Source organism: Mirounga angustirostris, unplaced genomic scaffold, assembly GCF_029215605.1.
Source record: "Mirounga angustirostris isolate CCGP_5_RB_7025 unplaced genomic scaffold, mMirAng1.0.hap1 SCAF_2, whole genome shotgun sequence".
Taxonomy (NCBI): Eukaryota; Metazoa; Chordata; class Mammalia; order Carnivora; family Phocidae; genus Mirounga; species Mirounga angustirostris.
This window is the reverse complement of record NW_026991710.1, coordinates 186288429-186351231: the sequence shown is the minus strand read 5'-3', so window position 1 is coordinate 186351231 and position 62803 is coordinate 186288429. Positions and strand designations below refer to the sequence as shown.

Genomic DNA, 62803 nt, shown 5'->3' with positions numbered 1-62803 from the left:
AGAGGGAGAAGCAGGCTCCCTTGAGCTCGATCCCAGGGGCTCGATCCCAGGACCCCAGGATCATGACCGGAGCCAAAGGCAGATGCATAACTGACTGAGCCACTCAGGTGCCCCGATCCCTTTTTTTTTTTAATTTTTGAAATCATCACCAACTTATAGTGAAGTTGGAGCTACATGTTTCATTTTTTCTTGAACCATTAAGAGGGAGTTGCTGACATGGTGTCTCATCAGTCCTGAATGCTTTGATATGTATCTTATAAGGACGCCTTTCTTTCTTTCTTTCTTTCTTTCTTTCTTTCTTTCTTTCTTTCTTTCTTTCTTTCTTTCTTTCTTTCTCTTCCTTCCTTCCTACCTTCCTTCCTTCCTTCCTTCCTTCCTTCCTTCCTTCCTTCCTTCCTTCCTTCCTTCCTTCCTTCCTTCCTTTCAAGATTTTATTTATTTGACAGAGATAGAGACAGTGAGAGAGAGAGCACAAGAAGGGGGGGAGTGGGAGAGGGAGAAGCAGGCTTCCCACTGAGCAGGAGCCTGACACGGGGCTCGATCCCAGGACCCTGGGATCATGACCTGAGCTGAAAGCAGACACTTAACAACGGAGCCACCCAGGCACCCCAGGACATTTTTCATTATGAGCACAATACAGCCATCAAAATCCAGAAATTAGCACTGATACATTACTACTCTCTAATCTTCAGACCCCACTCAAGTTCCACTGATTCTCCCAATATTGTCCTTTAGACAAAAGTGTCCAGTTCAAACTCTCGCACTATACGTAGTTGTCATGACGTGCATCTTTAATCAGAGTCTCATGGCCTCAGAGTTTCCTATTTTATTCAGTGGGTTACAAAGGATTATATTCTGTTGCTAACATGATCAATATTGTTGCTTAAATTTTCCTAGAGGGTCAGTGAGAGTTTCTTTAGCTGGCTTCTGTGTACTTTTGACATGTCTCCTTTATTCCTGGAGCATTTCTTCATTTTTTTGCCTGGACAACCAGATATTCCAATCTCATCCCATACTTTCCCTCCCCTAGCCTTGAAATCAGCCTTTCTCCAAGGAGCCTTGGTTTGTTTTAGAAGAGAATGGTATTTAGAAACCAGGATGTGAGTGTTAGGTTTGAGTGTTGCTATCTCGGTATAGCTGCTCCCAGACCATCTTAGTGGATAGAGCTGGGGAATGTCTAGATATGCATATATACATACATATAGACATCTATATCCATATATACATGCAAACACATGGACATTCACATCCATATTTTGTTCTCTATCTATTTCTACATATTGAGAACTATGAGTTCATGATACCTCCAATTCCCGTCCAACATCACAGTGCTCTTTCTAGTTTTCTCTCTTTCCATATTTGTAATTTCCCTTACCAACAGCAAGAAAGTTGACTCCCATTACCTTTTATATATTTATTTATATGAGCAAATATCCATTCTCTCAATGCCAGTCTCTCACCAAGTCCCCATGTGGATGCCCTTGTCATCAACTTAGGTTCCAATACCCTCCACTGCCTCTTCTCTCCTACTTTGCCATTGACTCTGAACCCTGTATTGGGTCTGTTCTCCACTTAGATTCCCTCTTCACCTTTCTTGGGCTCTGTCACCCTATGCTGGGCCTCCTGTCTGTATAGAAGACTTCCACATTCCCCTGAGCTTTGACACCGTGCACCAGCCAGTCCCATGCAGAGCTACCCTCCTTATCTGGCTCAGGCTCTGACTGCTTACTGTGCTAGTGCTCGCCCCCACATGGGTGCTCCCCTGTCCCTCTTTGGGAATGGACACCCTGTGTCTGCTTTTGCAAGGCTGCGACATGATTCATCCATTTTTTTTTCCTAAAAGCTGGATTGTTTTACCTTTCATATTTAGATTTGCTAATTCATCTGGATTTGATCTTTTTACAGAGTGTGAGGTAGGTGTCAATATCCATTTTAAAAATTGTGCCTATCTGATTGACCCACCATTTATTGTAAATAACATAATTCCCCACAAAACTATATACTTTAATATATTTTAAAATGTATTTTTCTTGGGGCGCCTGGGTGGCTCAGTTGGTTGAGCAGCTGCCTTCGGCTCAGGTCATGATCCTGGAGTCCCCGGATCGAGTCCCGCATCGGGCTCCCTGCTCGGCAGGGAGTCTGCTTCTCCCTCTGACCCTCCTCCCTCTCATGCTCTCTGTCTCTCATTCTCTCTGTCTCAAATAAATAAACAAAATCTTTAAAAAAAAAAAAAAATAAAATAAAATGTATTTTTCTTATATGTGCTCTCATCCTACCATCTTGACCCTAAAGTTCTTCATTGCCAAGTTGCTAAAGTCAAGTAAGATGATTATCTCCTTACCCAGAACATAGATTAGAATTAGATAAAAGGGATAGTATAATGAAATTTCCTTTAGACTTCCAAAATGGGGAAAACCTCATTCTCCTGAGTGAGACCAGGATGACCTGATCCTGTAAGATTCTCGTGGGCTCTTTGGCTACTGTTGAGCTCTCAGTGTCTTCTACAACATTCAGATTTTCAATACATAGAAATGAAGGGTCATTGATATATGGAAAAACCTGGCAAATTATACATTATGCTTGCTGGAGCCTACCTCTCCCTGTTCCTGCTCCTGCGATGCTGAATGGCTCATTATCCCATTTAAAAGTGGTAAACAAAATTTATAATCCGAGCACTTACTCTGAGGGATGTTAAATTTCCTTCCTCCCTAATATATTTATCTCCCCAACAATTAAGCTTTTGGTGAAATATTCTTACTTATACTTAATGGTATTGAGAATTGTGGAACTCTATGGAGAAAATTATTTTCCAGATCGGTATGGGGGAAAACTGAAACATGGAAAGGTTTAAGAACTTTTTAAAAACTCTGTAACTGTAAAAATTTCATCTGAATTTTATAAAAGTATAGAGGGAGTATAAATATAATTCAAGGTAGAGCTAAAAGTTCCTATTTCCTGCTATGGTATCACAGTTCACCTGTACGTTCTCTATAATCTATATAAATAGATTAGTGGGGTGAGATGGTTTCTATTTCATTTCACCTTCTATCAGATAGACAGTGAAGCATATTCTGTCAGGAGATATGCTTTCTCTGGTCACACGTGTCAGTCGATTCAACAACTTCCCTGAAAATGTCTGATTTTTTTTTTGATTGTGAAATTCATTACTAAAGGACAGAATTAGAATCTGTGCTGGCAATGAAAAAGATCTGTGAGTCACAGTATTTCAAAATCTTCTAAAGGCATCTCCTCCTAGAGAATCTACTTTCACCTGTTGACTAACAGCTGCAGATTCAAGAATCTGGAACAAATTCAAGAGCACTGCACAAACACAAGCTAGCCAAATCTTTTCTTAGCAATCTATTACCAGACTAAAATACTTCTTGGTTTTTTTAGCCTCAGAAGATCTTTTTTTTTTTTAAGCCTGAGATCACAAGGCTATCAGTCATAGCTGAGATCTACAGTAGTGTGAAAAAGTGATCAAACTTCTCCTAGGATATAACAAATTTGGGTAATTTTCCTAAGGCAAGGGCTATGGTCAGAGAGGGGGACCTATGTGCTGGTGACTTCGGAAGTCTACCATGCGCAGTGGGCCTTTGACAGCTCAAAGGCTTGCTCCAAATGCAAACACCTCCACTCTGCCTTCTCTAAGTTTCCTTGAGCGTTGATTTTAACCTGATTTCATCTGTATAGAATGAAGCCCACAACTCACTAAGGATGGCTACTAGCTTTGGCTCTTAGGAAGTTGATGGCAATTTTAAGAGGACTTATTAATAGTGGTAAGGTGGGGATACTGAGAAAGTAGGGTTGGTCTAACTCTGGGAAGTTTGGTGTGCTAAAGGGATAGATGTAGGTCACTACATCTCAAGGTAGCTTGAGAAGGAATAGTTGTTAGGGAAAGAGATATTTTTAGCATGGTGTATAGTACTTGAGCATGCTTGCAGGCTGGGAACAGTGACAGAGAGAGACAGAATGGGAAAAATAAGTTGGGAAGAGTGAGGAATAAAGTAATAGGCATAATTTGGACCAAGAAGAAGACAGAGGACCAACAGCGTCTTTGAACATGTGAGAGTTTGGCCATTTTGTAGGGATGATATAGAGCTTTCTTCCCTCTGACAGAGGCCAGCAGTAGGGAATGAATGCTCTTTCTCTGGAACAAGGCACTTGGGGCAGATTAGCACTCTGTTTGTGAAGCTTGCGGAGGGTGAATAGGTATTCATCGGTTTGGGTAGGTTTAGAGGTAGTGGTCTCTGTACCCTCTGTTAGATTGGAGAGTCTAATTGAGCTCACTTAACTCTGTGAATGTACTAAGAACCACTGAATATACTAAGAGACTTCAAAGGGATGAATTATGTGATAAGTAAGTTATATCTCAATAAAGCTATTATTTTTTAAAAGGACACTATTAAGGGACCCCTGAGTGGCTCAGTTGGTAAGTGTTTGCCTTCAGCTCAGATCATGATCCCAGGGTTCTGGGATCGGGTCCCGCATCAGGCTCCCTGCTCAGTGGGGAGCCTGCTTCTCCCTCTGCCTGCCGCTCCCCCTGCTTGTGCTCTCTCTCTCTCTTGCTCTGACAAATAAATAAATAAAATCTTAAAAAAAAGAACACTATTAATATAAATATGTGTTTGTCACTAATCTGTTAAATAGATTCTTAAGATTAGAAATGGTTAGGACCAAAAGAAACAACATGGGTAGGTAGGCTCAGTGGGTTAAGTGTCTGACACTTGGTTTCCGCTCAGGTCGTGATCTCAGGGTCATGATCTCAGGGTTGTGAGATCGAGCGCTGTGTAGGGCTTGTGCTGGGTGAGGAGCCTGCTTAAGATTCTTCTCCGTCTCTCTCCCTTTGCCCCTCCCCCTCCCTCTCTTAAAAAAAACCCATCATGGGTAGAAATGTTTCTACTTATTTAGATGATTCACAAATTCCTTTTCTGGAAAATGCTTGATCAATGCTAAAATAATAGCAACAGCCAGCACTTACATGGCTCTTGCTATGTACCAAACACTGTTGCAAGTGCTTTACATGTATGAACTCATTCAATCTTCCAGCGGCCCTGTGAGGTAGGCATTCTTTTTCTTCCCATTTTATAGATGAGGAAACTGAAACACAAAGAGGTTAGGCTAAGTTTCTCCTAAAGTAAATGTCTCCTATAGACAGAATTTGAACCTGGGTAGTCTGGTTTTAGAATCCATGCTCTTGATGACTTGTCTCTGCTGCTTTACATTATTTCTGCACAAGAGATTTAATAGCTTTTAGTTTAGGATAATTTTAAAGCTTTCATGGGACAACAAAGCCCTTAGTAAGCTTTGTACAAATTATCTCCTAGATTCCATTTCAATATAACTGACTCCAGGTATTAGAACTCGGTGGTTACAAAAATGAGCTCTGGACACTGGCAAAGCTGAACTGAAACTAGCTTTACTATCTCCTAGATGTTAGCTATAGAGAAATCATGAAATCTCTCCAGAACTCAGTTTTATCAACCATAAAATTAGGATGATGATCCCTACTTTACAGGGTTGTTGTAGGATCAAATTAAGATAATTCATATAAAATATCTGACACATTTCCTACTAAGTAATGTGTAAACCCCTAAAAACAGTTTTTTATATATTTTTAAGTGTTTATTTTTTATTTTAAATTTTTTTTTAAGATTTTATTTATTTGAGAGAGAGAGAGAGCATGAGCAGGGGGAGAGGCAGAGGGAGAAGCAGGCTCCCCACTGAGCAGGAGCCCCATGCAGGGCTCCATCCCAGGACCCTGAGCAAAAGGCTTAACCAACTGAGTCACCCAGGCACCCCACCTAAAAACTATTATTATCTGTGCTTTTCAGTATTTAATCCCAAGTTCAAAATGGTGTTTCTATGACTTCTAATTATTCTTTGGGGTCAAAGATCAAGAGCCAATTAAATGAGCACAATTGTATCAAGCCAAAGATTCAAGAACTAGATACCTATTCTTGATAGTCCCAGGAGAGTTGACATTCCACACTGAGAAGGATCAGATTCATGAAGTTCACTGGAACTTCTCTTCATTTGAGGAGGGTAATTTTAAAAGCTTGAGTTCATGCAACCTGACTTCACCAAAGACTCACTGACAATATTCTGTTATACCCAATGGTAAGTTCAAAGCAGTTCTTATATACTCTAAAGATTTAGAAGACTAACAACGGAATTGAAGTTGACCCCAAGTAAAAATTCTGGTTGCTCAAGCAAAGGCAAAGAATGATAACAACAACTAAAACTGTAGGTTATAATCTTATAGCTATAAAGAGGACTAAGGTCCCTTTACTGACTCTATGTATTTTATTTGAGTGTGTAGATTTTTAATTGAGTGTTTATAAAATTCATGACATAATACCAGTCACATTTATACATTATTTCTAATCCTTATGACTTTGCCAAATAAACATTTTACAGATGAGGAAAAGTATCAGAAAGCTTAATTTTTGTACAAGGCTACATAATTAGAAAAAATCCCATTTAAACTCACTAATATTCCCTAGGTAATAAGTAATATATTTCAGAAATCTTTAAACCTATGAATTCTTTTTTTTAAAGATTTTATTTATTTATTTGACAGAGAGACACAGCGAGAGAGGGAACACAAGCAGGGGGAGTGGAAGAGGGAGAAGCAGGCTTCCCGCTGAGCAGGGAGTCCGATGTGGGGCTCGATCCCAGGACCCTGGGATCATGACCTGAGCCACCCAGGCGCCCCTAAACCTATGAATTCTAAACACTATTATATTTCTTTCTCTCTGTGGTTTTGTTTATTTATATCAGTATTAACTTTAAGTCCACGTTTGTTTTCTTTATAATAAAAATCATCTCTTCCATAAGTGTTAGGAAATGTAGTGTGGAATAATAAAAATATTAAGTAATGATTTTATTAAGTAGTAAGTAAGGAGGTTGTTATGGAAAGAGCTCTGAATAAGGATCTGAATTCTAACTGTAGCTCTGCCCCTGGGCTTTAACTCCTTAATCTTCAGAACAAGGGGGTAGACTGGATGATCTCTGAGACTTCTACCAGCCCAAACAGTCCAGACCTGCACTTGACATTGTCTTTATCACTGTTAACTGGCTGGCCATTCCGTTCAGTGAGGGCATGCTACCAATGTGGCTAGGTTCTTGGTTCAGTTTAGAAGTTTCATTCTGTTCCAATGGTCATGGACACCACCTCTGACTCATGTCACAGCTCATAGCTGAAGTCAAGCAAGGAATATGGGTTTCTTGTTGCAAATCCATTTGTTCTGTTGGAAGTACACGTTAATAGTATCTTCACATAGCAAAGGAAACATACTGTTTTTATATCGAGACCAAGTGGCCCTCACCAGGGCAGCTCCGTTAGTGTCCAAAAACCAGAAAGCAGTTTAGCATCAGGAAGAAGGGGGTCATATACTTTGAGGAATGAAAAGCTTTGTAACATAAAGTACTGTTCTGGAAAGGTCATGGTTGGGAGCTTTGGGAGCTCAGATAGCCGCAGCTGGAGCCCAGATGCATGAACAGGCAGGCTGAGCAACCAGTTCACCTATGGGCATGACTGAGCCTAAAGCAGGCTCTTCATCCATGTGACATTGGTTGCATAACCTCGGTGCTTTTGTGAACCAGAGATATGTGCACACCTTGGCACATATACATGTGATGGCTAATCCACATACCTGTGTTTTTCAAACCCCATACTTCAGACAAGGAGACAATGGGAATTTGGCCTCATGAGAGGTCGTTCTCAAACTCACAACATAGTTTTGCTTTTGGTGCAGAAATAATAACTTGCATATACTCCTTCACCAGGTGAAAAATTGAATAAATAAATGAGTGGAATAATTTTCATCCCCAAATATTTGGCATTTCATATAATCTAAATTTAGAATCCATTTATGCTTGATACTTATGATAGGGGTAGCAATTAGGATTTAAGAGCAGATACTGTATTAGATTTGAATAGTGGACAATGGAATTGTGCTTTGGGTTTTCATAAATTAAAACATGCTGACACACCTTATTCCTAGAGAAAGGAAAACATGTTGTTGGACATTCTGTACATATTTAGACAAAGTTTTCAGGTAATTAAAAAGGTAATGTTGATACCTGATTCTTCTGAAATGAATGTTTGGTAATATTACTAGAAAATTTAAAAGGAAATAATTATAAGCCACCACTTCTTATAGGTGCTTTGTTTTAAAATTAAGCCCATGAAACATTCTAATTAGCTTAAAAATGTCCATTTGTAAATGTACACAAAGTATTCAAAAGTCCATACTGTTATGCCTCATATTTAACATCTCTTACTTGGTAGGTTTTCAAATAAATATTTATTGAGTGCTTTCCAAAATGAATAGACTTGAGAGGATTGTCTTGAAATGGTCATTTAGAGGAGGTAAATGGTTTATTTACTTGAATTATCTAAACATCTCATTCTTTTTTTTGAATCGCCTTTTTTACGCTTATGATTCAGACGGCACAGCATAAATAGTAAAAGAACATCAGGTTCTGATGACATGATAATAAGGAGTAATGCAGTTTTCTAGGATGGAAATAAAATCTGTTCAAAGGTCAACTTGACAAACTTTTGTAACTCAAGTTGTTAATAGAAGAGACCGAGAGTTGCATTCTGTTTATCTTGGGGTGTTCCCATGTTGGACAAACTGGAGATTATCTTATGGAGAGATGGGTAAACTGTGTGTCACATTAACCATTATGTTTTACTCTGCTTACATAGGTGCAAGCATATGTGATAACTAGGACTGTTTTTTTATTCAATCATTCATCCTATTGGTAGAGAGCGTAGCAACTCTATCCTGTGTTTACTCTGAAAAAAACCTGTAATTTAGTTAACCGTGAGTCCAAAGTTCATAGAAGCCCAGTTCTTAATCTTAATGGATAGTTTCATTGATCATTGTTAGCTTTAATAAGCTTGTAAATATAAACACAGTGACTAGTCTGTTTACTAAGAAAATACGTTATTCTGTGAGCTAAATCAAAACTGGTTGGCATTCTTTTTCATGGCATGAATACCTATGTAGAATCTGGTGTGAACTTACTAAGAGACAAAATACTAGTATGAGGGACAGAATGTTTTCTCATTTTTTTAAAGTTTTAATTCCTTTTCATTTTAACAGTGCTATTTTTATTTTGTACTTTATATATTTAAAAATAATGTTCAGGGGCGCCTGGGTGGCTCAGTTGGTTAAGCAACTGCCTTCGGCTCAGGTCATGATCCTGGAGTCCCTGGATCAAGTCCCGCATCGGGCTCCCTGCTCAGCGAGGAGCCTGCTTCTCCCTCTAACCCTCCCCCTTCTCATGTACTCTCTCTCTCTCATTCTCACTCTCTCAAATAAATAAATAAATCTTTGAAAAAAAAATAATGTTCATATTGCATTCATTTCTTTTTTTATTTAGGTTTTTATTTTAATTTCAGTTAGCTAACATATAGTGTTATATTAGTTTCAAGTGTACAATATCGTGATTCAACACTTCCATACATCGCCTGGTGCTCATCACAGCAAATGCACTCCTTAATTCCCATCATCTATTTAATCCATCCCACCCCCTTCCCTCAGATTGTTCTCTATAATTAGGAGTCCATTTCTTAGTTTCTCTCTTCCTATTTTTTCCCTTTGCTTGTTTTGTTTCTTAAGTTCCACATATATGTGAAATCATATGGTATTTGTCTTTCTCTGACTGACTTATTTTGCCTAGCATTATACTCTCTAGTTCATCTATGTCATTGCAAATGGCAAGATTTCATTCTTTTTTATGGCTGAATAGTATTCCATTATCTCTCTCTCTCTCTCTCTCTCTCTCTCACACACACACACACACACATCTTCTTTATGCATTCATCAGTCTATGGACATTTGGGTTCTTTCCATAATTTGGGTATTGTTGATAACTCTGCTATAAACCTTGGAGGGCATGTATCCCTTCAAATCAGTATTTTTGTATCCTTTGGATAAATACCTATTTATACAAAGTGTAATTGCTGGGTTGTGGGGTAGTTCTATTTTTAACTTTTTTTTAAAATTAACATTGGCATCAGGGAAATACAAATATATTTTTAACTTTTTGAGGAACCTCCATACTGTTTTCCAGAGTAGCTGCACCAGCTTGCATTCCCACCAACAGTGTAGGTGGGTTCCCCTTTCTCTGCATCCTCGCCAACATCTGTTTATTTTAGCCATTCTGACTGGTGTGAGGTGATATCTCATTGTAGTTTTGATTTGTATTTCCTTGATGATGAGTGATGTTGAGCATCTTTTCATGTGTCTGTTGGCCATCTGGATGTCTTCTTTGGAAAAATGTCTATTCATGTCTTCTGCTCATTTCTTAACTGGATTATTTGTTTTTTGGGGTGTTGAATTTTATAAATTCTTTATGTATTTTGGATACTAATCCTTTATCAGATATGTCATTTGTAAATATCCTCTACCATTCTGTAGGTTGCCATTTATTTATGTTGATCATTTCCTTCGCTGTGCAGAAGCTTTTTATTTTGATGTAGTCCCAATAGTTTATTTTTGCTTTTGTTTCCCTTGCCTCAGGAGACATATCTAGTAAGAAGTTGCTATGGCTAATGTCAAAGAAGTTACTGCCTTGTTCTCCTCTAGGATTTTAATGGTTTCAGATTTCACATTTAGGTCTTTCATCCATTTTGAGTTTATTATTGTATATGGTGTAAGAAAGTGGTCCAGTTTCATTCTTTTGCATGTTGCTGTCAAGTTTTCCCAACACTATTTGTTGAAGAGACTGTCTTTTTTCCCATGGGATATTCTTTCCTGCTTGGTCAAAGATTAATTGACCGTATAATTGTGGGTTTATTTCTGACTTTTCTATTCTGTTCTATTGATCTATGTGCCAGTATCACACTGTTTTATTACAACTTTGTAATAAAACTTGAAGACTGGAATTATGATGCCTCCAGCTTTGCTTTTCTTTTTCAAGATTGCTTTGGCTATTCGGGGTCCTTTGTGGTTCCATACAAATTTTAGGTTTGCCTGTTCTAGCTCTGTGAAAAATGCTGTTGGTATTTTGATAAGGATTGCATTAAATGTATAGATTGCTTTGAGTAGTATAGACCTTTTAACAATATTTGTTTTTCTCATCCATGAGCATGGAATGTTTTTCCATTTCTTTGTGTCATCTTCAGTTTCTTTCATCAGTATTTTATAGGTTTCAGAGAACAGGTCTTTTATCTCTTTGGTTAGGTTTATTCCTAGGTATCTTATTATTTTTGGTACAATTGTAAATGGGATTGATTCCTGAATTTCTCTTTCTGTTGCTTCATTATTGGTGTATAGAAATGCAACAGTTTGGGGCACCTGGGTGGCTCAGTCATTAAGCGTCTGCCTTCGGCTCAGGTCATGATCCCAGGGTCCTGGGATTGAGCCCCTCATCTGGCTCCTTGCTCGGCGGGAAGCCTACTTCTCCCTCTCCCACTCCCTCCTGCTTGTGTTTCCTCTCTTGCTGTCTCTCTCTGTCAAATAAATAAATAAAATCTTAAAAAAAAAGAAATACAACAGGTTTTTGTGTGTTGATTTTGTATCCGTTGACTTCACTGCATTCATTTATCAGTTCTAGCAGTTTTTTGGTGGAGTCTTTAGGGTTTTCTATATATATATTATTGCATTCATTTCTATTTATTAATTCTCTACATGTTAAAATTTCTAGATTTAATTGTTGAAAGAATAATTTTTATTAACTATAATAAACATGCAACTTCAGGGCATGCTTCACAAGCCTTGGTCACGTGGTCTGAATTACCAGATTTAAGCCGTATCTCTCTCAAATTTCAGATTAGAACTATACTGTTTTTTAAAAAAACTACACTACCTTATTTTTAAAAGATTTTATTTATTTATCTGAGAGAGAGAGAGAGCACACATGAGTGGGGGGGGGAGGGAGGGATAGAGGCAGAAGCAGACTCCCCAATGAGCAGGGGGCCTGATGTGGGGCTCGATCCCAGGACCCCCAGATCATGATCTGAGCTAAAGGCAGATCCTTAATTGACTGAGCCACCCAGGCGTCCCTACACTACCATTTTTTAAAACTCATTATTAAACATGTGAACTTAAGCCATTCATTATTATTCTACCATATACTAATATACGATGTACATTAATATACAATATAATGTATACTTTTATCATGAATCTTTCATTCTTAATTTAACCTCTTTTTAGTACAGTACACATATCCTCAGCTGTGCTTCCTGACTCCAGTTGAGATGTTGCTTAACCTTCTATCAATAATACCTAGCAGACTACCACTGGGAAGGGCCATGAGGGGTAAGAGAGGAAACAGCTCTGGGGATTAAATACTTCTCAAACAGATTCTACTTGCTCCTCCTGATAGTCATTCCACCTTTATCTTCTAGTCCAGAAATACCAGTGCTGTTAATTTCCACACCTTTGCAAGATTCTGGAGGGTGTATTGGGTTGGTTTTCAGTTCTCTCCACTGCTGCTTTGGATTTCAGCTTTCTTGAGTTTTCTAAGTCAGTTACCATTTATTTTCTCCCTAGCTTCCAAACTTTTAAGTTTATGCCCTTCCCAGAACAAAATATTTTAAAATAACATCTGAACAAAAAATATAGTCTATTTGGATACATTCATTTCTTTGATCTCTAAGTTTCTTATTTATTTTATTTTAATGCCTCTGTTAATGAATTTGTTTTGGTGCAAGGAGCTCCAGTTGCAATCTCAAATGCCTAAGGGGCCAGGTATGTGTTGTGGTTCCTCTCACTGGATCCAAACCTTAGACAGGTCAGGGTCAGAAATAATTAGTTAAGTTTGGGGGAATTCCAGAGCAATACAATGTGTGCCCTATTTTCCATTTGGGACAATAGGAGATTACCTGCTCCAGACCCACAGGGTAGGGTATAGATGTAGAGGGTAGGATAATAGGGTAGAGATGAATTTGTGACCAGAGGGTGAGACAAAGGGCCCAAGACAGTCCCTACCTCCCCCTCTTCACATCCTGCCAGTTTCCCATGGTTTTATGTGGAGGGGACATTTTCAGAAGTTTCCCATATATCCCCAGTGAGAGCATGGGAAGTAGGTAAGACATGCAAGTTAGGGGCATTGCTATGTGACCACCAAAGTGAGAGGCAAGGTGCCAAGACAGAGACAGGGGCTAGATGGAGTTCACTGAGATACAAGGATCCAAGCCTCCAGGGAAGAGCTGAGACTTCTGGAGATGATGCTGGAGGTGGGTTTGTTGCCTGCTCCCAACCATGTGGAGAAAACAGACCACAAATGAAACCATGGATTTTAGCAGTGGATGCAATAGGATCCCAGGAGACTAGCAGCCCCTCCCTTCCTCAGGAGGGCCCTGAAACTGTCTCCTCTTGGACATGACATCTTGGGAAGGAGGCGGCAGCAGTGGTGAAATTTTGAGCATAAAGAAACAGCCTTGAGGGAGGTCTGAGCCTTGAGGTCACTGACTATTTCGTCTGAAAGAAACATTTATAAAATGAAAGAGACCGTTTCAAAGCACAAGAAACTGTTTTCATGGGAAAGGGACTGAATTACCTTTAGCAAATTTAAATGTCCCTCCTAGCAGCAGAGATTGTGGGCTCATAAGAAACAGTATAGGAAACTAAAGAAGCCACATTTTTCTTAAAATACCCGAGTTGTTAGTGTACATGTCAAGATATGATTGCACCCTCTTGTTGGAATGTTGATTTTATTTGAATTCATTGAATGCCACTTCATTAGGTATTTTAAAAATATTTTATGTATTTATTATGTATGTTGCATCTGGTGGTATAACTGTTTGAATACGAAACTAGAGAAATCTAGGGAATTTCTTTCTGACATGCACTATAATAGTTAAAACAGGTAACAGACAATTGCAGGTTGCGTTAGACTACAAGATTGTCATTTGGTATTTACTACAATTGCAAAATCAGCTCGTTAAGGAAAGATAATTAGACTCCCCCGAATCTCTTGATGTCACAATATAAATATAAATTGTGGGGTATGACATATAAAAAAATTACTGCCTTCAATGTCCTTAAGTTATTACTAGCCCGAGAGAGAGAGAAAACATAGCCAAGTGTATGTTTCCGAGTGCGTTTATAGCAGGCATTTGTCTCCCGCTCCCTGTTCTTCAGTAACAGTAGGAAAAACGTCTAAAAGCCTTGGTTTTAGGTTTGGAGCTAACCGTTTGCTCTACTTCTGCCCAAAGCCACCGGTGTCTTCGTGTGTAAGTAAGTGCGCGTGAGTGTGTGCGTGCTCGGGGCTGTGTAAGGCTTAATTAAGCTTTGGGATAGAGAGTAACCGTGTCGTAGCCCTGTGGGGGCCTCGTGCGAGCCCTTGCGTGGGTCTCGCAGTACAGCTCCCCCTCCACGAAGAAGTAGCCCTTCTGCTTAAGGTTGAGGTTACAGTCGGCGCACACGAAACACTCCGGATGCCGGTGCTTGTCCCGAGCCTTCACAACAGCGCCGCTGTTGAGGGAAAGACAAGACGGAGTGACAAGCCCAGAGCCGAAGACCTGATGCGAAGGGAAGCGACGCGGCCGAAGCTCTAACCAGGCTTCTCTCCCACTGCCGGTGCTGTCTGTTGCACGTGCAGGAAACAGCCTCCGGCCAGCCCTTGCAGCTGCAAAGCCCGCACGGCCGTGAGGCTGCCGTCACCCCCAGGGAGACCCGAGGCGCCCACAGGAACACGTCACGGGGTTCTCTCGGATGTTGACGTGTGACTCTTGCCCCCATTTTCCAAACAAGCCGCTCCTATAAAAGCTATAGGATCTGCCCTCGTGATCTATGCCCGTTGTTTCTTTGGAGGAGGAAAACGTGAGGCAGGTACGGCAAATACCTCTGCAAAGGACCCTGACTTTGACCGAGCTTGCCTACACATCTAGGAGTCCCTCTGGTGGCTGTCTTGGCGCTGCAGCCTCTACTCTACGGAGCCCAGAGAGAACGGAGCAAAGGGCGGAGGTGGAACTTCCGCGGGCGGGAAGGCTCACCTCTGCTGTCAAAACGGTTTACTCCAACCTAGGAGCATAATTGCTTTCGGTACCATCGTAAGCTATTGTGTTTTATGAGATCCTCTGCTCCTGAGCTGCCGGTCCTGCTTCTTTCCTTCCTTCCTTCCTTTCTCTCTTTCTTTCTTTCTCTTCCTTCCTTCCTTTCTCTCTTCCGTCTTTCTCTCTTTCTTTCTTTCTCTTCCTTCCTTCCTTTCTCTCTTCCGTCTTTCTCTTTCTTTCTTTCTTTCTTCCTTTCTTTCTTTCTTCCTTCCTTCCTTCCTTCCTCTTTTCCTTTCTTTCCTTCTTTCTTTCTTTCCTTCCTTCCTTCCTTCCTTCCTCTTTTCCTTTCTTTCCTTCTTTCTTTCTTTCCTTCCTTCCTTCTTTCTTTCTTTCTTTCTTTCTTTCTTTCTTTCTTTCTTCCTTCCTTCCTTTCTCTCTTCCTTTCTTTCTTTCCTTCTTTCTTCCTTCCTTCCTTTCTCTCTTCCTTCCTTCCTTCCTTTCTTTCTTTCTTTCTTTCTTTCTTCCTTCCCTCCTTCCTTCCTTTCTCTCTTCCTTCCTTCATTTCTTTCCTTCTTTCTTCCTTCCTTCCTTCCTTTCTTCCTTCCTTCCTTCCTTCCTTCCTTTCTCTCTCCCTTTCTTTCTTTCCTTCTTCCTTCCTTCCTTTCTTTCCTTCCTTCCTTCCTTCCTTCCTTCCTTCCTTCCTTCCTTTCTCTCTTCCTTCCTTCCTTTCTTTTTCTTTCTCTCTCTCTCTTTCTTTCTTTCTTCCTTCCTTCCTCTCTTTCTCTTTCTTTCTTTCTTTCTTTTTCTTTCTTCTTTCTTTCTTCCTTTCTCTCTTTCTTTCTCTTTTTCTTTCTTTCTGTCTTTCTTTCTTTTCCTCTCTCTCCCTCCCTTCCTTGCTCCCTCCCCCTCTCTTTCTCTTTCCTTTCCTTCCTTCCTTCCTTCCTTCCTTCCTTTCTCACTCTCTTTCTTCCTTTCTCTCTTTCTTTCTCTTTTTCTTTCTTTCTGTCTTTCTTTCTTTTCCTCTCTCTCCCTCCCTTCCTTGCTCCCTCCCCCTCTCTTTCTCTTTCCTTTCCTTCCTTCCTTCCTTCCTTCCTTCCTTTCTCACTCTCTTTCTTTCTTTCTCTTTCTTTCTTTCTTTCTTTCTTTCTTTCTTTCTTTCTTTCTTTCTTTCTTTCTTTCTTTCTGTCTTTCTTTCTTTTCCTCTCTCTCCCTCCCTCCCTCCCTTGCTCCCTCCCTCTCTCTTTCTCTTTTCCTTCCTTCCTTCCTTCCTTCCTTCCTTCCTTCCTTTCTCTCTTTCTTTTTCTTTCTTTGTCACATTCCCCTCCTTGCTCTAACCAGGCTTCTCTCCCACTGTCCTCTTGGGATGAATCCTGGATCATTGGACAGATGGTGCCGCAGTGTGTGAGCTAATATAGAGGCAGAGAAGGGGCCTCTGGGGCTGGGGGAAGGGGCCATGTGGGGCGTTTGCAGTGGGGAGATTGAAGTGATCTGGTTCACTTGGAGATTTGAATCAGCAAGTGTGGCTCTGCAAACACAAGGGCCCTTGACATGGAAGCTGACTGTATTTTTAAAAGTTATACTTCAATATATGTGCAACCTAAGAAACCGAGTAAAGATAATGTGTTTTCATGAACAACCTGATGACCCTCATATTTGGTTTCTTCAGTTTATACAAAAGAGGAAGTATTTAAAGACTACACATTAACCAAAGGAGGGCTTTTTGAAGTGAAGCTATGCTTCTCGGAAGCAATTTTTAAAATATGCTTTGAGGACAGTTTTGTTTTTTAAATGGGAATATATCTGAAATTATAAGTCCAGATTGTTGCTGACTCACATTATATGCCAATTTTAGGGCATGTTGAAGGAGTTCCGGTCAAAATGTGCTAAATGTTGTGGACATAGTTCAAGTCACTGACTAGAAACCGAGAGCGGATACTGAGATTTAGAGTGAATGCCGGGGTTAAAACTGGGACTTACACGATGCCGCTCCCACATTTGTCACAGATTGGCATCTTCCGAACGCTGCCAGCACTGCCATGGGCTTTGGTAACTGGAGCTCTCACACTCCGAGTTCCAGCAGGACGGTCATCTGAAAAACAAAGTGTTTCCATTTATGGCAAGCGGACAGCTGGCTACAGTTTGTACTTCACTTCTATTTTAAGGTGTGCACTTTAACCTGAGGAATTCCTAATTTGTGCCAGAACTAGTATCTCAAAAGGAGGACAGATTCAAGCATCACTTGTTCTGAAGTAGGGCCTTTCCAAAAAGGATTTGTTAAAAGTTGTCGTCGCTGCTGGGGGGAGCTGTTATAAAATGCCGAAAAGGATCAGAGAACATTTGGCATTTTTTTTCTTTTTCTTATTGTGGTAAAATATACAGAACATACAATGGATCATAATGACCACTTTTCAACGTGTGATTCAGTAGCAATAAGTACATTGACAAGGTTGTGCAACCATCACCAACAGTTCTTTCCAGAACTCTTTCATCGTCCCAAACAAAAACTCTGTACCCATTAAGCAGTAACTTCCCATCCCCCCTTCCTCCCAGATCCCGGTAACCTCCACTCTCTGTCTTTATGACTTGCCTATTCCAGCTACCTCATAGGGGTGGATGCCTGCAAGATTTATATTTCTTGTCTGGCCTATTTCCCCCAGCATGTTTTCAGGGTTCATCCATATTGCAGCATGTATCAGAATTTGATTCATTTTTGAGGCTGATTAATGGTTCTGTTGGATGGATAGACCATATTTTGTGTATCCCTTGATCAGTTGATAGGCAGGCATATGTGTTGTTTTCACTTTCTGGCTATTGTGGATAAAGCTGCTATGGATACTGGTGTATGAGTATCTCTTTGAGTTCCTGCCTTCAATTTATTGGATATATAGCCAGGAGTGCAATTGTTGGATAATACAGTAATTTCTGTGTTTAACTTTTTGAGGAAATACCATACTGGTTTTCACAGTGGCTGCACCATTTTGCATTCCCATTAACCATGGACAAGGGTTCCAGTTTTTCCACATGCTCACCAACACTTGTAAGTTTCTTTTTTTTTTTTAAATAGCCAACTTAGTAGGGCATTTTGCATTTTTGTGCAACTTTTTTTTTTGAAGTTTTTATTTATTTATTTATCTGACAGAGAGAGACACAGCGAGAGAGGGAATACAAACGGGGGAGAGGGAGAGGGAGAAGCAGGCTTCCCACTGAGCAGGGAGCCCGATGTGGGGCTCGATCCCAGGACCCTGGGATCATGACCTGAGCCAAAGGCAGACGCTTAACGACTGAGCCACCCAGGCGCCCTATTTTTGTGCAACTTTTAAAAGACTGTGTATATCTTTTTGGGGTAGAAAAACATTGATAAGATTATGAGCCTTGAGGACAGCAGTAGTGGGCTAGAGATTCAGCCTTGCTTCTAACTGGCTGTGTCTCTGTACAAATCCACTCTCTCTGTGTGTCAGTTTCTCCTTTGTTAAAAGGGAAAAATAATAGTTCCTGTCTCACAGGTTATTGGGAGGATTAAGGAATCAAGTATGCAAGATACTTAGCACAGGGTTTGGAACATAGTAAGTGTTATTGAGTGAACATTTCAGTGTTATCTTAAAATTTTCATGATGATGACACCGTGGAGCGGGGGGAGGCTGAGAAATTTTGCAATATCCATTTAAAATTCTAACTAATGATTTTTGAGCCAAACTAGCCCCTTGACTACTATGGATGGAATTTGTCTTTGGTGTCCTTTTATCACCGGGTTGGTGGCTACTTGGATACATTCTGGAAGCTCCTTTTCTAAACCAAGTGCCATCCAAATCTTCCTGAGGAAAGATTCATTGATCACTGAACTAAATCAATTTTTAGTCTTTCATTCCCAGTATGTTTGCTATCCTCTCCTCCATCAATACTGTTCCAGCAGGTATTCATGGCTGCTCACCAGGGCCATCATTCACTAATTCCTGGAGCACTCTGAAGGAGCCCGACTGGCGAGGCTGAGTAGGCTCATTCCGATTGTCATGGAGCATCCGGTACACATCTGACTGGGGGGGCACCAAGGCTGCGGGTTCACTGAAACACAGGATGACATGTGAGCAGTGTCAGGAGCGTTGTGAGGCATGGAATGTGCAAGAAGCCACAAGACATGGATAAGCAATAATCACTATATTTGCAGTAACTCCTGAGCAAAGATTCAGGATTTTCAAGTTAATCTCTATACAGTTAAAAATATGGTATGAATTCACATGGGTCACTTTCATGATGTCATTCATTAACCTGGGAGTCACATCAGCACTTCTCCATCTGGCAGAATACTTTAGAGGGCAAGTACAATGTGACTGTTAGGGAATAGTGATAAAAAAAAATAACACTCATGTCTGATGGATATATAATTATAATGTGAACAAAATTAACTTTTCTCAGAAAAGAGACAATATACAGATGGTAGGAAGTGCAAGAGTGAGCCCAGTTTGATTATTCTCAGTCATAAAATTGTCAGTAAAGTTCAGATTCATTTCTGATATTAAGCTGAAAGGTAAGGCTTAATTTTGTTTTAGGGTTAATTTGTTAACTCCTGAGAACAACAAAGTTATCGTTTTGCTTATAAATGGAAGAAATTCAGCTTGTATGTGAAAATACATAATGTAGAAACTTTCATAGATACGTCAGTTATATTGATTACATTGTTTTTAATAAGCACATTATAATTCACTTACAACAATGATAGCAGCTTTATTTTAATATTCTACAAATATAATTCATGATGAACAATAAGAAAATGCCTCAATAATACTACATGTCAGGCACTAAATGCTTTATTATTTAATGGCATTTAATTGCATTATCTAGAAAAGGTAGTTGCTATCTGCACATATTTTTACTACCTATATCATATCTTAAAATCATCATCTTATATATCTGAAATTCTTCGCAAAAAGGCTTTGAGATACATTACACCTTTATTATCTCATTGTATTCATCCCTAGAGCTATTTTGGGATATAGTTACATAGTACTCTAAAACATTATAAAATTTTGATTTATAAAAAGTGGTTATATAATACTGAAAGAAGTAGTAAGTTCTTATCTTATAAGTCTTTATTTGAAAAAACTTGATGGCAAAAGCACTTTGAGGAAATATTCATAATAAAGAAGAATTGAGCCAAAATCGGGACCGATGGAAATTAAATATTTACATTAATAGCTTGAGCTTATAAAACTTTATTCATGGTAAAAATTCTAAATGGAAAAATGATCACCTCTCCACAAGCTACCACTAAAAGAGACAAGAGGTGTCACCTCTTAAAATTCCTCTGAACCTCCCATTCCTTTCCCAATTTTTGACCCCCAAAGAAGAAGCATAGACTATACTAGATTGTAAGTTACTTTTGGGAAGGATTGTACCAGACATTTGTAAAGAACACTGTGGCTTTCTACAGGAGATAGACATTTGCTCCTTCCCTGATTTCATTGTTTTGTGCTCTGTTGCGTAAAGTTCTACTTAGTTAATTCTTGAACTCACTTTTATCTTTAGGTCTAGATATTTGCAATACACCCCTAGTATTTTTTTCTTTAAAGCTTTCCGCATAGCTTTCTTTGAATTACGACAATGTTAAAAGACACCCGTAAGGTTGACATCGCCCATGTGTTTAGTTAATATGCCCATGGTTCAAAAAGACTCGCATTACCTCATTGAGGGTGCTTCCCCTAGAGCTGTTGAAACCTGACCCTGAAGTGTTTCCATAATATTGTCATCTGAGTACAACTGCATAGGAGTATTAAACTGAGCATGTACAATCTTCACACCGGGAAGTTCCATTTCCAAAGGAATGTTAGGGGCCATCTTAGCAGCAACTTTCAAGTCACCTGGGCAAATAGTACTAAGAGTGCTGACAGAAGAAGGGGTGCTACGTCCGCTGCTGCCATCAATGCCGGATGGAGTGCTGCATCCACTGTTTTAATGACCACGTGACACAGAGGTGACACAGGAATCGGAAAACCCAGACAGAACACAGAGAACAGGTACAGAGAGGTTAAAAGGAATTGAAGACGGAAAGTAAGATGTGAGTTAAATCAAATTCGAATGAAATGGTTACTTCTGGCTAGGGTGTGTTTTACAAAGGGAAGACATTTCAAAATTCCTGATTGAAAAAAGTGCAAGAAAATTAAAAACTACAGGTGCTACTGCATTTTTTGGCTCTGTTCTACTAGGGCAACATGTGGAGGGTTACACACAGAGTTGTATGTGAGGTAGAAAAGATGCAGCTATCTTTACTTTTTAAAAATAGGCCAAATGAGGGTGCCTGTGTGGCTCAGTTGGTTGAGCGACTGCCTTCGGCTCGGGTCATGATCCTGGAGTCCCGGGATCGAGTCCCGCATCGGGCTCCCTGCTCAGCGGGGGGTCTGCTTCTCCCTCTGACCCTCCTCCCTCTCACGCTCTCTGTCTCTCATTCTCTCTCTCGCAAATAAATAAATAAAATCTTAAAAAAAAAATAGGCCAAATGATTTTAAACTGGCCCACATCACAAACAAATGGTGCAGGGAAATGACATTGGCTGGATGTCCTTTTACATTTATGAGCTGCAGTATGTAAAATCAAAATATTCCTGAATGATCCTTCACAATTAGTAAGGGACTACGCAGCATGAAGATCCAATCAGATATTTAGGCTAAACATTTCATGAGAAGTGTTTCCGAAATGCACTTAGGCTTTCACTGAATAGTAACTGGGAACTTGAAGGTTCTGTGATAAAGATTATGTTTTAAAGCTATTTTGTAAATGTCTTACAGTTAAGATTTTAACTTTTTCTACTTTTATTCTTTAATTTTGTGAAGAATACACGTTAATAAACTGTTCAGTGATTTAAGACAGGCTCTAGAAACAGCCAATAAGTGCTTGTCACCTTGAAATCAATTGATTAGAGGGCAAATAAGGTGGTCTTAGACTCTTTGGACACTACGTAGGGCTAAGCTATATTTCTTTCATACATAGCTATTTCATGTAACAATTTTGGAGGCACATATGTATTTCCATGCATATTTCTCATTTCCTTTTAAAGATCAACTGAGGAGACTTGTTATTAAAATATGAGAAAGGCCAGTCATGCAATTTCAAGAACAGCTAGGAAGATTTCATATTCTCTATGAATCTGGATAAGAGGCTAGTTACAGCTCACGCACCAGTGACTAAAGTCATTTTTCTACATGCATTTTAAGTGCAGCGTGAGAAATGCATTTTACAAGAAAATGGAATATACTGAGATTTTTTTAAAGCACAGTCATTTAAGACTAAGCCAAAAGAAATGTTAGTATTTGTAAACGTCTATCATGCTTGCAGGTTAGTGTTGCTATAAACTCCAGACAGAGAACAATTTATATGAGGTGTTTATCTCAAAGCCCATTTTCTCTTAGGGCTTAAGGGTGACTCTTGCATTTACTCTCTAGGGCTACTAATGCTAACCTTAGCCCCATATAGACAGCAAAAACCAAAAGGATATTGGACATTGATTTTGTTGACTTCATCAGTGTTGTAGCCTGCTTAGTCTGGACAACCCATGTCACAAAGTGGATTTTTAAATTTTTTTTTGTCCTGTGTTATCCATTGCAACCACCTGCATGACCTAAATGAGGCAAGTACATATGGATGTGCTCCTTCACTTCCTGGCTGTTGAGAGCCTATTTAAAACCCAATCTCTAAATTGGTTAATCACATACAAAATGCCCAGTGGCTTATTTACCATTTTTGTAAGCTCAACACTGTACTAGCTCCTGAAGTCGACCTCAGTCGGTAAAAAATAAAAGTAAATTTTCAGTTATAGTGCAGTTTACTCAGGATTATATTGATTTAACTTAAGTGCAATGAAGCATATTAAATTGTAATTTTGGGATTTGAAACACTGAGTTAAATCTTGGGAGAGTTGGGCTTAAAATAGTGAACCTTGTCAGCAAGCATTTATAGCTACTCTGACCCTACTGTGTGCCAGGCATAGAGCTAGGCATAGAGTAGATAGATAAACTATGAGTAGTCAGAACTTACAGATAGACCTTATCTTGTAGTTGTAATTAGTAATCTTGTATATAGCATGTTTGTGTATATAATTTTATTTAAGCAAGGATTGTGTCTTCTATTGCCTTGCTTCTTTATCATTCTATTTAGGGGCCCATAGTTATTGAAGAGATAGGAAGTAAACCCTAAGCAAACACAAATGACCTTTTATAAATTTCTGGGGCAGTTTTACAAGATCTCTTGAACTGATGATTTAAATAAATAGTTTTCATGGACTTCGGTCACTGTGGGTATTATCATGGGTCACCATGACCTATTCCTGTGACTGAAAATGTAGGTACTAATGAGATTTCTTTGACTTTGACTTACTGACTTGGCAAGACCACTTGTAAGCTTGGTGATACACTCAACTACTTCTTGTCTCTATAGATCATCAGACAGAGAACTAATTTCCCTGGCCTGTATACAGGCTTTTTGGGATGAACTTCTTGATGTGACCTGTCCAAAAACCACTCACAAGATTCTATTTTATCATTTGGATCTATAAAATAAAATTTTTAAATTTACATATTTGCATATGAAAACACTGACTTTCTAATATGATTCGATTATGAAATAATTAAAAGAACCATAACTATCAGTAAGGCCCTAGGGAGATTAACATATTAGCAATCTAGCATCTCCCACTTACTTCTGATTAAAAAATTGTTCATTGATGTGTAGTTGTAGCTTGGTGGATAGCCACCTCAAATTCCACCATGACAAAAGAATCATTTGGTAAGAACAAGGAATTCAGAAGCTAGAGCAAATAGTGAGAGGACGCAGGAAGAAAGGAAAGGTAGTACAGGCATTTTTACAATTCTTTAAGATTAAATGCTGGTGCCTGTCTTTCATCCCTGTTCCTCCTCTCTCCTCTCCCAAATTCAGCTATATTGAAAGGCACCTTACAATGACAAAAGTATGAGGGGCTTGTCACTATTACCATTTTTGAATTAAAATGCAAATATAAAAAAAGGCCATTAGCTACCTAAATCTCTCTGACTTTCCCTGAATTTTTATAAAATTAAATGTGTTACTGGTCTTTAGCAAAGGCAAGATCTGTGTCACCCTAATGCCCTCCTGAAGTCCTATAGTTCAGATTAGTGAACTTATAGTTAAACCAATGTCAAAAGAATGCAAGTGTATTAATTTTACGATGCTTCTTTAGAAAGTAGTATATATATTTATTCAATAGTAACATAGCATTTTTACTCTTAATCTAGTGTTATGATATCAGGGTGGGGCTGGGAAGCTATTGAATGTGGAGAAATCGGGAGATGATTCAGAGGAAAATGGACTGGGAACCAGAGAATGAAAAAGAGAAGTAAAAAAGGCTTGTGCAGAATTGCATGTGTGAGAGAGGGGTGATAGTTTTGTTTCTTCTTGCCATCAGAAAATATTATCAGGTACTCTTAGGATTTTGTTCCTTTATCTAATGAACATTTATGGAGCATTTAGTCTGTCCCAGCCTTGTTTCTAGGTGCTGGGAAGATGGAAGGTGCTCCATTCTAGTGGGGGAAGATGTACTTGGTAGTCACTGCCTTTTTAGCATCGTCTCCTGATTTTCCACTCTATTGCTTCTGTCTGAGTCTGATATCACAAAATTGTCCAGCTTATTTTGAGATAATCCTCTGGCCCTGACTCCAGTTTATGGAAAGGTCTGCATAAGGAGATCATATATCAATTGATGACTGACCACCCAGAGCACATATCATAAACTTGGATACCCCCAAGGGCTAGCAGGGTTACACATGTATGAAAGTGGCCCAGGTATCAGGAATGATGGGCATTTTGACAGGATGGAGAGAAGATGTTCCATCTTAAGGCATTTACTAAGTTCATTTTTTTTTTAAGCAGCAGGAGGATTATGTAAAACACTGTCAATTAATCAGATGGGCCACTAGTTTGGGACACTGGATATAGATCATTAGTCAATAATCCTAACCACCAACTTCCTTCCTCAGGGCTGACTAATGTGGCTGAGGTCAGAGGAATGGGTTTGCGGTTTCCTAAAGTCACTCTTTCCCAAAGTGCTAACACAGGGCATTAATTTCCCCCCCTTAGGTTGAAGTACAATTTCTAGAGAAGATATTCATTTGAAAAGGATCATCTGAAGATGACCTATTTCTCTGATTGACAGCCATGAAGAGCTTGCTCATTCTTATTGCCGTGTGCACACAGTTATCCATGAGGGGTAACCGACATATCTCCCTCTCTCCCAACTCTTTCCTTATACTTATATTCCCCAGTGTGGAAAAATTCCTTTCCAAGTGGCTTCTCTTTCTTTGTAAGGATCCATAAGAATGCAGAGTTGTTTTTATGTAAGAGCTAGAACGAGTGGGATTACCCAGCGGGCTGAAGTTGCAGTGAGAAGCAGGTGTTGAGGTGGCCTCTTCAGAGAATGTCCAGCATAGAAAGCTGCACCAGCACTCCCACTGGGCCCCACCTGCTTCCTGACTTCTGACTTGGGGCTGGTTTCCAGGTTTGTTTCTGCTGGCTGGGCCTTCCTGACCTGGGAATGGGGTACACCTGCCTGCCTCAAAGGTCACTGTGTTCTGGATGGGCTCCTCAGAACAGCAGGGTATTAGTTATAAATATACGTGGTGATTGCCTAGCTTTTCACAGCTCTAGAATCTTGTCAGTATTTATTCTCAGAAATGGAGGTTAGCGGCCTCCTCTGCTCTGTGAAGTGAGTTTGTTTCTTTTGCTTTTGAAATAAGCTTCAGGATGAACAGAGTCACTCCAAACACCTATGTGTTACTCTTCGTAGTGATTAGTAAGGATTTTATTAAAGAAACATGCACTCCAGACATCAAAATCTCAAAGCTTATGACCTGCTTCGGCCTGGGATTATGAAAGGTTTGGGCCGAATATTGTGCTTGTGTTCAAAGTAGTTCACATCCTGTAAAAACAAAGGGTTAAAAAGTTCCCTCAGTGGAAGATAGTTTTTTTTTTTTTTTTTTTTAAGATAAAAGTAAATGAATGATAATTGTACAGAGAGGATTATTTACCACCGAATAGTGACATGACTAAGAAGGGTGACAATGGAACCAGAGTGATTTCTTCGTTTTAAGCATCTGTTCACTAGAAATGTTCAGGAACTGGCAGATTGGACTCCAGAACATCAGAACCATGTTCTAGATGCTTGTCTTTAAGCTAAAAATCTGATCGTGCCTTCAGGAAAGTAAAAATAAAACAGCAAGAGCTGAACTTTTGAAAGGAAAAGAAACCGTACTATCGCTGTTAAGAGCATGGTGGCCGGAAACCCAGTCAGATACTTACCTTTGAGGCGAACTAGGAATGAGACCTCGCAGCTGCCCGTGAAGTGCATCTTGTATATTGCTAGTTGAATAGAGCCCAATTGGTGAGTTATAGGAAGCGCTCACTACCTGTCTTTTGTCATCAATGTTTGCTGCTGTAACAAAAGGCTGGGCCCTTCTGTTGTGCGCGGTACCAATGGGTTTGAACTCCTGTACAATGGCAGACAAAATACACAGAGCCACAGAATGCACAAGAAAGCCGTTAATGAGCAAACCAACAGCATCGCTATTGTTAATCAAGGCTTCTTTACCCCACTGCAAGATTCATGGCAAGGTTAAAGGAGGAGGTGAATATAAAACTTTCTACGTTTTCTGTGAACTTTCCATGTGCTGTACTCAGCCACAAAATGGTGCAAAGGAATTGATCTTATTTAAATATTATAAAATAATTCGAACATTATACCTTTCGTCTGGCCCTACTGACTTTTTACGTCTATAGCTTTTAAGAAATTCTCATATGACTCCTTTGAAGACAGAAATTCCGTGTCAGAAATGAGATTTGGGGCTTAGAATAATTATTATACTTCACATTTCCTCAAGTAGAACTTACGTTTGCTTTCTCTTCTATTAATAGAGAGCTTTTATCTCAATAAAAGTTACTCCATTTTAGGAAATGGAGGAGGGAAACAATCAGAAAGAGAGGGAGCATTTGTGAATGACTATACTGAATCACTTTAACTAATCCAGGTAAAATTTTCTTTTTTCTTAATACCTACCACAAAGAACAAAATTATTTTTTTCAGAATTTAAATTTCAATTAGCCAACATATAGTACATCATTAGTAAAAAACAAAACTCTTAATTTGCATTCAGGTCTAACCTTAAATTTAGAACAAATAATAAGACTTAAAAGATGTTTTTTCCCTATGAGAGCAGGTTTTCCAATTTTTATATAGATTTATAATTTTGTAAAGTCATTAAGTATGTTTTTCTTCTAAGCAACAGAAGAAAACCAAAAGGGAAGGCTAAAATACACACAAGCTGATTCTCTTCCCAAGTCTTTTCATTTGGCAGGATCAGTAAGATAAATCTTTCCAATATTTTCACTCACACACTCACATCGACTTCATTTACTTTTGTGAATGTGTCACCAGTTTTTCACACAGATTTCAACTAGTACAAACATTTATGATTCTTTGAAATGTTACTGAAAAGAGGCTGTTTTTATTAAAAAAATAAAAAGGTCTTGTGATATTCTTACTCATGTCATTTTTTTCGCTCCTTGTCATTACAAATGAATAAATTGTGGGATGGTGCTTTTTTGTTAGGAAAAGAGACTGTCTTCCTTTCTTAGGGGGTGGAATCAGAGTTTTGCACAGAGATTCTTGTGCTTGAGAACACCAACAGCTTCCTGGAGGGACCCATGCCACAGAATGCTTCGTTTGGGTTCTGAGCAGGCAGTCGTCACAGATAGTCCCTGTTCCTCCATCCAGGTCCGTTGGCAGTTAAAAAGGAAGTGAGGTGCAACTTCAAATACTAGCGGAGTCTTTGACCCCAGCTGCCCCAAATCTCACAGAACGTGAAAATCAGTGAGGTGGTAGAGAGCAGCTTTTCTCTCATCAACCTCAGACAGCATAGTATAACAGCCTCTTGAACTTGAAAAGGTCTGAGTTGAATACAATTAGCCTGTGATCCTGGAGTATTGTTAGCTTGACTAATATCTTACTGATTCATTATTTTTACCTCCAGAAGAGTGGCTCACTGCCTACGAGTTGGTTGGGCGACAAGATAGCTGCCGTTATTAGGTGGCAGAATGACCGAAACAACCAAATTTGGCTTTAGGAAAACGCTGAGTCCCACAACCTGTGAAAATGTGTGTAGTCAGACATTGATGTAGTGGTACCATCTGATTGTTTCGGCTGATTTAATAATGAATTTTGATTGGGTTTTTATGATTAACCATTCTGATTAGCCATTATTATGGTATGAAAAATTGAAATGGAAATAATTGTAAGTAATGACAGTGGCCATGATTCAAGCCTTTGTGACTCTTTTTGGTATGAAAGAAGACAGAAGGCTAATTGTCTCATTTAGTTTTGGTGTATTTTAAATTTCTTAGGCTAATTAAATGAGTGAATCAGGCAGAACTGAAGGACTCAAGCTTTGTGGAATTCAAAAAATGTTTTTCTTTTAATTTAAGTATACCTTAAAGATCTTGGTAAATAGAATTAAAATTATAAAAATTGGTTAATGTCATATGATGGTTTTACGGGGAAAATGTCTCTGCCCTTATTACTTCTTAGTCTTAAAATGATAAATAAACATGGATGGTGACTGTCCTATAAATGAGGCAACTTCTCTGGAAATATTTATGCACTAGTAATCTCTAGTAGTGCTTCTAAAAAACAGCATATGAGTTAATGAGCTCCAAGCTTTTTCTTTGCTGTTTTCATTTTGGGTTATATATTGCAGAAGTTGCAAATGGTAATTTGTTAAAAAAAAACACCTTCTTTTTTCTGCACATAATCATAAAAGGATCATAAAAGGAAGTGTTTCTAAGATAGCCTTCAAACATTTGTATTTAGGCTTTGCAAAGCATTAGTTTATGGGCTGCTAGAGTCATTCCAAAAAAAAAAGCACAATAAAGTGTATACATCAAAGGTAAACATTTAAGTATGGCACGGAGAGGCAACATTCTATCCAAATCTTACATCATTGTTGATGGTCAAACTGAATCAAGAGACAAAACCGATGAGAAGTTTGCTATTCCACTTTAATTCCTTTTTACTTTTTCAGGAAAATCATTAGTATCAGAAAATACCAGTAAAAAAAAAATTATATACCAGTCAATGTAGTCCAGCTCTTGTGTTTATTTTTCCCAGACAACAGCATCCAAATGATTCTCATCTCTTAGGAATTCAATAAGTAATCACTACACCTAATTAATGCATTTTCAATAGTATTTTTTAAATGTTAGGAGCTTATATTAAGGAATAATATTTTGAATTCATATAATCCTCGAGCTGCCAGAGTCAAAGCTAGGTAACTGGATAGAGATTTGCTGATATTGGGGAGAATGCAGGTCTTGATAACCATCTCCCAAGCCCTTAGAATAACCTCAGCAATGACAGCATTCAAAGACACATCCACCTTTCAACTTCTTACTGGAAGAAGTTGTCCAGAGATAGAGATTCAGTCCAAGAACTGAGGTAATTACCAGCTCCAACAGAAACAACATGTTCGATAATGTGCGTATATGTATGTATGTATTTATTTATTTATAAAAAACAGTGGTGGGGAAATAAGGTAAACAAACTATATCAAGTGATCATATACTTGGCCAAGCCACACTGAGTAACTGACAGTATCTTATCATGTTTGGAATTTATGAACAATCACCACCCTTAACCTCTTGCTCACCCCTCAAATGAAAAATAAAGTCGCCCTTATAATTTTTTCCCCCCAACAATCTGTTTCAAGTGTTTCCCATATATAATAGGGGGAGAGTTTGGGGAAATGGGGTTTAAGAAACCTTGTTTTCTGTAATCCATCTTCCAGTTATCAACAAATTGTAGGATAAAGGTATATTTTGAAAATATAAACAACTTTAACCCATACCTCACTTGATTTTGTGTGTTGTTCCTATACATCTTTATTATTAAGTCTTCTATGGCAAGGATGCAGTCCTTTTATGGAAATAGACACAGCTATCTTCTCTTTTAGGAAAGAATGATTTTGTTTCTGAAAAGCATCTTTCCTGTATGGGATAGCTACATTATAATTTTGAGTTAACTACCATTAAACAAAGAGGAGAGTAATGTTTTATTTGAGAATGCCAGCTTTGGAGAAGGACACAGAGCTCTAAAAACACCTTTAGTCTAGAGCAATAACGCTTTGTATAGGAAAATGCATATGTCTGCTCATAGGCCATATTCAGGATTGTATAGAAGGCATTTATTCAATGGCTGGGAATAACTTTTTATATATAAATATGTAACTTTTTATAAATAAATAAGTAACACTTATTCAATGGCTAGGAATAACTTCTAAGGTTCTATTTAAGTCTAAGATTCAAGTCTACACTGATAAAAACAAAATGTAAGTATTTAATAAAAACATGGACAAATGAAAAAAAAAACTGGGTATTAAAATTTCATGTCAATTATTACTATAACTGTCTAAGAAAAAGTCCCCAAAGCCTAACCCTATGCATAGGGAAAAAACTGGAAAGAAATACACTAACATTTTTGTTTTGTGGCTGGGTTTAAATGGTAGGATATAATGAGTTTTTTCCCCAGTGGATATATATTACTTTTAAAACGGAAGAGTATTATAGTCCAATAGCAAAGATCACAAAACTTGCAGTTAAAGTTTCACTTGGGTTGAGAAGCAAGAACTCAAATATTGTATTGCTCAATGGCCTTTTCTCTTCATCTATGGTAGCATCTGAAAGCATGATATATTAATGGCATGTGTTTCTCAGATGGACACATCTTTGTTGCCCAGAAAGTTGCTTCATTTGCAGAGTTCCCATTTTTGGGGTGGGGGTGGGGGAAGACCTCTCTTTGCAAGACCTCTTTTTGCATGGCTTGTGTGAACAAAAAGATAAAATAAGAAGACAAACATAACCTCAGTTTAGCTTTTCTCCACTCTCATGCTACAGGTTAAATTCACTGCTTGTATTTTTTTTTTTTTTTAATCACTGCATTTTGTTAAGTTTATGCTTTGGCGCTTCGGATAGCAAGGGTCATGCTGGCGTTTAGCTATGTTTGTAGGGAATGTCCGTTCTGAAGTGCCAAGTTATGTGAACTGATCATGCAGAAATCTGGCCTGAGGATCCGAAGGACAGGAATCCTTTGGCCCATTAGGGGAAGAATTGAAATGGTTCTTATCTCTGAGACCTTCAAACACGGGCCTCTCGGAGGAGGTGCCAGTAAGAATTAGTCATGACTCAAACTAAAGGAATGTTCAAAGGCCCCATCTGACTGGCTTCTGCAGCCTTTAACCCAATCTTCACCTTTTTTTTTTCAAACCTATCTCATTCTCTATCTTTTCCCCATTGGTACTATCATACCTGTCCATATTGCCTAACCCCAAAATGTAGGACATGTGGGCTAATACATGATTGACGAGAGGCCAGAGCACTTAAAAGTGGGCTATTTTAAAAAATCCAGTTCTTGGGATAATCATGGTCATACGTTAGTACTTGTAGATTGATAAAAGGGGCTTCTTCGAGAACGAAACTCAAACAGTTGGCGCTTAGACTCCAGTTCTGGAGAGATGTTAGCAAAACACAAGCTCCCATCTTGGTCTAAGCTCAGCCTGTGCTTAATACATACTTGCTGAGTCACCCACATGCCAGACACTGCAACAGGGTCAGGGATCACTGGGGATCTGGTACTTTGGTCAGATCTGTCTCATTGACCTCATATCTTAGCATCTCATATTGGTGAAACTGGATTTTAAAAATTAGGAGAAATTTTGAATGAATGAATGAATGAATAATTTGCAAAGGGTGCAGTACAATTTTGGATGTGTACTATATACGGCAAGGAAATTCAGAATTTTATCCATTTTGTCCTGGTGAGAATAAGAGATTGGGTGGTCAATTAATGCATATGTATGAGCCTTAAACTTTCACTTCTTCCTATTGTTTTTTAAAGCACTACATGATCTCTTTTTCTCATGTGTTGCCTCTAAGTGATGAGTCAATGAAGGTGGGAGGAAGCTGGTGGGCTTGGGCATTACTGCAAAGGACAATCTGCAAGTGATAGCTCTGCCTGGAGAGCTTTGCTTTTTCTCCTTCCAGTTTTTTCTTCTATCAAAGATAATGTTGATTGGAGGTGTTATTATTCACCAATCCACCTCGATGCCAGGGGGTAAGCCACCACCAGCATTCAGACCCCTTTCACCACATTTATTATCTGGCTTGTCTATTTCATCTTTCACTCACTCTTCCTGAAGAGCTGAGCTCTGACCTGACCTAAATCCCATTCACCCTGCACTCTTACCACGCAGCAGCAGGGGCTGGTGGCAGCCAAGCACCATTCTGAGAACTGGGTCCCAAGGGTGGTCCTGGGCAGTGCTAGAAAATGCAGTTTATCGGTAGAACCTCCAGTTCCTTTCACGCATCAGCTATTTATTGAGCGCTTGCTATGCGCCATGCTGGGAGACTCCCAAGTAAAGAGAACAGACACAGCAGCTCCCACCTTCACGGATATTCCGTACCCTGCTCACTCGCTTTGAGGCCTGTTTTCTCCTCCTTTGCTCTTAGTGATTTTTAGGCGCAGGCTCCTCCTTTCCTCCAGTCAAAAGTCTAGGGCAAGGATCTAATAAACTCATGCCCTCTAAAGGTTAAGCCACTCGGGATGTTTCTTCTCCTGGGGGGATGTTATCTGAACTGAAAGTAAAGTTTTAATCCAAAGCAATTTGTAAGGACCCCTGTAGTAGTAATGTGGAAAGCGTTCCTGGTGTCCAGGAAGTCCTGTCACATGGGCAACCTTCCATTTCACTGTCAGGAAAGGCCAGCCTGGTGGGAGGGGGTAGGTACCACACAGTATTACCAAGAGCTCCCACAAAATTGAGTACCTCTAGGAGCAATTCGATGTGCCAGGTTCTTTTTCTACAGTATTGTATTTACATCTTTGAGAAGCCCTATGAGATACAGGTACGTGTTACTCTCAGTGTATTTTATCAAGGAGAAAGTGGAGGTAAATTTATGGAGAAAGTGGAAAACTGGAAGCACAAATTCAGGAGTTGGTGATCCTGGATAAGGGAAATGCTGCTGAAGCATAAGTTACAAATACGTTCTCAATGCATTTTCAATAGATATATAGGAAAACTACAGTTTGGGAATATTTAATCCACTTAGCATGAATACTTGTTTAAAAAGGGATACCCAATTTATATATCTGTCTCTCTAAACTTGGGAAACTTCTGGCTAAGGAGAGGTTCTAAAATCCTTGTCTTAATTACATTTTCCCACACAGCAAAACTGAGGGTTGGTTTCATTTCAGGGTTTTTTTTTTTTTTTTTTTTTGGAGCTTTTGAAAGTAGACATCATCAGATAAGCATCAGATTATTAGATTAATTTAGCTCATTAGAACTGCCTCAAGGGAAAAAGCCTCTATCTTTTGTAATTCTACTGCATGGGTAGAATATCACCATGATTACATAATGCAAAACCCTTTTTGCAGAGTAAACTTAATTATAGAACGCCAGAACTGAGAATTAAAAAGGGATGTAAAATAAGATCTGGATGAAGACCTCAAAGAATTAAAGTTCACAATAATTATTAGATTAGAGACACCTGTTTCAAATGGTAGACACTAATTTCGTTTTGCTTTGTTTTAACATGTTAAACTTCCTGGATTATGTCATGGTCATTTGGCAGAAGTCCATCACAAAGAATGAAAAAATAAGTAGACTGTATGTAGATAGAGCCAAATTTTTGTCCTGAGAACATATTTGCCTTTTAACAAGGCACTTGCCTGGGGATACTTCTTTTTTCTCTTGATATAAAAAGACATGGATAATATAAATTAATCTCACAGGGTAAAGACAGACAATTACTCCATCAGGTGGCTTATTCTGATTTTTTATACTTGTCATTTCTTCCTCTTGGAAGCATCCGCATCATTTAAAAGAAAAGATAATGTGAATATCATTTATTCTAAAATTCATACCTGTGGTTCTGCTTCTAAGTTGATTTTGAAAGGGTGAGCCTTCCCATCTTCAGATACCTGTGGAGACCATAAGCGAGTTTCTGCCCTGTGAATAAAAGAAATTTTGTAAACTCTAAATTCTAATGGTACTTCTGGTTTTAGCATAATTTAATCTACCATAATGTGTATGAAAATACTGTCGAACCTTGATAATTTAAGCAAAAACAATACTCCGTGCTCATTATTCTGTATTCTCCCATCTAATTGGTTTTTTGGGTACTTTTGGGGAAACTCGAATGGATAAAAATAGCACGGAGGACAACTATAGACTGAAGTTTGTGTCCCCCCCCCCCGCCCACCAAGTTCCTATGTTGCAACCTTACCCGCCAATATGATGGTTTTTGGAGGTGAGGTCTTTGGGAAGTAATTAGGATTAGCTTAGGTCATGAGGTTAGAGCTGTCATGATAGGATTAATGTCTTTATTTAAAGAGGAAGAGACATGCGATCTCAGTCTGTGTGTCCACACACCAAGAAAGGCCATGTGAGGAAATAATCAGGAACCTGACCATGCTGCATCCTGATCTCAGACTTCCCGCCTCCAGAACTGTGAGAAATAAACTTTCGTTTAAGCCACCCAGTCTATGTATTTTTGTTATAGGAGCCCCAACTGACTAAGGCAAAGACATTGTACAGTTTCTGGAGAGCGTAGGTCTGGGGTACCTGCAGGAAACAGTACAGGAAAGGAAGATTCTGGAGACTGCAGGAAACAGTACAGGAAAGGAAGATTGTGGATACTGACCACAGGGCAAACTGCCTAGGTTTCCTCTACTTTCCTCCCATCCTACCCAGGCCACCACAGGAGACTGAGTGGTGTGCCAGGGGGATTTGCTGTTGGCATCAAGGAAATGAGCTTTATCTAATCTCATGTCCTTCTCATGTATCTGTTTGGGACCATGTGCTCCTAAGGGACTGTGTGCTTGGCAGGAACACTAGTTATGCATAAATAGGGAAAGAGTCAATTTCACCCCTGAAATGGCAGATTGGCTGATTGATTGGGCCTTCTGAACCACAGCAGGGAAAGTTGGGAATATACTAGCAACAGGATAAACACACACTAACAACCACTATAACAAAACATTATTTTCACAATTCAGCTTCAGACCAGGCCTATGATGGCAAAAGATCAGGTTCAATTTCCTTTTTTTTTTTGGTTAGAAACGTCTCATTTCTAACGTTCTCACTGCATGTGCATGCTTACACCTTGTCAGATTCTTCTGGGCTGAATTCTGTACAAAACAGCCAAAGGCATACAGGCTCTTAGCAACCAGTTTTCAATATGCTCACATTTTGGCAAGTCAAGAGATTCTTTTAGGAGAATCTTTAAATTCCATTCCATTCTCTACCACATTTAGAACAGCAGTACCAGCAGTTGTGCTGGGCAGTGTTTCTGTAGACAGTACCTTTAGTGGTTCTATTTTCATAGTCAATTAGGAGGAAAAAGAATTCTTTTAGCCTCTTTCCTTATTCTGACATTCCAGAGAATTCTTTTCAGAAATAGTTTGTTAACAACTACTCGATTGACTGACATCAGTGAAGAACAGACCAAAGTGGCTGATACACTAAAAAAAAAAAGTCTGTCAAAATTCTAGGTCTTGTGAAACTCTTTCTCATTGGGGGGATGAAATCATTGAGAGTTCTGGGTCGGCTTCTCCTGCAAAACAGATCACATTTTAACACCATTAATTAAAGGGCACCTGTCAATTTTGAGACACAGCTGGTATGTTGCTGCTTTAATCCTGTCCTGTGCATCAGCATGAGTCATGGACTCTGTACCAAAGCCATCAATAGCCAGGATGACATCTCCAGGACACAGGTTAGCAGCTGCCGCCTTGCTTCCCGGAGTGATCTGGAAGAAATCATGGCATCATTTAAAAAACCAACATTCTGCAATATCTTGAGTTTTGTGCCTGACATTTATAATTCAGCTTGGTAATATTTTAAATGTTTCGCTGGGCAGGGAATTTTATTCTGTTATTATTATTATTTAAAGATGTTATTGATTTATTTGACAGAGAGAGACACAGCGAGAGAGGGAACACAAGCAGGGGGAGTGGGGGAGGGAGAAGCAGGCTTCCGCTGAGCAGGGAGCCCAATGCAGGAGCCTGATGCAGGGAGCCTGATGCAGGACCCTGGGATCATGACCGGAGCCAAAGGCAGATGCTGAACGCTTAACGACTGAGCCACCCAGGCGCCCCAAGGGCAGGGAATTTAAAATCTAACTTAAAATAATTCTTAAATGATCAATTCTGTTAGCTCTATTTTTCCACCATGCTAAATAATTTTGTCTCTCACTAACCACATTTCATCTATCATGACATCTCTTATTCTCTTCTAAAACATCTTCCTTAACGCTCTATTTTCTTTGTTTTAAACAAAGTAACTAATTCTTTAGGGTTTTTTTTTTTTTTTTCATCCGTAACTCCCTATTTGGGAGTACAACCTCACCACATTTAGGGAGCTTTTATATTTGAATTGAAACTACTGTAGCATCACTGTAAGTAACGATCTTTAAAATTCACATGAAGGGGCATCTAGGATGTAGAAAACTGGAAAGAGAATCACTCCTGCAGTAATAAGAAGAAGCCATATAATACAAAATTATAACTTCTCATGAACTATTCAGAGAGCTAAAGCTGCAGGGCAACCAACTAAGCCTGGAATCTAAGGAAAGACAGGTGCCTCCAAGGAAAGTCAAGATGTAAGCAAGTTGTACCACTTGCATCAGAGCACAGAGGAAGATGGGGGCAGCATTTGGGTCATAGAGTTCAGCTAAAATGATGAACAAATCACTAAAGTTAACATCTAGAGTCTAGAACCCCTGGAGACTGCAGATATAAGAGAAGTTTGTATTTATACACAGTGTCTTCTCCATGAATGAAAAACAGATTGAACAAATAAAAAGCAACTAACAAGATGCTAGGTTTTAATTAAAACTTATCAGAAATTACATTAAATGTAAATGGTCTAACACATCATAATCTGTGTTTTAACAGAGATTGTCAAAGTAGGTAAAAAAAGATCCAATTTTATGCTGTCTACAAGAAACCCACATGGATTTCTCTTCTTTTCTTTTCTTTTTGGCAGGGTGTGTGTGGAGGTGGATGAAAGGAATACTTAAGGATATGGGAAACATGGTTATTAAATGTTTAAAATATAGCAAATTTGAAATTATTAATTACTATGTTGGGTATTCAGTTTTTGATTGCTATACATACTCCTAATTTTTTTGGGTAAATCCCAATTATTTACAACTGCCTAATAGTCCTTACCTGGTCTTACCCTACCTACTTCTCTACTATTCTTGCTCCCCTCTACCCACTGTGCTATATTCCAATTTCCTTTCAGTCCCTCAAATACACCAAGCATGTACCCTTGCCAGGGTTTTACATGCACTGTTATTTTTGCCTGAAATATTTCCCCCACTCTTCACCCAGTTGCTCCTCTTCATCCTTTAGGTATAGGCTTAAATGTCACATTCTCAAAGAGACTTCCCCAAACATCTGAAGTAACTTCTCCAGACCTTCCCCTCATCATTCTCCACCATTACATTTTGTTCATTTCCTTCCTGAAGACAAGTTGTACTTTAATGTTTGTTTATTTACTTGTCTTTGCAACTAGACTGGAAGTTCTTGAGGATATGTATAGTATTATGTATATTTCTAATGTGTCACAGTTTGTATTCCAGTATTTGGAATAAATGGATAATTGAAAATGAATGAAAGGGTTATTTAAAGCAGAGCTCATGAAACAAAAAGAGCTACTTCCTACATACCCAAAGATTATAGCTATTAATGTCAACCTATCATTGTTGCATTTGCAAGTTCCTACTGTTTAGAGCAGAAGAATGCATGGGACTTGACTTAAACCTCAAACTGCTCCAGGAATAAACTAGATAGTTCCTAATGTTTTACTTGAGGATCATTCATTCATTTTTTTTCTCTATTTGCTTAATTAATCTAGCTATCGATTCTATTTAACTTTGTGGCTCTGAGGGATAGCCAAGATTCATCTAAATGAATAAAATTGCAAAGGTAATAAATTCTCACATGTCTGAGATCTTCAGTCTAATCACCAAAATGTATATTGTACTCACTTGATTTCTGTGATCATCTCACTGTAGTGATTATGATTATTTTCTAATAGGAACAGTTGATAGAAGCTTGGTGAAGACAATGGGGATTATTGGGTGACTGGGTGGCTCAGTTGGTTAAGCAACTGCCTTCGGCTCGGGTCATGATCCTGGAGTCCCAGGATCAAGTCCCACATCAGTCTCCCTGCTCGGCGGAGAGTCTGCTTCTCCCTCTGACCCTCTCCCCTCTCATACTCTCTCTCTCTCTTTTTCTCTCTCTCTCAAATAAATAAATAAAATCTTAAAAAAAAAAAGACAATGGGGATTATTCTATCCCAGCCTTTGGGAGGCATTTCATAGCTGTTTTCCATTTGGAAATTCTCCCAAGCCCAGAACTGTTAGAATAAAAGTTTCCATCCCCAGTGTGACTTGCAGGGATAGAAATAATCTTAAACTTTTAATCTCCTCTAGCTACAGTTTGTCAAAATCAGTACTATCTATTTTTGAACTTCGGAGACCAGAAGTCTTTTCTTTGAGTTAAAAAATGAGAAAGAATGGCTCAATATGTTTGCTTTTAAAACCTCACCTAGGTTTTCTAATATACTTAAATAGATTTGTTATATAATGCTCAATCTTGATTTTGAAAAACCTAACATCATTTTTTAGCTCTGGTTGGGATAAGTGGAAGGTAGGGTTGTGTGTGTGTGTCTGTCTATATCAATTTTAAACTGAGACATCTGGTGTGTGTTGAACTTTGATACTGAACTTCAATACTGAGTTTCATTAAGAGAATTAATACATAAGTATTAACACTGTCTTATATTTACTGCAAATATCATATTTGCAAAGCTCTTCCTAATAATTTTGACCATTGCAACAACTTTAAGGCAAGTTGGATGATGAAGACTGTTTTTTCAGAAGAGGGTAAATGTCCAAGTAACCTGTGGCTTCCTACTAAGATGGGAACAGCTGTTTGGCTATGTCAGCAATGGTTTCAGAAGTCAAATAAGAAAAATAGTTGGGGAGGTCTTGGTGGCTAAGTTGGTTAAGTGTCTGCCTTGGGCTCGGGTGTGGTCCTGGGGTCCTAGGATCGAGCCCCAAATCGGGCTCCCTGCTTGGCGGGGAGTCTGCTTCTCCCTCTGCCCCTCCTTGTGCTCTCTTTCTCTGTCTCAAATAAATAAATAAAATCTTAAGTAAAAAAAGAAAGGTGGTTGATGGTGATGCCAGAACTCACTTCTGATTTTGCATTCAACCTAGTGATTAATGTCCTTGGATCTCTAAGGAGGGAGTTGATAAGAAAAAAAAAAAAAAAGGATGGAGAGAGAAGAGAACATATGGTCCCCTCACTTCTTCTAGTTCTTAAGTTCAGCTAGGCTAGTAATGAGAAAATGACCACTAAATTGGTCTGGTTTTAGTAAGTTAAACTATCTGTTTAGACATAAAGATATATTTCTCAGCATTACATTATATTATTACTTTATTATGTTATCACTTTATGTTATTGCTCATAGTTTATTATTAACATTTTCCCCCAAATCAGGAGAAGAGAGAGCTACAATGAGGCAAAGAGTTTCTCAATAGAGTATTTATTATTAGGCTCATTGGAGTCTCAAATATCAAAAGCATTAGAGAAAACATTGAAAATAGTACTGCCATATCAACTTCTCTAATTAGAAAAATCACATGGGGGCCCTTGCTGGACATAAAGACTCCCATTCTACTCCAGATGCCTGGAATCACAAATCATAAGCTCTAGGAGAGGACCTAGGGAATTTGTGTTTTAACAAGCACCTTGGATGATCTCTATTATTCACATCAACCTATTATTTGGGTCTGTTTGGAAGACAATACTTTAAATCACAGATAAAGCATCTATAATATTCTACTTACTGGGGGAGACATGAGGGAAGCACAAGATATGGCTGGCCCTGGTGAGACCTTTTTTTTAAAGATTGATTGATTTGGGGGGGAGGGCAAAAGGGAAAGGGAGAACAGAATCTCAAGCAGACTCCCTGCTGAGTGAGGAGCCCGATGTGGGGCTCCATCTCATGACCCTGAGATCATGACCTGAGCTGAACTCAAGAGTCGGATGCTTGACTGACTGAGCCACCCAGGCCCCCCTGGTGAGACTTTTATGTTAAGAATAAAAATGAAATAGTTATGGACAAGTATACACTGAAGGGCTATGCTGTGGGGCATGGATCGAAATAGTGAGAAAGCCCATTGTTCAGTTGTTCTCTGTTGCCTACAAATAAACTCAATGCTCCACCTGGCATCTAAAGCCCTCTAGTGCCTGGCTGTCATCTGCATTTCTACGGCCATACCTCCTGTCGGTTACCTCAGATCCTCTGCAAATAGCACCCAGGCATTGATAGTTTCCTATGTTATCTGGGTGAATCTAATGTGCAGCCAGGGTTGAGAACCATTTGTGGTATTGTTATTATTATTGGCATTGTATTCCTGAGCATTATTATCTCACAGAATTCTCAAGACACTCTTTTAAGATGAGAAAATGGATGCTCTCAGAGTCTAAGAAACTTGCTTGGGGTCACACATCCAGTAAAAATCTGCATTTCCTCATAGGGCTAACTCTGTAGCTCAAGCTCTTCCACTATCCTACAATGCCACTCCTGCAGGTAATCTCTGCCCTGACTCCTCCTATCTCTTTGGCCATGCTTTTCTCATGGAGTCCTGGACAGGTTATGTCATGGTAGTTTATGTACATGTATGTCCCTTCTCTTCTCATATTTGAGTGTCTCAGGGAGTAGAAACCTATTAAGTTATAATTGTATCCCCCACAGTGCCTTCCACATTCAGGGTGTTCTGCATTTAATAGATATTTGTGGGATATAGGACTGTTATGAACATATGAACCAGCATTTCCATGCAGACATCTTTGGTAGAATAAAATTAAATAGGTTTTCCCATCAACCTTCCTACTGCACTTGAATCCTGGTGAAGGATTGCTTTCAACTGTAAACACTTCTTTCTAAAAGCTCGAATTTCAAATACAGTTTATATTAAAGTCATATACTTTTCTATGTTCAAGCCTGCAAAACTTAAGAATACAGTAACATTTTCTATATTGGTACGCATATAGTGTTCTCAGTTATAGTGACCTTGGCCCTGAGTGTGCTCTGAATAGGAAAGAAGGAGGAAGAGGGGGAGAAGAGGCATTGAGCGGGAGAGGACATGTCAGCATCAGATGTATATAATAATCTTACATCATATACACAAAAGAAACTTGTACTTTATTCCAAATTGGACCATTTGTGAAAACAAACCATCTGTAACTTGGCTCTGATGGTAGATCCACCTTCTGGGTGGTCCAAACACTTAAAAAAGAAAGAGACTCCTTAGAATCTTCTTGGCAGAAAAAGAAAAGCTGCTCACTTAGAGATGTGAACCTCAGATTTATTCTGTGAAATGTGGAGGGCAGTTATATATGGTGTTTGCAGTAACAACCCTTCCACATCCACAACTCAAATTTATATTGCACAAAGTATCACACACCTATTGCCTAGAAACCATTTTCCTACAAAATGTGTGTATCACACCCCATTGCTGAATTTTTTTGAGAATGTCTGGTGTTTGGTTTACCTTACTTCTGGTGTCTTTTATGATACAGATTCACCCGGCTGATTAATTGGATCGTAAATTATTTCTATGATGGGGACACTTTGTCCTAATTTTGTGAATTGTAATTTCAATTGCTGGAGAAAGTTACATTTGTAAACCCCTCCCCCAACTCTGGTGGAGTAGAGGTCCACTGTCTAGGAGCATTTGCATTTGCAAAGTGTGAGGCAGGGAGGGAAGGTGATAGTTTGCAAGAAGACAAAAATTGATTTGACTTAAGGAATGTATCTCGGGAATTTTTGTGGTATTAAGTTCAGGCATTAGTTTCTCAATTCTTTGCATACTTAAGATCTTATCTAAAACAGATCAATGAACAATAAAGCAATTCTCTTTTTTTATTGTGGAATATCTTTGAGGATATAATCTGCACCTATTGTGATAATAATAGTTATATAAAAAGTGAAAATTTAATCAATTATTCATATTGTGTCTATATTTCTGTAACATAGATGATGCTCAGCACTGAGTAGCCCCTAAATTTAAAATTCCTGCCTTAAGGGAGCATAGAATTTGTGGGATACAGATGTACTCAAATAACATCTGTGATACAAGACATGATGTAAGGAGAGGCTGTAGGGCAAAAGCTATGGTAATCAAATGGATGAAATGCTTACTATGAGAAGAAGCCTAGGGGCGTGGTATTTGATTGAGTTTCCTAGCAGAGGACAGTGGGTTGGGTGGGGAGGAGAAATCTGGAGAAAAATGATAGCGGGTGTAGACAGGTAGAGAAATCATAAGTTGTCTGGGGTGGTGACACAACCGCTTATCTACAAAGTGAGAGGAAGAAAGGGAGAGAAAAGGAAGAGAGAGGGAGGAAATGAAGTTGGAAACATGAATTGGGAAGAGGGTGAAGGCTGTGAATGTGCTCAGAGACCGCACATTTTATTCTCTCTCAACTGGTGTTGGCATTGAAGGATTTTTAAGAATGGGGAGGATAGAAGCCACCTAGCATTTCCCAAAGATGGCTGGTAAGAAATATGCAGAGTGAATCGGAGAGGGGAGACAAGGAGCTAGGTGTGAAGTTACAGAAGCTTGAATAGGGACAGTGGTAGGAAAAAAAGGAAGTGGTAGATCCTAAAGATAGAGAATCAATAGGACCAGATGATGATGAAGTGGTTGGCACAAAACACCTATTTGGAAAGATCTGTACAATAAACAGGTTTTTTTTGTTTTGTTTTGTTTTGTTTTGTTTTGTTTTTGTTTTACACATGTAGACTTCAGAATGCAGGTTTTGGAGGAAGGTAGAACGAGTGTCAAGTTCTGTCCCACCTTTTGTGACCATCAGCAAGTTAGTGAAATTCTTGAGGCCTCATTCTCTCATCTGCAAAAAGAGATATTACTACTGCTACTCTTTTGGAATTATTGTGAGGTTTAAGTGAGTTAGTGCATATAAAGGGCTAAGAGACATTCATGGCAAGCAAAGGAGTACAATAATATACATGCAATCTTACTCACTACCTTTTAATATAATACAACAATTATAAAAGTAATAGAATTTTACTATTTAATTACAACCCTGATAATTAGTTTTGTAAAAGATCTTTTAGTCTTTTTACAAGTGATTTTTTACTGTTCTTATAATTTCAGTGGAAACATTCTCAGTTCGGTGTACACTAAGACAAAAAGTTCAAGGGAATAGGCTTTCATATATTCAGCATGAGCCTGTTATGTGCGTGGTTTGGAGGACACTTGGAATACAAAATAGTTGAATTTTACCTGCTATTCTTGAGTTAAATTAATTGAAGAGAAAAGGCATAGTCAAATGAAATCATCACTTAGCTTCATGCATTATTATTGAACTATGTCAAAATGAGGGATATAAATTAGTAATGAATTAGAAATTCAGATAAGAACTGGCTTCCCAAATAATAATTGTCGTATCAAATACATTTGCCAATAGTTCCTGTAGTCCAACTGCAATATGTAAGTACTGCTTTAAAATAAACATTGTTTATAATGTCAACACCTCAACATTTCAAACATAAGATTAATCATATTGACATGTTACATAGTAATAGCAAGATATTTCTTTTATAAATCACTTAAAAGGTTTTGGTGACAAAATTATTTTTTTAGGATTTACTATAAATATGATTTATCCTTTGTTAGGATTAAAAGCTTATTTTCCTTTAGTCTAAACAAAAGAAAACTATACTTCAGAAACTTTAAAAATATTTCTTAGTAGAGATCATGGAAACTGGGTTGGTAAATCCATAAAAGGCATTCAATGCTTGGCCCAGATCACTGAACCATTTTCTCCTTAATTTACTTAGGAACATTTTGGGGGTATGTTAGGTTTTCATGTCTCATACAAAAACACACGTCAGATGTGTTTATATGTTTTTGAAAAATGTAAAACAAAGCATGAAATGTTCCATGGTATGTGCATGTACAGTACATGTTTTGAGATATTTTAAAAAGACATTGGTTCCCAAATCTCATAGATATATAAGTAGAACAGAATTTAAAAAGTATTGCCTTGTTCAAAAATCTATATGAGTAAATCAAATTATAAAGCATACATTTATAAAATACAATATAAGCAGTGAGAAAAAAAGAAAACATAAGGAAAGTATAATATTCTGAAAGTTTATGCTTTTAGATTATGTTTAATATGCCTTTTATTGATAACTGAAATAACAATAATTTTCTATTAAGACAAACACCTGTGTCAGAAAAAAAATCAACTAGACCAACTAGAAATTTACTGACAGGACAGAAATCCCCAAATTTCCTTTTTCTTCTATTCTTTTTTTCTAATTAGACAATACTCTAGGGAATATTAAGTAAGGAAAACTTGGCTCTTACAGTAAAGTACTGTTTTTCAGAGTTATTAGGCTGACTGGTGACTTTCCACCAGGTAAACTAAACTATGACGCGTTTTCTTTGTAGTTTGAGTTATAGGTGATGATTCCTAAGCCAAATTCCCAGCTTTGGAAAATATTTTTTTTCAAAATGCCTGGAAACCTAGGAAAACACATTAGTAATATTTTCCCCGTCTGGGCTGATACGAGCGGTTCCAACTTGGCCGACCCAGGTTGTGCCCTGGGATCAGCACTGTGCTGAAATTTTCATCCATAGGAGAAAAGCGCTCAGGTGCGCGTCTAGCTCCGAGGAACAACCACCACTGTCAGTCATTCCTCCCTTCTTCCTGGGACCTCGTTTCTTTTGTTCCTGAAAGGAAACGGGGGGCGGGTGGAAGGCAGAAGGCCCCCCAGCCCTCGCAGCCTGGCCCCCTCTGAGCCCGGAGGAATCACGCTGTCCGTTCAACTCTCCTAGAAAGTTGCTGGGGACAGAGAGGATGCAGACAGAGACCATTGGAGCTGACTTCATAAATTCTCTAAGTTGCTCCGCATCCTCCCAGCTTCAGTTTGCCAAGTTGCAGCCGCCCCTCCAACTGTGCGCCCTAAGCCGAGGACCCACCCAGCGCATCCGGGGCTCACTGGCCGCTCTCCAACCCGGGGAGACCCCCCGCTCGCCCGCCCCTCACCTGCAGCGAAAGAACGGAAAGCACCTACCCTGGTGATGACCAAAGGCTGGTTGAAGTCTACGCCCCCCGACAGTCTGAAGCCCCAGGGCGCAGGGCCCGGGAGGACCACGCTCTGGGGCATGGTGCTCTTGGCGCCGCCTCGAGCCGGAGCGCCTTGGCTCCCAGGGGCCGGGGCGCAGTGAGGGGCGGCCCTGCCCACGGCAAGTGTCCCCGGACCGGACAGCCACTCCACTCCCCGGAAAGTGCCCTGGCCCAGATTTCGGCCGGGGAGATTTATCCCCGCTCCGAGTGACGTCACTGGCCTACCCTCCTCCCCACCCCCTCCCACCAAGGAGAGCTCCAACTTTGGAAGAAAGAGACGCGCCAGACCCGCGGGAGTTTACAGACCGACACCGGCTGGGGGCAGCCTCCCAGACCTTTCGGCGGGCGCTCGAGGAGGCTTCGGGTTACAGCCCTAGTGTTCCCTTAAAGTAACACCTGTCCTCCTGTTTATCTTCCACTTGGAGCTCAGCAGCGCGCTCCATCCATTCAAAGTTAAAAGCACTGAAACCACAGCTTCTAGGTCTCCAGTTAAAATAAACCAAAAGCAGTTAGTTGCTTAGCAATTTTGAGTGCGCTGATATTTACTTATTAGCTGTGTGACCTTAGTGAAGTTACCTAACGTCCTTAAGTCTCAGTTTCTTCATCTGTAAAACAGGAGTACTCATTGTACTTCTCTCGTAGGCTTATACCTTGGGAATTCAATGAGCTCCTTCTGCGCAGAGCCTGGCACAGCATCAATAATTATCAAGCGTTTCTGCAAGTAAGTACCTACAGTCACCTATAGTTATGGGTATATATAATATGCATTAATACATATACGAATATATTCAAAATTTATTTTTTAAAAACAAAACAATGTAAAAGTGAAAATGTCATGCTCGATCCAAGGAACCATCTAAAAGTACACATGAGAAGATGATTCATCATTATGCTCAAAATATAGTTTAATTTTGGGCGCCTGGGTGGCTCAGTCGTTAAGCGTCTGCCTTCGGCTCAGGTCATGATCCCAGGGTCCTGGGATCGAGCCCCGCATCGGGCTCCCTGCTCCGCGGGAAGCCTGCTTCTCCCTCTTCCACTCCCCCTGCTTGTGTTCCCTCTCTCGCTGTGTCTCTGTCAAATAAATAAATAAATCTTTAAAAAGTATATATATAGTTTAATTTTGATTGGAGCAATTGTCACCTCCCTCAAAGTCAGTCTCTAAAGTTGGTTTTTGACACATGGGAGGTGAGTGTAGCAGAAACCTAGGAGGTGAGAGTGTCCTGTGTGGGCCTTCAGACGGAAGGAGGGTGCTGAGTGGAGCAAGGTGGTCCAAGAGGACCCCCAGACCAGATGAAAGCACATGGAGGAAACGGAGGGCAGGCGTTCACTGAGTATCTCTGGGTCCAGGTGGTGTGGGGATTGCTGTGCGCTCCTCACCTCATCCTCGTGGCAAGTCCGTGAGAATGCTATTCTTATTCCTATTTTTCCCCTTCAGGTGAGGGAATAATTTCTTAGAAGTTGAGTAGTTTGGGGCGCCTGGGTGGCTCAGTCGTTAAGCGTCTGCCTTCGGCTCAGGTCATGATCCTGGAGTCCCGGGATCGAGTCCCGCATCGGGCTCCCTGCTCAGCAGGGAGTCTGCTTCTCCCCCTGACCCTCCCCCCTCTCATGTGCTCTCTCTCTCTCATTCTCTCTCTCTCAAATAAATAAATAAAATCTTAAAAAAAAAAAAAAGAAGTTGAGTAGTTTGTGTAAGATCACAAACCCACGTTTGCCTGACATCCCTGTCTGCCTGGTGTAGGTATAAAGGTCAGAAAAGTCTTTTTTTCAGAAAGAAAAAAAACCAGACAAGATATTTGGCATGGTGTAATTGCAATAATCAGTCTTTTATACATCACCTCACATCATTAGCTGGCTTATATAACCAGTTGATTATATGCTTTTTGTTTTCTGCCTTTTTACATGTCATTTTGGTGCCATTTAGATATAAGCAACATCTGTACAACATTAATATAATAGCTGATGAGTTCTTCGGGCTTTGCAGAGAGAATGGAGATCAGGGACATGAAATGGGCAGTTTTTCTATATCCTACTGTTCCCTGAGGTCAGCAGGAAAGCGTTCAGGGGTGATTGTCAGAGTAGGAGCGGGAATAGCTGTGAGGGAGAATTCTAAGGAAGAAGCAGTGGCCCGAGCCTGATCACTCTCAGATGTTTCTGCCTCTGGTTTGGGTACTATTCTAAGAAGTGCTTTCTGGATGACCCTTCCATATATTTTCTTTTTATATTTCCCTTTTTTAAGAATTATGATAGTAAAGGGCGCCTGGGTGGCTCAGTTGGTTAAGCGACTGCCTTCAGCTCAGGTCATGATCCCAGGGTCCTGGGATCGAGTCCCGTATCGGGCACCCTGCTCTGCGGGGAGCCTGCTTCTCCCTCCCCCACTCCCCCTGCTTGTGTTCCCTCTCTCGCTGTGTCTCTCTCTGTCAAATAAATAAATAAAAAATCTTAAAAAAAAAAGAATTATGATAGTAGAGATAAAAACAGAAGGACCACCTGAAAAAAAAAGGGATTACGATAAACAATTTATGATTCTGTTAAATATGACTTTCATGATTATTGTTTTAAGCCAGGTTTAGAAAGTTCTTGAACATTTTCTTTTTAGAGGAGGGTCAATAAAAATTGTTCATTCTACTCTTATATAACTGGAAAACTCTTGGTAAAAAAAAATCATCTTCTTAGTTTAATTCTCAAACCTACAATTTTAACCTTGAACTCTCATCAATTTTCTGATCTTGTTTTTCTAACCACCTACTGGTACATATACAATCCAACCTGTTCAAACCCAACCCCATCATTTTCTTTAGTCACCACAAGCTGATTTCCTGGTCCCTTTCAATGCCTTTCAATTTTCTCATTTCTGTTCATTTTTCTACTACTGTTCCAGGTTTGTAGAATAGATGCTGTAAATTTTTCCTCTTCTTTATTTTCTGTATGCCAAATGTCACTATGTATTGTGGTTTATTCATTTGTTCGTTCATTCAACAAGCATTCACTGGGCATCTCTGACACGTCAGGCACCAGGAATGCAATGATGAATAAGGCCCACTTTCTGTCCTCTAGGAGTCAGTGATAAAACAAGGGAGGTGGAGATGTAAAACATGACCGCATTATGGGGTAAGTGCTGGGACAACGTTCTATACACTGATGAAGAATGAAGTAATCAACTCTTTTTAGGGAAGGTACCAAGCAGTGTTTCCAGAAGAAGGGATATTAGAGCTGGATTTTGACGGGTAAATAAGAATTTTCCAGGTGACTGGGAATTGAAAGGGGCAAAGGAAGGAGGACGCTCAAGGTAGAAAAAACTGTATAGGATGTGCGGTGGCAGGGAGGAAAGAAACAGATGGCAAATTAAGAAATGGCAGGTAACTTGGTATGGATAGATCTTATCATTCTGGGTGAGGACAGGAGAAAAGGGTCATAGTAGTCAGGGACCATATCAGAGGGATGTCATCTGTTAACTGACATTTTGATTTTATCTTATTGAGATCCTTTGAAGAGTTTTAAGCAACATGTATAATAATCAGATTTGCATTTTACAAACATCATTTTGGACATTGGGAGGATGAATCACGGTTGCAAGAGATAAGAAGCAGGGAGTCCAGTTAAAACTTACAGAGGAAGATGTCAATTTGGGCAGTGGGGGTGGAGACGAATGGGCAGACATGGGAATCATTAAGAAGGTTAATTGATGCAATCTGAGGACAGATCTCACATGGGGAATTAGTGAGGTTAGGTCATTTGGGTGGCTCTCAGACTTCTTCATTTGGGTATTATGTGAATGTTTGAGTTATTAACAAGGAGGAAATATCTAAGAAGTATAGCAAGATATTTTTATTTTAATGAGGGTTTGGCAGATTGAAGCAGTTTTGGTAATGCTGGATTTGAAATACCTGTGGAATATCTGCTATATAGTATACTGATTATAAAACTAAAATTTGGAACCAGACTGCCTGAATGATATCCTTGCTGCATGATCTTTGGCAGATTATCTATCATCTTTATTAAAACGATGATTACCATAGTACTTGCCCCCTGGAGTTATTATGAGGTTTATATGAGTTAACAAGTACAAAATACTTAGAATTTGCAGTTATTAGGTCTTTACAAGGTTATGTGTTGACTGGTTAATGAAAATGTTGTGACCAGAAGGTCATAGGAACCTAACCCTGTATTTCCCCTGGGAGCAATGGTTCAGTATTTGCTAATTTGGTGTTTGCGGCAGCTTTATAGAACATAACTAATGTGAATAATGAGAACTGACTATAATATCATAGAAGTATGATGTGTATCATGTCACAGATGTAGCCATGTGTAGTAGCCCTTCTCTGATGATGATTAAGGACACCCACAGCCTCCCCTGCTCACCTAAATTCCCAACCTCCCCATTTGGAGCCCAGGGTGAAGAGATTCATGCATTTATCCTTTTATCTCTTTAATTTGTTTGTCCTGATTGTTGGGAGTTTAGGCATATGCCAGTCTCTAACACTTGTTTTTGTTTTATTTAATTATGTTTAAACTTAAAAAACCCCCAGTTCATCTGTTCTCCCTTACCTCCCTACTCCCTGCCTCTGGCAATCACTAATTTGCGCTTGGTTTACTTTCCTTTTTGTTTCACTTTGTTTTGTTTTTTAATTCCAAATATAAGAGGGATCATATGGTATTTGTCTTTCTGTGTCTGACTTACTTCACTTAGCATAATGCTCTTAAGGTCCATCCATGTTGTCACAAATGGTAAGATTTCATTATTTTTTATGGCTGAATAATATTCCATATATGTATATATGCACACATGCATATCAAAATTTCTTTTTTTCATTCATCCATTGATGGACACTTAGGTTGCTTCTGTAGTTGGTGATTGTAAATAATGCTGCACTGAACATGGGGGAGCAGATATTTTTTCAAATTAGTGTTTTTGTTTTGTTCAGATAAATATCCAGAAGTGGAATTTCTAAATCATAAGGTAGTTTTATTTTCAGCTTTTTGAGGCACCTCCATACTGAGTAGTTGTCCCAATTTACATTCCACCAACAGTACAAAAGCTTTCCTTTCTCCACATTCTCACCAATACTTGTTATTTCTTGCCTTTTTATACTACCCATTCTGAATGGTGTGAGGTTGATACTTCACGGTGGATTCGATTTGCATTTCCCTGATGATTATTGATACTGAGCATCTTTTCATGGAACTGTTGTCTATCTGTCTGTATGTCTTCTTTGAAAAAATGTCTTTTCAGATTTTCTGCCCACTTTTAATTGGATTACTTGTGGGTTTTGTTTGTTTGTTTGTTTTTGCTATTGAGTTGTCTGAATTCCTTATATATTTTGGATATTAGCTTCTAATCAGATAAATAATTTGCAGTTATTTTCTCCCATTCAGTGGGTTGCCTTTTCATTTTGTGGATGGTTTCTGTCACTGTGCAGAAGCTTTTTGGTTTGATGTAGTCCCACTTGTTTATTTTTACTCTTGTTGCTTTGGCTTTTGGTGTCAGATTAAAAATCATTGCCAAAATCTAGGTCAGGGGGCTTACCGCCTATATTTTCTTCTAGGAGTTTTATGGTTTTAGGTCTTATGTTCAAGTCTTTAATCCATTTCGAGTTAATTTTTGTATATGGTGTAAGGTAGTGGTCCAGTTTTGTTCTTTTATGTGTCACTGTCTGGTTTTCTCAGCACTGTTTATTGAAGAGAATGTCCTTTCCTCATTATATATTCTTGGCTCCTATATCATAAATTAATTGGCCATATATATGTGGGTTTATTTCTGGACTCTCTATTTTGCTCCAAGGATCTGTGTCTGTTTTTATGCTAAAACCATATTGTTTTAATTATTACAGCTTTGTAATATAGTTTGAAATCAAGGAATGTGATGCCTCCTGCTTTGTTCTCCTTTCTTAAGACTGATTTGGCTGTTCAGGATCTTCTGTGGTTCCATACAAATTTAAAGATTGTTCTATATCTGTGAAAAATACCATTGAAATTGTGATAGGGATTTCATTGAATCCTTAGATAGTTTTGGGTAGTATGAACATTTTAACAGTATTAATTCTTCTAATCCATGAGCATGGAATATCTTTCCAGTTATTTGTGTCTTCTTCCATTTCTGTCATTATTGTTTTGTGGTTTTCAATATACAGTTCTCTTACTTCCTTGGTTAAATTTATTCCCAGGTATTTTTAATGCAATTGTAAATGGGATTATTTTCTTACTTTCTCTTTCTGATAGTTCCTTATTAGCATAAAGAAATACAGATTTTTGTGTATTCATTTTGTATCCTATAACTTTACTGAATTTGCTTATTAGTTCTAACAGTTTTCTGATGGGGTCTTTAGAGTTTTCCATATGTAATATCATGTCATCTGCAAATAGTGAGAGCTTTACTTATTTGTTTGCTATTATTAGTAGTGATAATAGTACAGTAAGCAATTTGATATATAAATATAGAGCAGTTGGATATAAAAATCTAGAGATCTGGGCTTGAGATGAGTATTTTGGAGTGATAGCAGAATCTATTGCTGTGAGTGCTGGACATTTTTTGGACATTCTTCATTTTGAGAGGTGGAGTTTGTATCCCAACCCCTTGGAATTGTGCAGATGTGTGACTCTTATATTTCTAATAAAATATGGTGGAAGCAACATTGTGTGCCCTCTGATGTGAGGTCAGGAAAGGTGATGTAATTGCTGTCTTTCTACTGATTTTAACACGTGGGACAGAAGTGTTTAGCTGCCATGTGAAGGTTCTGAGGTGCCATGCTGTGAGAAAGGCCAAGCTACAAGTCACATGTTGGTACTATTATTGGTAGCCCCAGACAAGACACCAGATATGTGAGTAAAGATTCCTTCTTCCAAAATGGATTCCTAGAAACACACAATCTTCCAAAACTGAACCAGGAAGAAATAGAACATCTGAACAGACTAATTACCAGTAATGAAATTGAATCAGTAATCAAAAACTACAAAAAAAAAAAAAATCCAGGGGCACCTGGGTGGCTCAGTTGGTTAAGCGACTGCCTTCAGCTCAGGTCATGATCCTGGAGTCCCGGGATCGAGTCCCGCATCAGGCTACCTGCTCAGCAGGGAGTCTGCTTCTCCCTCTCCCGCTCCCCCCTCTTGTGCTCTTTCTCTCTCTCTCTCTCAAATAAATAAATAAAATCTTTAAAAAAAAAAAAAATCCAGGACCAGATGTACTCACAAAGCTAATACCTATTTTCCTCAAACTATTCCAAAAAACAGAAGAGGAAGAAAGGCTTCCAAATACATTCTACAAGGCCAGCATTACCCTGATACCAAAACCAGACAAAGACACCACAAAAAAAGAGAAAACTATAGGCCAGTATCCTCGATGAACATAGATGCAAAAATCTGCAACAAAATATTAGCAAATAAATTAAAAGGATCATTCATCACCATCAAGTGGGATTTATTCTGGGGATGCAAGCATGGTTCAATATTCACAAATCAATCAACATGATACGCCACATAAAACAAGGGCTAAAAATCCTTTAATCATCTCAAAAGATTCAGAAAAAACATTTGACAAAATTCAACATACATTCATGATAAAAAAAAAAACCTCTCAACAAAGTGGTCTTAGAGGGAACATACCTCAATGTAATAAAGGCCATCTATGAAACACCTAGCAGGGAAAAACTGAGAGCTTTTCTCTTAAGGTCAGGAACAAGACAAGGGGAAAAACTGAGAACTTTTCTCCTAAGGTCAGGAACGAGACAAGGATGTCCACTCTCACCACTCTATTCAACATAGTACTGGAAGTCCTAGCCACAGCAATCAGACAAACAAAAGAGATAAGAGACCTCTATAATGGTAAAGAAGAAGTTAAACTGTCACTATTGGCAGATGACCATGATACTATACATAGAAAACTTAGACTTCATCAAAAAACTGTTGGAGCTAAAAGGTGAATTCAGTAAATTTGCAGGATACAAAATTAATACCCAGAAATTGGTAGTATTTCTATACACTAATTTACAAAGTAGCAGAAAAAGAAATTAAGAAAACAATTCCATTTAAAGTACACCAAAAGTACAGGTGAAAAGACCTGTACTCTGAAAACCATAAAACAATGATGGAAGAAATTGAAGATGACACAAACAAATGTAAGGATATTCCATGCTCAGGGATGGAAGAATTCATATTGTTAAAATATCCATAGTACCCAAAACAACCTATGGATTTAATACAGTCCTTATCAAAACACCAACAGCATTTTCCACAGAACTGTAACAAATAATACTAAAATTTGTATGGAATCACAGAAGACCCTGAATAACCGTATCAATCTTGAGAAAGAAAAACAAAACTGGAGGTATTGCAATTCAAGATTTCAAGATATAATACAAAGCTGTCATAATCAAAACAGTATGGTACTGACACAAAACGGAACTTGGTCAATGGAACAGAGTAGAGAGCCCAGAAATAAACCCACACTTAAATCGTCAGTTGATCTATGACAAAGGAGACAAGAATATACAATGAGAGAAAGACAGTCTTTTCAATAAATGGGGCTGGGAAAACTGGACAGCTATTTGCAGAAGAATGAAATTGGATCACTTTCTAACACCATACACAAAAACAAACTAAAAATGGAATAAAGACCTAAATATGATGAGATCTAAAACCATAAAAATCCTAGAAGAGAACACAGACAGTCATTTCTCTGACGTTGGCCATAGCAACATTTTTGTAGATATGTCTCCTAAGGCAAAGGAAGAAAAAGCCAAAATAAGCTATTGGGACTACATCAAGCCAAAAAGCTTCTGCACAGCAAATGAAACCATCAACAAAACAAAAAGGAAGCCTACTGAATGGGAGAAGATATTTGCAAATGATATATCTGATAAGGGGTTAATAACCCAAATATATAAATAACACATACAACTCAACACCAAAAACAAAAACAAAAACACAAACCCACAAATAATTTGATTAAAAAAAAAGAGCAGAAGACCTGACTGGACATTTTTCCAAAGTAGACATACAGATGGCCAACTGACACATGAAAGGATGGCTCAACATCACTATTCATCAGGGAAATTCAAATCAAAATCAAAATGAGATATCACCTTACACTTGTCAGAATGGCTAAAATCAAAAAGACAAGACATAAAGTGCTGGTGAGGATGTAGAGAAAAAGGAACCCTCGTGTCCTGTTGGTGGGAATGTAAACTGGCACAATAATTTCACTACTAGGTATTTACCCAAAGAAAACAAAGACACTGATTTGAAGAGATATATGCACCCCTATGTTTATTGCAGGATTATTTAAATAGCCACATTATGGAAGTCATCTAAGTGTCCACTGATAGACAAATAGATAAGAAAAAAATGGTGTGTGTGTGTATATATACACACATACACCACACAGGCACATGTGCACAATGGAGTATTATACAACCTTAAAAAGGATGAGATCATGCCATTTGTGACAACATGGATGGACCTAGAAGATATCATGCTAAAAGAAATAAGTCAGACTGTGTAAGACAAACACTGTATGATTTTGCTATGTGGAATCTAAAAAAACCCCAAATGAATAGATGAACAAATAAAAAGTAGAATCAGACCTGTACATATAGAAAATAAACTGATGACACGAAGATGATTAATGATTAAACTTAGAGAAACAGCAGAAACAGTAACAGTTCAAGGGCAGGAGTAGAAGAAGATGGTTTTCCTCTTATAAAATGTTTAAAGAAACCATTTAAAGGTGACATGGAAGACAAATGAGAAGAATTCAAGGAGAGACAGCAAATATCACAGGTAGGTGGAGGGTAGAGGGTAGAGCTATGGTGAGTGCTATTAGATCTGGTAATTGTGATTTTCTGGGTCTCAGAGGAGGGTCAGAAATGGTGACACAGAAGCAGACTGCATGGTTTGAAGAATAATGGGAGGAGGGTGTGAATACAGACTACCTTTTCAAGGAATTGGTAAATGAAAGGTGTCAGTGGAAGGAATGCAGGCCAAGGGAAAGAACTTCGTTATTATTTTTTTAAATAGGAAGCTTACTGATGTTTGCTGAAGTCAGAGGGAAGAAGATTTGGAAGAACTGAGGGAGAGGGATGTGGGTGAAGCACCACTGGGGGATTGACACAAGAGGTGGAGGTCTAAGTCTTGAAGAGGACAGACCCCTTTCTTCTTAGAGTACATGGAGTTCCCATAAATTAACGTGTATGAGCAGTCCAACTGATTATCTAGTTGTCTTCATTTTAAATGCTGCATGACTGTTTCAGGCACTCAGTGCCTTCACCTCTTAATGGTGGTAAGTGTTCTGAGATTATCTCCTTGCCAAAAATCTCTCCCATTCTCTCTACCTCAGAGACTACTGCCAGATTGAAATACTGTCACTCTCTTGGTTAGGAACCTGTAACAGCACTTTCTTATCCCTAGGATAGAGGCCAACTCTGCTGATGAAGGGCTTGGAGGGCCTTTTATCCTGTGACATGTGTGTGGTTGTATTCAGATTTGGTTTCCTCATCACACAGCAGTCACTGCAGAGCCTGGCCAAGTGGACCCTGACTCCCCTTCCCATCTTGGTTCCTACATTTCGATGTTTTTCCGTTCTTTTTCTTCCTTCCTTCTTTCCTCTCTTCCTTCCCTACCTCTCTTCCTTTCTGCCTGTCTTTAAGGGAAGAGTGTGTCTTTGTTAAGTCTGAGATCACCTTAGCCAGTGGTTCTGCATTTTGATGAGCATTAAAAGAGCCTAGGTGCTTAACAGAAATGCAAATTCTGGGCTCCACTCACAAGATATTTGAATTCAGTTTCTGGGGTCAAATCCATTGTGGGTGGTCTATGGACCACACATTTAGAAAAAGTAATTAAATGCTATATCTTTATATGTGCTGTTCTTCCTTTCTGAAATGTTCTCTTTTCTCTATCACATCGCATTCCCTTTTCACATTTTCTGGAAAGACATGATTGACCACCTGCATCTACATGAAAGTTTGTTTTTATTTAATACTTCTTTCTAGTCAATATATCGCAGTTTTAAACTTGGCTATTCTCCAATTTAACTGAGCACCTGGCAGTGCAGTGGGTGCTGGGGTTACACAAAGCAACAGGGCATGGATCTGAACTTTGAGAGGCACATAATCTCACATGGGTGACGTTCTCATGGAGCTATTTTTGCATTGCTGACTAGACAATAGGCTCCTCTAGGACACGGGCTATATTTATTTAGAATCTACCACCACTGCCATCCAGTGCTAGGCACTGAGGAAGTGGTCAGTTATTATTGGTAGGTAGAAACAGGTTTTGGTCTTGAGATCTATTGGTTGGGGAAGCTAGCTCTTCCTTATAAATTCTTTCCTCTAAGTAGTCCTACCAGAAGTACCTTCCTTGACAATTGCCATTATGTCCATTGTTTACAGTTTCATCTCCCTCAGTTTTACCTTGCTGTTGCTGTATTTGCATGTACTTGCTGGTTTGGCTGTGCAAAGCTATGCATCCAAGGGCCTGGGCAGTCAGCCAGTGCTCCCAAGCCCTTCCACACATTGTGTCTGACTTCCTCTTTGGTAGGAATCCATGTGGTTTTCATGCTTTGGAGGATTTGGGCCCTTGTGAAATCTCTTCTGGGGAATTAGCCACACTGAATTCCATGCTTTGTGTCCGCCTTCAGTGCTGGCAGGAGCCTATTTTGTTTCATCCCCACGTCGTCACACTCCTTGGGACGAGGTGATGGTTCAGCTCAAGTTCATTTGGTATTCCCCTCTGAAATGTCACTGAGATTTCCCACTTCTTGCACTGAATTAACTAATAACAATCCAGGGAATCATTAGTATGCTGGAAACATGAACCCAGGCAGTGTGGGCTGAGCATCAAATAAAGGCCTTTCCTGGGCACCCGCCTCTGTTACTGCCAGTGGCTGCCATTTTAGTGCTCGCACTTTTGCAAACTGCAGAATCCTTTAGACAGATGGAGACAGAGAGAGGAGAGAGAGAGAGTGGGTGTTGGTCAGAGTAGGGAAGAGCTTAACATGTTTCCCTTCGAAGCAGCTTAACGTTAGCATTTTCATCCTTACTGGATTGTCGTCTGGGCGGACTTCAAGCTGAATGAGGGCATGTTGCTTCCTGCCACTGGCCGGTTGAGTAAGATGCTTCTTTCTTCATGCACTAGTCACCTGTTTTTGATTCTGGGAAAGTAAACTTGATCAGAAGAGCTACCATGATGGGTCAGGCGCTGTGCTGAACATTTAACATGCTAATTGTTTCTAATTCTTAAAACAACCCTGCAAAATAGATATTATTATCCTAGGCTCTCAGCTCTGTGAGAGGATAAGGAATCTGTCTGAGATCTTACATCCAGTAAGTGGCAGAGCTGGCTCCAACCCTAGACCGGCCTCTTTCTGCCTCTTCCTGAATCTTCTGCTATTCCATGTTGCCTTTTAAGGCACATTTGCTAAGGTTTATTGACCCCAGAGTGCTTCTGACAACCTCTGTAGACTGTCTGAGGTCACTTAAAGGCCAGCAGCTCTGTTCACACTGAAGTTTCGTTTTCTGTGGGGACTTAGGTAGCGTCACAAAACACGGTGGAAATGGACTTCCCAGAAAGCTGAAGTCAGTCTTACTCACTGCAGCCTGTTTATGCTGCTTTCTGGATCCTAGAAATTCCTACTTAAATGTGTCTCAGGAAATCAAAGGCCTCATTTTCAGTTGAATAGTATTTTACTTGATAGGGTTAACTGCCCTCAGTTTCTCTATAGACGTACCTTCATATATTTAATGACACTAGAGAGCAATCAGAAGAGCCAGGATGCATATTTACAATAAAAACACATCTGAACCTATTCTTGAGTAACAGAGAACATGTGTTTTGGGGCTTTTCTATTTGGAGTCAGTTTATCATCCTTATAAAAACATTTCAGATGAGAATGGAGTCAGTGGAAACCCTGGGGACTGTACAGGGAGCTCTAGATTGAGATGGCTGAATGCCTGGCCTGGGTTTAGTCACTCAGGAGGTTTGAAGTGAAGCATTAATGCTAGAATGTAATCTATCACAGACGCTTTGGCCATCTCCTTGAGCATTTCCACCTGTTTCACCACTGGGAGTCATGGCTCGCCTCCTAACAAATAAAATGTGTGTGTTCTATACTCGACATGTCAATTAAGTCGAGAGAACTGGGTCCCATATATAGTCATCTTAATGGTGTCTGGTTTTCTCTTTTTAAAAAATTCTTTAATTTAAGATGAAAAAATAACTAATGAATAATTTATGTAGTGCATATTTAAATTACGTGGAAAATATTATCCCGACTCTAAAATAATAGGCTCAGCCTCCTTTATGTGGGAGACACATTGTGGAGTGGAGGCAAATTAGTACTTCTGTCCTATTTTCCCAAGTTTTTTGGTGACACCGTAAAGGAAATGAACACTGTAGATTCTAAGTCCTGGCCCAGGTGATAATGGTTGGGGGGAAAGTCTTCAGTCTACAGGAAAGCTGTCTGTAAGGAAAATATACTTGCTGTTCCCCTAGAATAATGAAATCACTAAGTTTAGACATAGACTTGGATGTTCATGGTACAAATTAAAATCAAACTCAGTGAAGTTTCTGGGCCTAGGTGTTCTGTTAAAATTGTTCATCCTCCCTGCCATACCACAATATTCTGGATTTTCTCTGACATGGATCACTGGATGTTCCTTCTTAATTCTTTCAAAAAGCCCCTTTTATAACTACCTCTTAAATGTCAGTGAGGCTCATGCAATGTTTTGGAATCTCATTAAGTGTTTTCATTAAAACCCATAGCTTTTTCTGCTTAAAAATTAAAGCCTACCTCCCTCAATCAAGTTTATATCTGATTACTACTATTTTTCTTTTTCTGGACGTGAGATCCAGATGTTGAAGTGTCTGTTCCACTCTTTCTCTCAGAGAAACTCAAACTCAACTTGTCCAAAATTCAAATCTTTTGCTCCTTTCCCTTCCTCTGTCCTCTTCTGATGAAGAGCAGCATCATCACCAGGAGAGTTATTCGAGGCTCAAATCTGAGCGTTGTCTTCCACTCCTGCCCTCAACTACTACCCGTAATATATGACTGTTCACTAGTCTCATGGATTGCTTCAGTACATTACTAGCTCTTGTATCAAAACCCTTGTCTCTAGGTCTGTTCCTTCAGTTCAGGCACCTCACATTCTTCCTGGAATGACTAGCAAACTCCTTACTTCTTTCCTTGTCCTTGGTTTCATGACCTCCAATTCACTCTGCAGACTGCTGCTGAAGTGATCTTTTCTAAAATAGAAGAGTAATCATGTCCTTATTTAGCTGTTTAAAATTCTTCAGGGACTCCCCAGTAGCTTCCAGGATAAATATCAGACTCCTTAGCTTAGCCCACAGGGCCTAGCTGCTCTGCCTCAAACCAGATCTCTGGCCTCAAATTCCACACTCTTGACCAGACACCCTTTCTCCAGCCAAGTAACACTTCTTGACTAACAGAACTCACCAAACTGCTTACTGTTGATATGTCTTTGACAGTGATGCTTCTTTGGCCTAGAATTCATCTATTCATTCATGTATTAAGTAATTTATTCAACAAATATTTGTTAAATATTCTGTACCAGAAACCATGACACTTACTGGGGACACAGCAGTGAACATGAACATGACAGACAAAGATCCTACTCTAATGAAACTCACATTCTACTGGGAGAACACAGTATAAAGCAGACAATGAATTGCAGATAGTTTTGGAGGTTATAAGGCAATGAACCAACGTAATGAGATAGCAAGTACTAAAAGGTATATATGAATGTGTGGGACTTCTTTAGATGGGGTTCTTTGGGAAGGTTCTCCTGAGGAGGCCTATTTGAAAACAGATCTGCTGGGCAGGAACAGCCATCAGGTCTGGGGACAGCATATGTAAAGGCCTTGAGTTGAGAATGCCCTTGGCATTTTTATTTATTTTTTTTTTTTTTTATTTATTTATTTATTTTTTAAATATTTTATTTATTTATTTGAGAGAGAGAGAATGAGAGAGAGCAAGCACATGAGAGGGGGGAGGGTCAGAGGGAGAAGCAGACTCCCTGCCAAGCAGGGAGCCCGATGCGGGACTCGATCCAGGGACTCCAGGATCATGACCTGAGCCAAAGGCAGTCGCTTAACCAACTGAGCCACCCAGGCGCCCTTAAAGAAATGTACCTTTATTTTTTTTTTTTTTTTTTAGATTTTATTTATTTATTCATGAGAGACAGAGAGAGAGAGAGAGAGGCAGAGGGAGAAGCAGGCTCCCAAGGAGCAGAGAGCCCAATGCGGGACTCGATCCCAGGACCCTGGGATCATGACCTGAGCCGAAGGCAGCGCTTAACCATCTGAGCCACCCAGGCGCCCCCGAGAATGCCCTTGGCATTTTTAAAGGATAGTAAGAAGCCCAAGGTGGCTATAGTTCAGAGATTGAGGCAGAGAGTGGTAAGAGATGAGGGTGAAGAGGCAGGCAGACACAAAATACTGTTGGACCTTGTAGGCCGTAATGGAGAGTCTAATTTTTATTTTAAACAGAGGAGTGATATGATCAGGTTCATGTTTTAATTTTTTTTATTATGTTATGTTAATACCATACATTACATCATTAGTTTTTGATGTAGTGTATGGATATACCATATTTTGTTTATTCATTCATTTGTTGGTGGACATCTGGGTTGTTTCTATCTTTTAGCTATTTAAATAGAGCTGCTATGAATATCCATGTACAAGTTTTTGCTTGAACACGTTTTCAATTATTTGGGGTATACTTAGGAGTGAAATTGCTGGATCATATGGTAACTCTGTGAAGTAACTTACTGAGAAACCATCAAACTGTTTTCCACAGTGGCTGCACCATTTTATGTTATATCTAAAATAACAAGTGTTGGCTGGATGTAGAAAAATTGGAAACTTCAATTATTGCTGGTGGGAACATAAAATGGCCTTTCCTCAAGTGGCTTTTCCTCAGTTGCCTGGGAGAGTGAATGGGCTTTCTGATGTATTCACTTATAAGGACACTAATTCTATCCGATCAGGGTCCCAACTTTATGACCTCATTTAACCTTAATTACTTCCTTACCTCAAATATGGTCACATTAGGGGTTAGCACTTCAGCATATAAATATGGGGCGCGGCGGTGGGGCGGAGGAGGGGGACCACAATTCAGTCCATAGCATTGCGTGTGGGGCTTGGATTTTAGTGAAAGTAGGGAGACTAGTTAAGAAGCTAGTACAGTAATCCAATGAGAGATGATGGTTTGATCTTAGGGTGGTGGTAGAAAGGAATACGTAGGCTGTACCCTTCTTATTTTCATGTGGAGAGATTCTCTATTATTCTCATCTTCCTACCCCACTCCTTACTCTTCCTTTATCCTTACTGGTATTTGAAAGCCATTGATCCGCATTTCTTTTTTTTTTTTTTTAAGATTTTATTTATTTATTTGAGAGAGAGAGAATGAGAGAGAGAGCATGAGAGGGGTGAGGGTCAGAGGGAGAAGCAGACTCCCTGCTGAGCGGGGAGCCCGATGCGGGACTCGATCCCGGGACTCCAGGATCATGACCTGAGCCAAAGGCAGTCGCTTAATCAACTGAGCCACCTAGGCACCCCGATCCGCATTTCTTAATTAGGTGTAGTTATTCTATTAACAAACTCCAAGGATTGGGGATTCTGTGCCTTTTCTTCCCTCTGCTGTCATGCCCAGTGTGAGATGGTATTCCTATTCTGTAGACCCCAAATTCCCTCTGGAACACTGTCAGTGCCTAGATTGGGGTGAGGTGGGGTATGGGGCAGAGAGTATTAGCAAGTTCACTTGACTACAAACCAAATCTGTTTCTCCAATGAGCTTCATCATAATGAGGGTGATAGTTTTGTTTTCATCTTCATGGTTCATTTAGCCTACTCCACATAGCCTTCGAATCTGATTATTACCTACTCTGGGAAGCATCCCCACTCTCCTGGATAGGTTATATGCCTCTCTTCTGTTTTTCTATAGGACCATGTGCATTTCCCTAGTTTAGCACATACCAACCATACCACAATCACTTATCAAGTGTCCTTTCTGGGAGAGACAATGCCACTGCATTCCAAATACACATTGTATTTCATACTATTGCAATGCAGGGCTTCTAAAGACATTAAGCTTCTTAAAGGCGAGGCCCATCTTAATCACTTTCCATTTCCCATGTCTGATATGAGATCTGACCCATAGTAGGTGCTAATAAATGTTTGTTGAATACACAGCTTCAGCAGAAAAGCTAATGTTCCTACTTCACCTTTCTTTACAAGAGAGCCAGAGAATAAAAGAGAGTCTCCAAATCTTCCTTGCTATCAAAAGTTGACTTACTATCAAATAGTTGACATTATTAAAAAAAAGATGAGTGTTGGAGAAAATGTGGAGAAACTGGAACCATTGTGCACTATTGGTGAGAAGGTAAGATGGTGCAGCCTCTATGGAAAGTAGTATGGTAATTCCTCCAAAAATTAAAAATAGAACTACTATATGATCCAACGATCTGCCTTCTGAATATATGCCTAAAACAATTGAAATCAGGATCTCGAAGAGGTGCATGCACTTCCATGTTCACTGCAGT

At 39.3% G+C, this 62803-nt stretch overlaps 1 protein-coding gene across 3 annotated transcripts; it reads right to left on the bottom strand.

Annotated features, from left to right (window-relative positions):
• Window positions 1-13714: 13714 nt before the first annotated feature.
• Window positions 13715-45442, bottom strand: PDLIM3 (PDZ and LIM domain 3). 3 transcript variants are annotated; one of them, XM_045879657.3, is made up of 8 exons: window positions 45205-45442; window positions 35676-35827; window positions 33942-34026; window positions 25831-25898; window positions 20640-20903; window positions 18894-19024; window positions 16943-17054; window positions 13715-14444 (listed from the first exon to the last, which is right to left on the bottom strand). In XM_045879657.3, the coding sequence occupies exons 1-8, from the start codon at window positions 45295-45297 to the stop codon at window positions 14255-14257; spliced, it is 1095 nt and encodes a 364-aa protein (XP_045735613.1). In that variant the 5' UTR covers window positions 45298-45442; the 3' UTR covers window positions 13715-14254. The 3 variants fall into 3 exon arrangements, with proteins under 3 accessions (XP_045735613.1, XP_045735614.1, XP_045735615.1); XM_045879658.3 differs by lacking the exons at window positions 20640-20903; window positions 25831-25898 and adding an exon at window positions 26279-26466; XM_045879659.3 differs by lacking the exon at window positions 20640-20903.
• Between the last annotated feature and the right edge of the window lie 17361 nt (window positions 45443-62803).

Bases quoted from the DNA above. Each gene is read 5' to 3' on its own strand.
- PDLIM3 (XM_045879657.3), bottom strand. From the start codon at position 45,297: ATGCCCCAGAGCGTGGTCCTCCCGGGCCCTGCGCCCTGGGGCTTCAGA. The intron at 25,899-33,941 runs GTATGAATTTTA...TTGTTTTTACAG, and splicing joins ACTTAGAAGCAGAACCACAG to GATGTGAACTACTTTGAACA. The intron at 20,904-25,830 runs GTCATAAGCTTT...TCATTAAAACAG, and splicing joins ATAATCCCAGGCCGAAGCAG to TGGATGCAGCACTCCATCCG.